This window comes from Myxine glutinosa, chromosome 9, assembly GCF_964187855.1.
Source record: "Myxine glutinosa chromosome 9, kmMyxGlut1.1, whole genome shotgun sequence".
NCBI classification, from domain to species: domain Eukaryota; kingdom Metazoa; phylum Chordata; class Myxini; order Myxiniformes; family Myxinidae; genus Myxine; species Myxine glutinosa.
Window position 1 is genome coordinate 74,386,661 of NC_136269.1, and position 72,089 is coordinate 74,458,749.

The 72,089-nt window shown below is 42.8% G+C and overlaps 2 protein-coding genes across 2 annotated transcripts; one reads left to right on the forward strand and one right to left on the reverse strand.

Moving 5' to 3' along the window:
- Positions 1 to 3,462: 3,462 nt before the first annotated feature.
- Positions 3,463 to 37,367, reverse strand: CENPN (centromere protein N). Its single transcript, XM_078784447.1, has 11 exons — positions 37,337 to 37,367; positions 35,789 to 35,962; positions 34,968 to 35,013; positions 34,755 to 34,814; positions 34,073 to 34,149; positions 26,732 to 26,902; positions 26,251 to 26,352; positions 25,994 to 26,054; positions 15,632 to 15,741; positions 15,180 to 15,306; positions 3,463 to 4,244 (listed from the first exon to the last, which is right to left on the reverse strand). Exons 2-11 carry the CDS (start codon positions 35,957 to 35,959, stop codon positions 4,096 to 4,098), a joined length of 1,074 nt encoding a protein of 357 aa, XP_078640573.1. The 5' UTR covers positions 35,960 to 35,962; positions 37,337 to 37,367; the 3' UTR covers positions 3,463 to 4,095.
- A 2,285-nt stretch (positions 37,368 to 39,652) lies between these two features.
- On the forward strand, positions 39,653 to 59,984 carry LOC137435304 (uncharacterized). Its single transcript, XM_068128973.2, has 4 exons — positions 39,653 to 39,887; positions 46,057 to 46,195; positions 49,838 to 49,977; positions 55,582 to 59,984. The coding sequence occupies exons 1-4, from the start codon at positions 39,685 to 39,687 to the stop codon at positions 56,378 to 56,380; spliced, it is 1,281 nt and encodes a 426-aa protein (XP_067985074.2). The 5' UTR covers positions 39,653 to 39,684; the 3' UTR covers positions 56,381 to 59,984.
- Positions 59,985 to 72,089: the final 12,105 nt, after the last annotated feature.

The following is a 72,089-nucleotide window of genomic DNA, read 5'->3' on the forward strand; positions in this document are numbered from 1 at the left end:
CTTTGTCTTCCAAGATGACAATGCACGGCCTCATCGTGCTCGCATGATCCAACATTTTCTTGCTGACCATGGTGTAGAGCATATGGAGTGGCCTGCCATGTCCCCGGATATGAATCCGATAGAGAACTTTTGGGCAGAATTAACGCGTCAAATCGACAACTTGGACCAGCAGCCTACCTCTGTGCGTGAATTGCAGCAGGCTATTATCACTGCATGGCAAGCGATTCCTGTCCAAACCTTGGCAAATCTCGTGAACAGCATGCCTCGACGTGTACGTGCTCTCCTGAATGCTCGTGGGGGTTACACGAAGTACTGAACTGTAATTTTACTGTCCATAATCCCAGTCATAATTTAGCTTTTGTTTTTGCTGAAATTTTTTTTGGCTAATGTGCAAAATAAAGGGATACTTCTGGAAAACGTACAGAAGTTTAACACAGTACTGTCCGTGAATTGAGTTCGATATCAATTTACATCACTTTCAAGGATCAATTTATTTGCTTCGAAATGTCAAATGTGGTTTTTGTTTCTTTTAAAGGTCACATTAACAAAATCTAGAATAATTTCAACACAATTCCAATGAACTTTTGGTTCTAAGACATCTTGAAAAGTAAGTTCACCCCCACAAAAAAAATATTCCATATTAAATGCCAAGTCTGTAAATACATTGTGGATACCGAAAGATTTTTTTTATTTCAACAATTTTCTGGAAGAAATGGAGCATTATTTGAAAAAAGTGCAAGGGTGCCAATATTTTTGGCCACGACTATGTGTTCTGTACTGTCCTCCAAACAGTGATGACTCCATTTACATCTCACTGTCTGACAACATGGACCAACTTCTATCCACACATCCCAAACTCTCTCTTCCTCATATGGGACGACTTCAACTGTAATCATGCCAACAGGCTGGGTGTGGCTACCTCTTTCACCAGCCATGGCATCTCAGCAAAGGACTTCTGCGACTCACTGAGACTGACACAATCTGTCAATTTCCCGACCTGGATCTCAGTCAATGGAGTATCTTCTCTTCTCGACTTGGTTATGACAAACTTCCCTGCAAATGTCTGCTGCTCTTCTTCTGCTCCAATCGGTTCTTCTGATCATGTGCTTGTTAAAGTGGACATCTCTCTGGCCATTCTCAGAGAGCCTCTTCAGCGTCGAGGGGTCTGGCATTTCACTCAGGCTGACGGGCACGGTCTTCAAGCAGACATCAATCATCTGGACTGGTCTCCCATCTCCACTGCCTCTGACGTCAATTCATCCTGGGAATTCTTCCAAAGTAAACTGCTCTCTCTCATGCACAGATTTATCCCCTTTAGTATTCAGTTGTCATACCCTTCCTCCCGTCCATGGTACACTGAATCTTGTGGCGAGACAGTTGCCCTGAAATAACTCGGCTTCACCACATCGAAGGCAAATCCAACTGAAGGCAATCTCATTTCCTTTCACAAAGCTCGCCACAAGTGTGTCTACCCCCAGGAGACCCTGGAAGCAATATCTCTCCACTCTCAAATCTGTCTCCCTCCTCCAAATCCTGGTGGCATCTGGTCAAATCTGTTTCTGGTGTTTGTTCCACCTTCCTTCCCCTCCCCCACCTTACCTCAAATGGCTACACAGCTGACTCCGCACATGAAAAAGCTGAATGCCTCAACTGTGTTTGCCTCAAAATATTGTGTCCCAAACCCATCTCTCTCTGTACCCACCTTACCCAGCTGCTCCTGGACTCTATGTCCTTCTCTCCTGACAAGGTGTAGATGTGGCTGTCAAACCTCAACTCCGAATCTGCAACTGGACCAGATGGCATCAGCCCACGGGTCCTAAAATCCTGCTCTGCCACTCTATCTCACCCTCTCCTCTCTCTATTCTCTTCCCGCTCTCTTTTGCTCAAGGTCATCTATCATCTGCTTGAAAATCAGCCAACATCACCACTTTATACAAAAAATGTGCAAAAACAGATCCTTGCAACAACAGACCAATCAGCCTGCTCCCAATAATCAGCAAGGTCATGGAATGCATCATCAATTCTGATATTAAATCCTTCCTCTTCTCCAATGGCTTGATCTCCGATCATCAATTTGGATTCAGACCAGGCCACTCTACTCTGGATCTACACTACTCTGGGCATAGTCCCCAATCATGCGAAGTCCTTTCTTGGCACGACTGAGCTTCTCACCATATACAAAATTTTAATCTGCAGCTTGATGGAGTACTGCTCTCCCCTCTGGGCTGGTCTCCTGCCTTCCACCTAACTCAACTTCATGCTGTAGAACCAAGGCCTTTTGAATCATTGGTATCTTCCGTGATGAAGCTGATTCTGAGGGCCTTTCACTCTCTCACTGCAGGCAGTCTTTCTGTCTTCTTCCGCCTCATTCTAGCCTAACTCCCTCAGTTCTGTCTGTGCTCTGCCCCCAAATATTCCTGCAGGTCACACAAGATCTGCCAGAAACCCTCTTCTGGTTAAACTGCCCAAATCAAGACCGTCTGCTCACCTTCACTCTTTCGTTCCTCTTTTTTCCCCACCACAAACTCCCACACTCTATTTAATCCCACTCCTCAATCCAGGTCTTCAAAACAGCTGTTCACCACCATCTCTTATCTTCCCTCATCCAAAACCTTTATCTTTTCTACCCCCGTTAATCCATCCCAAATCCACCTCCTTCAAATTCCGTTTTATTTCCTCAAATCCCTGTAGTGTCCATCTTGTTTATCCCGTGTACCCTACCTCAGCCCTCTCTCTTCCACAGATCTACCGATGTCCCTGTTCTCTACTGTTTTTGTGCTTCCCTCTCTCCATCTCGTCTCCCACTCCCTTTATGTTCTCTTAGCTCTTGTATGAGCCTCAGCTTAGTCTCCAAAAAAAAAAAAAAAAATTCCATTGCAGTTGGATCTGAAGAACGTCATCCAGGATGGCCAACGCTTAGAAAAGTTTACTGTCGTCCGGGCCCAACCAAATAAACGGAATTGTACATTTAGATGCAGTACGAATAACTGAGGCATTGTAACCAAACACCGTAGGCACAACACGAGTGACAATAAACAAAACAGTGAGAGAGAGAGAAAATGGGGACAAATGAACCTTCCTTATATTAAAATACCTCTACCCTCACTTTTACACCGACATCACAAAATCCACTCCACACACTGAAGATAGCTTGTCTTTTATTATTTATAAAAGAGCCTGGTGTTGGTTCAACGGTTAAAGTGGCTGACTTGAGATCTTCAGGTTGAATCAACACCAAGTGGGTTGACGCAGCTTCTCATCCTTCCGAGGTCAGCAAAATGAGTACCAGTTTACTGGAAACAGGGGGCACTGCATCCGCAGCACAGCTATGCTTGAGATGCAATGATGCAACTACCCAGCAATGATGCAACCAGCTGCATATGAAATAATTATTCCAAAACAAAATAGAATCTTGATTATCAACTTCAATGCTTCTCCTCCAAAAACAAAGTTCACTACATGTGACGATTCAACTTTTTTATTCAAATAGTATAACACAATTTAATACATTTACTTTTATAAACAAGGAACTTTAAAAGCAAAACCATTGAAAAATTACAACTTTATTATCATCAAAAAGATAACTTTGTGCTACGTTTGTATATTATAAGATTTAAGTAACAATCCATGCAACAGCACCAGAAGAAACTAACCGATGCAGAATCGATCACGAAGGCAACCATACCGCAACACGCAGGTCTTTGTAGATCACTCCAAATCAAATATCGTGGAACTGGTAATTTACGTCATAGGAGATCAATTCGATCAGATCTCCAACCACCGAAGGCATGATCGACAGTTATCGAAAAATCAGAGCTGGATTGAAACCCGACTGTCTTGTTCATGGCCACAAATTGTGAATAAGAAGAAGAGGCAGAATGAGAAAAAGAAGAAGACGAGGAAGATGAGGAAGAAGGAGAGGAATAAGAAGCAGAAGAGGAAGAGGCAGAACAACAAGAAGAACCAGACAAGAAGAAGAAGAAGAAGGAACAAATTGTAAAATTGGCAAAGTTATTTAAAACGAGTAAAGGTTAGGATTGTGCAACAACTATCACTAGTTGACAACAAATGGATTTTACACATACAAAGGCAGGGTCAGGGCACTTGGGTGGAGTTGGGCACACTTGCTTCCTCGCTGCTATCCTTTCCGGGCAATTTCCTCTTCCGGTCAGATACATGGAAATGGTTGCGCCCATTATGAGGAACACTTCGCAGAATGTAAGGCAGTGGTGGATGTCCCAAACCTGTCAGTGGAGAAATAAAAAAACTACGTATCCACAAAAAAAAGTTTCTTTTTGCCATTCCATTTCACAGGAGTATCCATCAAAAGCAGTTTCTCTTTTTTAAAGTAAAATTCAAAATTGTCATGGAAATCTTTTTTCATTAAAAAAACTATTAGTCTACTTGCCAAGCCAGAGCCCTCTTGTGAACCCGGAAATGTTGAGTACCCAAACGTTTTTGTTAGAAATGTACAGTATGGGTCCCCAGCACTTAGAAACTGCCGGATGCTAACTTGCATATGTTGGGCAATTAGCAAAATTAGCATTAATAGCATTAACCCTATCAAACATAGGCCTGGGACACTGAAATTTCTGTTTCGCTCTATTGCTCCGTTTGAATGCTTCGTGTGAGCAAACTATTTGAAGGATCTGTATGAAATTTGGACATAATACACTTAGACAGATATGCTTTCCGTGAGTGTTCTTATAAAAATTTCATGTGAAAAAAAAGGGATGTAAAAGCCGTGGATTTTTTTTCACCCAACATTTTTTTGCGCGGTTAGTGCCCCTACTCTCATGTTGAGCTACAGTTTCAATGTTAGTGTCAGCTGCCAAATATACTTCTGAGGACCCAGATAAGTTCCTGCGCGCAGTCGGCCTGGAGAGGCACATCGGCCCTATCCACAGTTGGGGTGATAATTTTGATCTTGTGGTCTTCACACCCAATGGTCGCCGCACGACTCATGCCATGGCCACTCAGATTGTGCAGAATCCAGCAGGTCTCCTGTTCCCCGGAGGAGCCACACCTGGTGGTAAGGTCATGTTGCTGAAACTACCCCGTCTGACGAAGCTTGAAGCTGGGAAACTTAGTATAGCTCATAAGAGCAGTTTTGTCATTGAACATTACACAGGCCCCAAGAAGATGACTCCACCAGCTCTGAAAGAAGTCCCAAGAACTGATGCTTTCCAAGATGCCATCAAACAGTGTGTTTCAAGAGCACAGAAGAAGGATGCTGCTTGGCTCTCGCAGCTCCACTCTTCCCCTGGACTGGGCAGTCTACAATGTTGTGCAAGATCGCAATGGTGATGACAGTGCTCCAAAGCTGAAGACGATAAGTGTCTTTGGACCACTGCTTAACTCGCCCCCTGCGCCCCCTGCCCACCCTGATACTCACCCTGCCCACCCTGCCCACTCAGTACCATTGCTTACTTAGACACATCACTGAGGCAGCTTGGCATGAGCCACAGTCATATCACGTTTGACATGCAGCTGTACGTGATCGCTTGCCTGATCAAGTGGAGTGATCTGCAGCGATGGTCATCAGTGGTTCTCAGACCTGGGATGATGCACACTCTCATGTCATTCATCGGCTCAATCGGACAACTGATGAATTCAACAGGTGTGGAGGAGCTAGTCGGTGCATCATTTGGAGGCCTGAAATCCATCTTCAACGGGAAGGCCTGGCCCAAGGCTATGCGAGCCTTCCGTATGGTTGTGTCTGCTCTTCTTCATGACTTCTTAGAGGAGGGAGAGAAGACTCACGAGCAGATAACGGCATTCCTGGAGAAAGCCAGAGAGCACCCCACAGGCCGGCTATGGGTGGATTGTTTCATCACCCCTACCCTAATAGCTCACAGGTTCTGGCGAGCAGAATGAGAGGGTGATTGGATGCTGCAACAACACTGCCTTGAAGAGATGCTGCCCTATTTCTTTGCTGCCGGTCATCACCACTACGCAAGATGGATCACATGGCATCTGCGCGACATGCAGTACCTTCCTGCTACTGCCAAGGATGACCTTTACGCTGGAAGCCATGTGTGCCGCCACTCTGATGGTGCAGCTGCAGTGAGTGGAGACATGTTTGGGGAGCAGACATGCATCAAGCAAGGGAAGGGAGTAGGAGGCATGAAGGGCATCTCCACCAACCCTGAGCAGGTCGCCGTGTGGATCCAATCTTTCGGCATCTGCTCCTATCTCTCCAAGTCATTGGATGAGATTTACGACGATGCTGAAGCACCGGATAAGACAATGAAGCCCAACAGACACAAAGAAGAGGGTAAAGGACGGCGGGAATTGGACGCGGAGGACCGGGCTAAAATCCTGAGAGTGCGACAGGAAAACTCCCATCCACTCACCATAGAGACTCACCAATCCCCACCCTCCACCATATCATAAATGGCCAGGTGGCAGATGAAAAGGTGAATGTGCAAGATGCATTGAAGATCGGCCAGGACATGAGCACACTGTTCTCTTCATCACTTCCTGAGAGATTTCATGCGCCCATCTCAAATAAGGTGGTGACAATGACATTCACCAAAAAAAGAGTGAAGGTCAATGCGAAAATCATATGTGACCTTGAGGCGTTGTTTGCTCGGCTGCTGGTGGTGGGGAGCAAGAGAAGAATGGAGCTCTCTGCCCTCTTTGACTACGAGCTCGGCCCGGTCCCTACATCCATCATCGATGAGTATGGATGCCTCAGGAAGGGTAACAAGTCTGTGATCGTCCAGCGTCTTGGAATCCTTGCCCCCAATCCCCACCCACCACATGTTGTACTCGTTGATGCATCGCAGCTCATCTACCACGTGGTGTGGCCATCGTCAGGCACTGTGGCTGACCTCACAGCCAGCATGGGGTGCCGGCTTAATCGCTACATCACCGAAACATTTGTCATCTTTCACCGGTATGAGCAAGTCTCTGCCAAAGACCACGAGAGGCAGAGAAGAGCTGGGGAGAGCTCAACAGAGTACCAACTCTCACTGACAACCCCTCTACCTAGCCGCGACAAAGTGATGAAGAACAAGACAAACAAACGGAGACTGGGTGAGCTCCTGTGCACACACAGCATAGGAGATCACATCAAGATGGTCAGCAAAGCAGACAGTATTGTCACTCATGACGAGGCTGACGTCTCCCTCATCTCATACATGTTGGATGCAGCCAGTTGCGGAGCTGAAACTGTCCGCATTCTCAGCGACGACACTGATGTTTTCGTACTCATGGTCTATTGGTGCTGGAAGGTGGGTATCACATGTAACCTGCAGATGGAGAGATGGGATGGCACTATTCTCAACATCAATTCGACAGTAGAGAATCTCGGTGAGCAGTGTCGCTCCATCCTGGCTATGCATGCTCTCTCCGGATGTGACACCACCTCCTATCCCGTGGGGAAAGGGAAGGTGTCCGCACTCAAGGCCATGAGAGTAGTACCTGGTGACCTGCTTCACTTCATCGGAGAGGAGGGAGCTACTGATTTACAGATTACAGAGGCAGTGAGTGGTTTCTTCTTGGCTCTGTACAACAAGAGGGAGTCGGCATCTCTGAACGTCGCCAGATATGACATCTACCAAAAGCGCAAAACCCCCCCAGCACTGAAGACACTGCCTCCTACAGAGCGCAACGCTCTCCTCCATGGACGGCGTGCCCATCTACAGGTGCTGCTTTGGAAAGCAGCAGACTGCCCTGATCCACCAGCTGTGGACATAACAGAGTTTGGATGGAATAAGAAGGAAGGCGAGAAGGGAGAGGAAGTCATCATGCCCATCCTGGATGCAAGCCCCGTTGCTCCTCCTGCCGTGTTGGAAATGATCAGCTGTAGCTGCAAAGCTGGGTTAAAGCCCTGTTTAACAGCAAAGTGCAGCTGCGTAGCTGCAGGCCTGGCCTGTACCAGCTACTGCTTCTGCAAAGGCTCCGATAGTACATGTTGCAACACACTCACACACTCACACACTCACAGCAAGAGAGCAATATGACAAGAATGTAGAGTCAGGAGAAGAAGATGAAGACAATGAGGATGAGTTTTATGAGGATATGCTTTATAACAGTGCAGAGTAGTAGAAGTGCAAGACGCTCTTTCTTGATGGAAGTTTTATGTTGTGTAACTAGTGCACATATTTTTCAGCTCTGATAATTTTGGGTATACTTGTGTTTTAATTTTGAGGATATTATTTACCCATAGTCATATTATTCTAGTTTGGTATGGTACTTGCCTTTGTTACCTCTAATACCTGTGAATAAAAGTGGAGCAATAGAGCGAAACAGAAATTTCAGTGTCCCAGGCCTATGTTTGATAGGGTTAATGCTATTAATGCTAATTTTGCTAATTGCCCAACAGATGCAAGTTAGCATCCGGCAGTTTCTAAGTGCTGGGGACCCATACTGTACATTTCTAACTTAAAACTTTGGGGTACTCAACATTTCCGGATTCACATTTCTGGCAAGTAGACTATATGGTGTTTTTTCTTCTAAGACAGTAGAAGTAGCCTTCACGGTAACTTCTTTCCAAAGGAATGTACTGTACTTTTAATTTGCTGGTCGCGACACTCTTAAGGGGAGTTTGAACTATTTTGTGTGGTTGATACTGATTATGTATATCACAAATTGTAGGTGTTGTGATGTCTATTGTGTTGTTCTTTAGAACATTTAGATGCAGTACGAATAACTGAGGCATTGTAACCAAACATCGTAGGCACAACACGAGTGACAATGAACAAAACAGTGAGAGAGAGAAAATGGGGACAAATGCACCTTCCTTATATTAAAATACCTCAACCCTCACTTTTACACCGACATCACAAAATCCACTCCACACACTGAAGATAGCTTGTCTTTTATTATTTATAAAAGAGCCTGGTGTTGGTTCAACGGTTAAAGTGGCTGACTTGAGATCTTCGGGTTGAATTAACACCAAGTGGGTTGAGGCAGCTTCTCATCCTTCCGAAGTCAGCAAAATGAGTACCAGCTTACTTGAAACAGGGGGCACTGCATCCCCAGCACAGCTATGCTTGAGATGCAATGATGCAACTACCCAGCAATGATGCAACCAGCATACCTTTGATGTAATGCAATGCATACATGATACCAATAAAAACTAGAGCGAAGTATATGGCATGCCATCGCAAATTTCCATCTAAAGCAAAGCTGAAGGATGGTATAAAGTTCCACCAGGAATGACCCAATATCAAATTTTGAGTTTTAAAAAGGTCCGTTTTGACCCATGTGACCCAAAAAGTCCACCCGCCCCACCCCCAGGAAATGAACCGAGAGTCAAATCCCAAAAATCATTCCATATTCCATGCATCTCCCAATGTTGATTGCATATACAGTTTTATTTTTAAATGTAAAAAAAAAAAAAAATGTACCCATAATCACACTTTTTGGAATGTGACCTTTTCCCCCCAACCCAGAGAAGGGAGTTAAAAATGATACTGTTGTCACGTTCGTGCCACATGGTGATCATAGCTACCAAGCTTGGTAAATTTCTGCACAACCGTTCAGGTGATAGCGTGACCAACGGAGACACAGACAGACGAAGCAGAATACAATTTTTTTCAAAAAGTGTGAGGATAACTCGAGCGAGGTCGATGGCACACCATCAAAAATCCCCACACTTCCCACCTACAGCAAAGCTGAAGGATCGCACAGAGTTCCATGAGGAATGACCCAATATCAAATTTGGAGTTAAAAAAAAGAAAGAAAAAGAAAAAGAAAAGAAAAAAAAGCTTCTGTTTTGACCCTTGTGACCCCAAGTCTGCATCCCCAGGGTTATGAACCAGGGGTCAAATCCCAAAAATTTACATATTTTTTCTTGCATCCACTTATGTTGATTGTACATACAAAGTTTCATTTTTATGCCCCTGCCGACGAAGTCGCCGGAGGCATTATGTTTTCAGGTTGTCCCGCCGTCCGTGATAGGTTTTCGTTACCGCGATGACTTGAGAACGGCTGAAGTGATCTAATTCAAACTTGGGAAAGGTATGTATAATGGGGTAAAGATGAACCGATTAGATTTTGGGGTCATGAGGTCTAAGGGCAAAGGTCACAGGTCATGTTAAGTAAAAGTTATGTTGCCATGCCAACTTGTGAACAAGTGATGGGATTTTGAACAAATTTGGTATCGGTGTATAATGTATATGATGCAAAGATGAACCGATTGAATTATGGCATCAAGAGGTCAAAGGTCAGGGGTCATGCAAGGTAAAAAGGTGATAACTTGAGAACAGTTGAAGGGATTTAAATCAAACTTGGTACATGTACGTATAATGATGTAAACATGAACTGACAACATTTTTGCGTCAAGAGGTCAAAGGTCATGTTCGGTAAAAATCCAGTTACCGTGATAATCTGTGAACCAGTGATGGGATTTGCCCAAACTTGGTATAAGTATATATTATAAAACAAAGATGAACTGCTTATATTTTGGCATCAACGGTGAGGTGAATTTGGTGGTCAGAGGTCATGTCAGGTAAAAATGTGATACTTGAGAACAGCTGAATGGATTTAAATCAAACTTTGTACAAGTAGTATAATGCTGTAATATTGTGGGCGGAGGCATATTGGTCGACGTCATGACGTCGAAGAGTGTCGTTCTAGTTAAAAATGTTTTAAAATATGCCCATAATTGCATTTTTTTGGTATTTGACCTTTCGACCCTGCTGCAGGGCCCCAGGGAATGAGGCCAAAATGATACTGCTCTTGCACCTTATTGCCATGTGGTGATCACAACTCCTAAATTTGGTGAATTTCTGCACAACCGTTGGAGTATATATCATAACAGGCAGACAGAGACGATTACAATATCCGCCCTTTTTGTTTAAAGTGTGGGGATAATTAAAAAAAAAAAAAAAAAACTGACCACCACACAAACAAAATTAGTAATCAGAAAAAGCCACGATGCAAAAAGTGGCAATCCTTGGAATGAGCCACAATGCAAACCTAAACTTGTTGAATCAGTGTCACGACGCTTATTCAGTCAGCTCCAGGTGCGAAAAAAAAAAAAAAAAGTTTAAAAGAATACTTTTCAAAAAACAAAGCAATCAAAATCAATAAAGGAAATACAGTCAGGAGCCATGTTTCAAATGGCTCAGCGATTGGAAACAAGATAAGATTAATGGTTCATCTCCTGGCAGTCTCGACTGAAACTGGTGGGACAGCTGTCACACACTGTGTTCCCTTGTGAGCTTTCAGCACCCCATGTTATTTGCATTACACATGCACCATGTGCACTGTGCAGTGGTGCCTTATTTTTAGCAGCAGTTTTTGTGAGACACTGCGTCTCTCCCAACAAGCACACTGATAGACAAGAGAAAATAAATGTGTAAGAGAAGTACATCCCCAATGAGAACGTCACTCAGGAGAGCGCACACCTCCGTCAGGCTGACCAGTTTACATTTTGTATCCCACCGAGAGGCCGGATCTGGATTCGGACCTAAATCAAAAATTAATCGGCTTGTTCTTATCACCTACCCAACTAATCCAGCAAGTTTCATCCAAATCCATCCATTACTTTTTGAGATAGTGTCATTATAATTTTTGGCCACATCCACTCGATGGTGAAGATTCACTTAAACTAAAACGACCCTCTTCGATGTCACGACGTTGACCGATATGCCTCCGCCCACATTATTACATCATACATACTTGTACCAAGTTTGATTTCAATCTCTTAAGCTGTTCTCAAGTATCACTTTTTTTTACCTGGCATGACCTCGAACACCAAAATCTCATAAGTTCATCGTTGCATCATGATGTATACTTGCACTAAGTTTGACTTGGATCCCTTCAGCAGTTCTTGAGTTATTGCTGTGGGTAAATTTAATCTTAACTATTGATCAAAGCTTGTGTCCAGCTCGGTTGTATATAAAACAGAGTTTAAAAGTCATTTGCAGCTAGTTTAATAAAAATCAACTTGCTGCAGCAAGTCTGGAGGGGAGGGGGGGGGGGGGGGGATCATAAATAACAACTAAAGGCGTTTTCCCTTAAAAGGTTAAAAGGCAACCTTTTAAGATATATTGGGATAGATCAACTATTGGAGAATAACATATCACGTGAAAAGGACTTTAAATTCGACACACTTTGTCCATTCATATGTCCATTCAGATGGGGTGAGAACAAGTCAATTATGCTCTCATGCCAGGCGGCAAAGCTTGGCATTTGAAGGCTGTCTTCCTTTGATGTCAGACAGCTTGGCGGAGGCTTCCGGGGGGCGAACTGCATGTTTACAATCTAATATCTGGGAAATTCGGGTCATGGAGAATGTTGTGGTCTCAGTAAGCAACTTGCGGTCTCCGTATTGGCTGGATCATGGGAGCCCAACTTTGTGATGTCAATATCTCGTCAAGACTTCTGTGTGTCGTCAAGTCTGTGTGTGGCTTCCGCTTCCGGTCCGGTCTGGAGGGGACGCTGGCGTTACTTCTAGCCGCTTCTCCGACTGGGTCATTGTATATAGTCTGCTTTTCTGGTGGTCGTGGCGGCTTTTTGGCCGTTGGGTCTGCCCTCTGCTCGGTCCCGGCTCTGCTCCTGGCTCCGCATGCCCGGCTCTTCCACTGTTTCCTCAGGCCCGCTCCCGTTGTTTGTGGCCGTTGTTTGCGGCTGTGGCTGTTTGCCGCTGCGGTCTTGGTTTGCTTGATTAGCGGCTGCGGTCGTTTGCCGCTGCGGCCTTTGCTGTCTGATTAGCGGCTGCGGTCGTTTGCCGCTGCGGCAAGGCCTACTCGTCCTCCTCAACCTTGGCCTCTTACTCGTCCCTTCGCTCCTGCCTGGCATGGCTCTAAGGTACTCCGCCGCAAGGCTTCTTCTGCTCAATACTCACTCCACCCCATCATGCATCTCTGCAATCAAATCCCACGGACTCCTGCGACGACCCAGATACATTCATAGAGGCTCCGGTCGTAAGTTTGTTTATTTACAAACAGGTCACTTCATTCCCATACTCTGGTCGGCTCAGCGCACTCCCACTCATCGTCCCAGCGCACCTGGTCACAGCAACGCACACGATCGCACCTCCCGTCTGCAAACCCTGGCTAAATCACCTGAGTTCATCCCCACCGTACAAAGCAACATCAAGCTCACCCTGTTCAATACCCGGTCCCTCAACAACAAAAGCCTCATCCTGAACGACTACATTCTGGAAAATAAACTGGACTTTCTCTCTCACTGAAACCTGGCAACAACCTCTGGACTACTTCTCACTCAACCTCACTACACCCAATGGATATTCTTACATCAATAAACCACGCTCGGAGGGCCGAGGTGGTGGAATTGCCGTAATTCACCGACAGGACATCAAGACCAACCTCATCTCCATCTCATCTGCTCCATCATTTGAACACCTGGCTTTTAAACTCTCTGGTCACACACAGTCAGTCATGGCTGTCGTCTACCGCCCTCCTAAACCACACCCATCATTCCTGTCTGACTTCTCCTATTTTCTGACCCAGCTGTTCCCTCTCCCCCTCAATCCTCCTCCTCGGTGATTTCAATATCCACATGGACTCCACTGACTCCACAATAACCACTGACTTCACTGATTTACTCACCTGCTTTAACCTCACTCAACATGTCAACTTTCCTACCCATAACCGTGGGCACATTCTGGACCTTGTCTGCTCTACTGGATTAATTTTGCACCATCTCTCTGGCTCCGACCTCACCCTCTCTGACCACTTAGCCATCACGATGACCATCAACATCCCCACCCCAGCACCAAGGCATTATCGCACTATCAATTTCCGTAAGCTAAACGCTCTTTCACAGACCTCATTCTCATCCACCCTCTCTGAAAAAATGTCCACTTCTCCCTTCGTTGACCTCCACACCCCTTCTGACCTCACTGACTACTACAACCACACTCTCTCCTCCTGCCTTGACCAGCTTGCGCCCGTGAAAACCAAAACAGTTTCTTTCACCCATTCTGCTCCCTGGTTTACCCCTGAACTCCGCCTGATGAAAACTCGTGCTCGCCAACTTGAAAGACTCCACAATAAAACAGGTCTCACAATTCACTCCCAAGCCTACAAGGACCACCTACAACACTACAAAGATGCCCTCTCCCGCACCCGCTCCGCCTACTACTCTCAAATTATCCACTCTGGCTCTGGAAACCCAAAAGCACTCTTCTCTACAATAAACAAACTCCTCAGCCCCCTGGACACCACCACCCAGTCATTCACAGTAGACAACTGCATCTCCTTCCTTTCATTCTTCCGAAGCAAAATTGACATCTACAGCAGCTTAACCACCACCGCACCTGCTCCCCCTCAAACCACCTGTCCCCCCTTATCCTGTCAACCCCTGTCTCAGTTCTCCCCAGTCTCCACCCGCAACCTCCACTCTGCTGGTACCAACCTCCTGACTTCCCCCCCCCCCCCCCCCATGCGGACCAAATTCAGATCCTGGGGGGACAGGGCCTTCTCCATCGCTGCTCCCACCCTCTGGAACTCACTACCTCACACCATCAGAGACTCCTCCTCACTCACCACATTCAAAACATCACTCAAGACCCACCTGTTCAACACTGCATTCAACATTTAACCCACAGCATTTAACCCCTGACTATCTCTTCTCCTTCTCCTTCTCCTTCCTTTTGCTTTGATTATTTACCTGTTGATTTTTGTCTTTTTACACTTGTTTTTTTGTACTCTGTCAAAGCGTCTTTGGGCTGCTTGAAAAGCGCTATATAAAATAAATGTATTATTATTATTTATTAAGACCTCCCTTGCCTCCTTCTCCTCTTCCCAGCCTCCTGCCTTGCAACCTCAAACTCACACAACCACCTTCTCGAAAAGAAACAGCTGAACACTATATAAATTATTTGTGTACGAGGATTCGGGAAGAAACAAGAGCTGGATGACTTCGTCCTGTAATTGTTGATGTGTTTTGAGTATCCGTGTATTTCTGCTGTCATTAAAGTCATGCTTTTGAGTACCATGCTTTTCTCCCTCTCCCAAGAGGAAATAAATGCTTCATGCAATCCACGAATAAATGGAGGACAAATTAATGTATCATAATTCTTCACACATTGCGGTAACGAAAACCTCTCATAGGAGAAGAGGTGAAATATTAAGAGGTGAGATATTAAGTTAAAGGTCATCTCGAAGCAAACATAAAATATCTACACTCCCTAGAAAATGTGAATTTTTTTTTCTTGCATGTAAAACACTAGAAGGTGAACAAAACAATCTTACCGAGTGGTGCAAGTCTATTAATAGCTTCAAGGACATTCTTGTTCTGAAATAGAACCTTCATGGCGAATATGTCAGTCGATTCTTTCATTTCCGGCACTGTAATTAAACCACGGAACCTTGTGGCCATCTACACCGTCATCCCATAAAACAGTGAGCCAGACAGGGTCATGGAGAAATAAGAACAACAACAACATTAAAGAAAAACAATCTTCACTAATTCATTGTCCAATTGATAAATCAGGAAATACACAAGTGATATATTTGGTTTAAAATGGAGGGTTAAGCATATTGCACTGCAAGCAAAGGTGGTGGCACTTTAAGTTTCTTTTGAGCAAACCTCAATTCTGCTTTCAAAATAATCGATTAATCAAAATGCAAGTGGTACAAGATAATCAGCTGTGTGCCGGACAGGATAAACCAAAATGGAACCGTAATAGATTACATTGTCTTACTGTGAATGCAAGCTCCTCCAACACAGGTTGTGGCTGAGTACCAAAGCTCTGACAAGTTAGGGCCATAGCTCTTTCTTTGTCCTTCTTGTTCTCGTCTATGATCCACGGATCTGTTAAAGAGGTTTGGATATGCAAATGATCTATCTACTTAGTCAATCAGTGGATTTTCTCACCAATGCTTACTCAAGCTCAACGATTTGTGCAACGAGTCGTTGTGAAATGTAGGTGACGTAAAAAAAAAATTTTTTTATACACACACACATATATATTGTTATGGACACGCGCATTAAGATGTTATGATGGGCCGAGCGGAATGGCCGCCGTGTTCGCACAGTTTACCCGATTACCCCCACTCACCCGATTCCACCCGACGTTGACCAAGTCGCGCTATGCTAAATCAATGATTTGGAAAGGACACAACGACTGGGATAAATGAAACGACACAAGGGGTACAGTTCTCAAGACCTCCGGAGGAGGATATAATTGGTGGTGGAAAAAAGGGGTAGATTACAAGGTATGAGGTAAAGCACAGAAGAGATAGGCACTTAGACACAATCTTATCTTATCCCAGACAGACCACAGACAAACGGAACAAGACTGACTTACACAGGGATTGATGGCAGGGAAGGACAGGTCGGTTGATAGCACAAGGTGCACCTTGGCTCAGGGACAGGATAAAGCACGGTCCAAAAGATGCAGGGAGGTATCACAACGCTCAGAGGTGGCGTCCTTCTCTCTCCAAGCTGAGGGCGCATCTGACGTCACCTCCCTCTTCCTGCGCATGCTCAGCGGGGAGTGACACGCCCTCGGCTCGTTGGCTCCGCCCCAGATGGGATCGGTCCGCCGCTTCTATTGGGTGCGGGGGGTTACCGGGCTCCGCCCTTGATGAGGAGCTGACAGCGAGCCCCTACGTGGTAACCCCGTCGAGCACATGCTCGATGGTGGCTCGTTGGAAAGGCTTGGTGCCCTTTCAACACCCCCTACCAACCAAGCCGGAGTGAGGATGCACACTCCCCGCGCCGCCGCCGCTGTTGTTGTTGTTGTTGTACCATGAGGAAGAGCTGCGGGGAGGTATTGGGAGGTCCTAAACTTCCTAACGGTGCCATACAATCACATTCTGGTGCAACGAAGAGTCAGAATGAATGGAAACGAGTCCTTAACTGACATAAACTAAGAATAACTAGCAAGATGTCCTATAGTTGTCTACGTGAGATGCGGTGGACCTGGATGCGACATTCAATGGGGGAAATAGGGGGAGGTCGGGTCTACAGAGTGTTGTTTACAGGAAATGGGACTAGGGAATGGGGGATTGGGGATAGTTGGGAAGTATTGAGGAAATAGGGGAATATTTACAAGCGGATATGGATGGATCCAAATCCCATATCCGCAACATTGCACCCTTCTCTACCTCGGGGCGTCCCGACCCGATAAATTTTTACCTACTTTAGTGTGGCACTCAGATGTAGTTCCCTCTACCATTAACTCAACCCTGAGTGCGACAGTTTTACAGATGTTCACAAATGAGTAAATATGTCCCCCTGCGACGTTGCACCCTTCTCCTCACAGAAACACACCCACAGGATAACCGAATCGCGGAAAGAATCCTCAAACTAAACATACAGCCGGTAGGGAGCATCATTTATACAAGACTACACTGATATTTACACTACGATCCAGGACCTGTTCTTTGAGGAACACATGCAGATGTTATGCATAGAGAGAGCACGCATGCCAGCATCGATACACCAACCCACGAGTGCCCTGTGGCCCTACGGCCTTTAATAATGTGCAGAGCACCCCGTCCAAGCACCAAAAGCACCACCCCATACACACAGTCAGCACCATCCGGTGCACCAATAAAGTGTTCAACAACAAATGCACAATCAAGTGTCCATGGTCACCGGTGGTGTCGCAGCCGGCTGATGTTCTGCCGCTGGTCTTGCCTTCATGGAGTGCACTTGGCCTTCTGGCTTCTTTAAAAATAAAGAAAGGCGCCAACCGCGTCCATTTCTGAATTGTGGCCGTCAGGGGGGGCAACTATAAGTGGTTCACCTGTATGGCATAGGTGCCACGTTGACCCAGAGGTCCATCAACGGGTGGTGCTTGCCCGCAAAAGAACTGCGGTCCATGGTGGGCGGCCACAAAAATTGCGGTCCATATGGTGTATCGATCCAGGCAGCAAGCAGCGAAAGTACAGGCCCACAACTGCGGAGCCAGCACCTCTCTCTCCTCTCTCTCTGCCCCAAAGCCAGATCCTCGGAGGTGGGAGACAAACGAAAACAGGTGAGTAAGGTGGTAAGGGCGCAAAAGTGCACGCAATACAAGGTAATGCACACTGGGGGCACATGGGAACCAGGTGAGACAGGTACGTTCCTACCGTACGCCCCCCCCCCCCCACCAGGTAACCTACATTGCCCCTCCCTTACCCCTTACTGTATCCACAAAACACAACACTACCCATAAACATGTACTTTACACATCAACAAACGTCCCTACTGTCTTCCCCGTTCCTCCCATAAACCAAATTCGTCTTCTCTCCCTCCTAACCAATCAAATTTGCCATTTCCAACTCAACATCAAAATTTGCCATCTCCAACTCAACATCAAAATTTGCCATCACCAATTCATCATCAGTCCCTCCTAAGGAGGGAGAGATGGAATCACCCCAATGTCTCATCCACGTCGTGATGCGTCTCACAATCCAACAGCAATTCTCACTTCCTGCAACACAAAACAAAGAAAACACAGGTGTGGAGTCATCATCACCACAGGTAAGTGGCTGCGTACGGTGCGACAGGTTCATCAATCCTAACTATTTCCTAAATGACTTTAACAACTTTACATTACCCGGGGTCTTTTCCTGCCAATCCATTGGCCAACTTACACTATGGGTTCTAAAAACCAATTCCCATTGACCAAACTGTGGTGCTTCTCAATTTGGGGTCTCACTCCCCCGATTCATCTCCCGGTGCCCTCGCACAATTTCTGGGCTGTGACGTGTAGCTCTCCCAGCAGGTCTACCCACCTGCATACCTCCACCACTGTAGTTGCCACCCGAGCTTACCTGCTCCTCACCCTAACCTAACTAACTAACTGGGGAAGGCCCTCTCGCACTCTCACCCCCTCAGTGCCCTCTCTGGCACGGGCTGCCCGATCCACACCCGGGATCCTCAGGCACCCACTGACATTAACGGCTCCCAGAGCCCACCTGCGGCCTCACCTGGCAGACATCCTCACAGTGGTGGAGTGCCCAAACCAACTACACACACTAACAGGCTACACGCCCAGCCATTTCCACAACACTAATGCACCCATCCACAATACCATTCTGCAACCGCACCACAAATGCCAATATCCAACCACAATTTACCTATACCCTCTACCTAACACATACACTACCCGCCCCGGGTACTCGTGAAAGGGGTCCACTCTTCCCCCATCCACACCTTCGCACCATGCACACCACTCCGTACCACTTACTCCAACTCTCTCCACACCACTCATTCCAATACTCCATGTATTCCACACACCTGTACTTGCATACCTGTGCTCTCATACTTGGTGCCGCCTGCACCCTTCTCTCCCCCAAGCGCATTCGCGCTGATCCACAACACTCACTACTCCCTCACTGCTCCACACACCTGTCCAGTTCTCACACAGCATCATCTCATCTAACTACTCCCCTCTGAAACTTGCGCTTCCCAGTCGTCCCTTTAAACTATTGCGCTCCCTCGTCATTATCATCCATACTAATCTACCTGCGTCCCCACTACAGGTATCAGTCACTAACTAAACCTTAACGTTACCTAATGTCATCTTCGCTAGGGCCCTATCAATATCCTAACCCACCCGGGCTAGTTTTCACTGCCATACACCCCATAAACTATAGCTCCTTTGCCCCCCCCCTGTGAGGGATGACAGAGTTGCCATCCCACCACATCGGGCATCTCCCACTACCAATTTTGCACATCAAATTTCAACAAATCAAAAATTTGCCAATCACTACCCATCATCTGCCAATCATTACTGCCAATCCTTTGCCAATCATCAAATTTTGTTTTTCTAATTTCGGGGCCAAAACACTATCCTCGTCATTACAGTCTACTTACTAATGCCTCTCGGTGCGCCAATTTACTTCTAAAGCTCGGCTTCGTACAGCCAAGCCATGAATGCGGGTTGTTTGGTGCCAGCGGCTGGATACGTCCCGCATTCGGTGCAGGGAAGGAGGTTTACCCGGGCCGAGGTCCCACGCACCATCTCGGCACGGAGCCATCCCATGGCCCGATGTCGACCTGCCGGAATGCCTCAACAAAAGGTGGTCGCCATGACGACCCTTCCTATCGGGCTGCCCGCTCCGCCTAGTGGAGCACGGACGCGGCCGTTCAAAGCGAGGCCCAGCGTGGATCGCGTACGGCGGTCCTTTCGAACCCGCCGTGGCTCGGATCCCCGCTGGTTCTCGCGGCACGCGAAGCCCGGCACGCACCGAGGGCCCGATTCGGCTAAAAGTCGCTCTAACCGCTAACCCGGTTACCGTCGATGCCTCACCTGCATGCTTACATGCATACGCTACCCCTTTCTTGCTCATACCTCCAGCTGTTCCCATGCTCCTCGTCGTACTTTCTCTTACACACCCAGGTACACTCATTCCACTCCCAGCCTTGGTCACACACCTGACCACCGAACACTTTGGCACACATTCGTTGGTCGCACACCTCACCAACACACCTCTTCGCGCCCCGTCCTCGGTCACCTCCTCTGTGACAATCACAGGTGTGCTTTCACTCGCACACCCTACCACGTGCCTCACTACCAATTCCAGCGTGCATTGCCACACACGCTCTACCATTCCAGGTGTGCTTTCTTTCTCACCTGTCACAACCAACTCACGCTCCGTGTCACTCTCACTACTCTCACCTCTACTCTTGACAACGCACTCACCCTTACTCTCGACAGCGCACTCTTTCCTCATGCACCCGTCCGTTACACACCTTTCTCACGCACACTCTCCCGTTACACCCTCTGTAACACTCACCACAGGTGTACACTCTTCCTTACTTTTGACAGCGCACTCTTTCCCCATGCACCTGTCCGTCACACATCTTTCTCGCACCCCCTCTCCCGTTACATCCTCTGTAACACTCACCACAGGCGTGCATTCTCCCTTTACACCCTCCGTAACACTCCTCACTACGCGCTTCCATGTGCTCCCTCGCACACGCGCTACGACCGACTCACTCTCGACAGCACCCTCACTCCTTGGCACGCACTTTTTCCTCACACACCCCAGAGTCGGACTTTCTTGCACACCTTTTTCGCACACCAGACCTGTCGCACACTTCACCAACGGCCTCTCACGAACACCCGGGTCCATCTCGACCCCCAAGCTTATTAAATCACCTGGCGCATCATACGCACGACCATATTGGTCACCACTTACACCGGGTCCTCTTTCTCTTCGCTTCTCCTCCATCACCTGCGAATCCCTCATCCGGTTAATGAGCACATCATCACGATCCGAACACAGACTTTGGACCAATTCTTTTACCTCCTCTTTTATCTCTTTCTTATCCTCTCTCCGTCGCTTCTTAATTTCGCTCACCCCTTCTTCCACTTCTTCTAATTTCTGCTTCACCTCTTTTATTTCCCGGTGCGTCTCCTCAAGCTCGTCCTCTAAGGCCACCTTGACCGTTTCTATGTGCGTCCTCACCTGCCGGTCCTTCGTCTCCATTACCTCTACCACCTTGTTCATTTTCCTCGTCAGGTCCTCATGTACCGTCTGACACTCTTTTTTAATTACCCCTACGTCCTTTTTCATCTCCTTCTGTGTCGATTTTAAACCCTCTATTACCGCTGTGTTCTTCTTTACCTGGTCCGTTAGTTCTTTTTGTCCCTCCGTCAGGTGTTCTACTCCCAGCGTCAACTCCTCTATACCACCTTGCAATTTTACAGTCCCCTTTCTCACCTCCTTCTCCATGCGCTCCTTACAGTGCCTCACCTCCTCGCGCACTCCTCCGACCTCCTCACTCACACCTCTTCTGATCTCTTCTCCCATCACTTGCATCTCCTGCCCAGATGCCACCCTCATCTGCTCCATTTCCTCCCTGTGAGCATCCAATTTAGTTTCTACCCCCATTCTGACCCCCTCTATCTGCTGCCCCATTTTTTAAACTTCCCTTTCCGCCTGGTCCCTCATGTCCCTCAATTTGCCTTCCATACTGTTTTCTAACCCCTCTAACCCCTTTTTCACTCCCTCTATCTGATTCTCCTGGGCAGCCATTCTATTTTCCACCCCCATTAACCCATGTTTCACCCCTTCTATCCCATTGTCTAACCCCTCTAATTTCTTGTCTAATCCCTCACCGGTACCCCTCGCTTCGTCCCTCATTACCCCCATTTGGCCCTCCAATCGCTCACCCTGAGCATCCATCCGGTTCCCCATTACCCCCAATTGCTCACTCTGCAGTTTGAGGGACGCCTGCATTTGCACCATAAATTGCTCCATGAGGGCCTGCATTTGGGCCATCCCTCCCACTTGTGCAGCGGGTGCGGCCGCCGTAGCCATGTGCGAGGCGCCATTTTGCGAGCCCGCAACCTCGTGCGCGAGGACGCCATTTTGCGAACCTGCCGCCCTCACTGCTTCGCTCTCCTCATGTCCCTCAATTTGGTCCTGGATCGACCCTGCCTCACTCTCCTCTACCGGAACCCAGCCGTCTTGATCTGCCATAGCGCGACTTTCAAAATTCGGGTTTTTATTTTAAAACAAAACAAATTTCACCGTTAATAATTTCGAGCGCGTGAAGCGCGCTTCGGGTCCGATCTCACTCCTCGACACCAATTGTTACGGATCGCGGATTAAGATGTTATGATGGGCCGAGCGGAATGGCCGCCGTGTTCGCACAGTTTACCCGATTACCCCCACTCACCCGATTCCACCCGACGTTGACCAAGTCGCGCTATGCTAAATCAATGATTTGGAAAGGACACAACGACTGGGATAAATGAAACGACACAAGGGGTACAGTTCTCAAGACCTCCGGAGGAGGATATAATTGGTGGTGGAAAAAAGGGGTAGATTACAAGGTATGAGGTAAAGCACAGAAGAGATAGGCACTTAGACACAATCTTATCTATCCCAGACAGACCACAGACAAACGGAACAAGACTGACTTACACAGGGATTGATGGCAAGGGAAGGCTTCAAGACTGACTTACACGCCGCCGCTTCTATTGGGTGCGGGGGGTTACCGGGCTCCGCCCTTGACGAGGAGCTGACAGCGAGCCCCTACGTGGTAACCCCGTCGAGCACATGCTCGATGGCGGCTCGTTGGAAAGGCTTGGTGCCCTTTCAACACCCCCTACCAACCAAGCCGGAGTGAGGACGCACACTCCCCGCGCCGCCGCCGCTGTTGTTGTTGTTGTTGTTGTTGTTGTTGTACCATGAGGAAGAGCAGCGGGGAGGTATTGGGAGGTCCTAAACTTCCTAACGGTGCCATACAATCACATTCTGGTGCAACGAAGAGTCAGAATTAATGGAAACGAGTCCTTAACTGACATAAACTAAGAATAACTAGCAAGATGTCCTATAGTTGTCTACGTGAGATGCGGTGGACCTGGATGCGACATTCAATGGGGGAAATAGGGGGAGGTCGGGTCTACAGAGTGTTGTTTACAGGAAATGGGACTAGGGAATGGGGGATTGGGGATAGTTGGGAAGTATTGAGGAAATAGGGGAATATTTACAAGCGGATATGGATGGATCCAAATCCCATATCCGCAACAATATATATATATATATATATATAACGGTTGCATATATATATATATACAACAACAACAACAACAACAGGCATTTTAAGGCCATTTTCCTTGCTAGAGCGGGGGTTAGCCTTGCGGGCCCCATGACAATCTTCTCCATTTTGCCCTATTTTCTGCTTCTCCCCTTGTTAACCCCCTTGCCCGCATTTCTTCTTCGACCATCTTCAGCCAAGTCTTTCTCGGTCTTCCCCGTCCTCCACTTCCCCCCACATTCATTTCCATCACTCTTCTCAACCAGTCACTTTCATCCTTCCGCAACACATGACCAAACCATCTCAACCTGTTTCTCTTCACAGCATCCTTCACAGGCTCTATTCCCATCATCTTTCGCAATTCATCATTTGTCTTCCTCTCTCTCAACGATACTCCGCACATCCACCGAACCATTCGCATTTCCACCCTTTCCAGCCTTCGTTGCTGCTCTACGTTCATTACCCATGTCTCGCTCCCATAAATCATAACACTTCTCACACATGCAGCATACACCTTTCCCTTCAGCTTCAAAGACACTCCCCTCCTCATCAGCACGACACTCAGTTCCCGAAACTTCTTCCATGCACATCTCACTCGAGCAACCGCTGCCGAGTCTGATCCACCTTCTCCATTCAGCATGTCTCCTAGGTCACAAATGTTTTCACACCTTCCAGCTTCACGCCGTCTCCAAGATCCAACTTATCATTTCCTCCATCTGCAGCTCCCTCTGTGCACACCTTACACTTGAATGTAGCTGCTACACTGGTTAATGACCCTCTCAAACCACTACATTTTTGATGAACCCACTCAGCGCACATTGTACATTGAATGGAATTCACTCCGGCACCCTTCCTGCACACAGCACACGGCCACTTCCCAGTTCGTTCCACCTCACCACATGCTTTACCACTTGCCATCACCTTCGTTTTTCCGATATTCACCTTCAGACCTTTTGTCTCCATACATTCCTTCCACTTGTTCATCTTCTCCTTCAGTCCATCCATACTTTCTGCAATCAACACCAGATCATCTGCATACAACAACTCCCATGGTAAACCCTCCTTTACGTTCCGAGCCAGCACCTCCATCACAGCTACAAATAGTAGTGGATTTAGTACCGACCCCTGATGCACTCCCACCTTCACCTCAAACTCACCACTGTTCCCATCCTTCGTCCTTACAGCTGTGCGTGCTCTTTTGTACATTGCCATCACCACTCTGATCAACCATTCCTCCACTCCTAACTTCCTCAATGCCCATGTCACTACTTCACGTGGAACCCTATCGAATGCTTTCTCCAGATCAACAAACCCAAGAAACAACTTCTTCCTCTTCTCCATGTACTTCTTCCTCTTCTCCATGTACTTCTCCTGCAACTGCCTCACAATAAAAAGTGCGTCTGTCATTCCTCTTCCTGGCATAAATCCAAACTGCATTTCGTCAATCTTCACTTTCTTCCTTATCCTCCTCTCCAACACCCTTTCCAATACCTTCATTCCATGCTCCAATAACTTTATCGCTCGATACGAGCCACAGTCCAGAGAGTCACCTTTCCCCTTGTATGGAGGGATGAGGGTACTCAGTTCCTATATGTGTATATATATATATATATATATATAACATAAGAACAAGTGTGATACGTGTAAGAATACCAGTTGTGGTAGTGCAATTGTTACAGCATCCTCTCCAAGAGGGAGGTCGGCAGTTGAAACCCTGGCCGAATCATCCCAAAGATTAAAGAAATGGTACGTGTTACTTCCTCGCTTGGTGTTCAGCAATCAAAAAGGATAGGAGCACGGACAATCCCCATAGGTTGGCATCCGTGGGGAGGAGGCAATTTATCCTTAAGAAATGCCCTGCTGAGTGCGGTGAGAAAGGCAGACCCATTTGTTGTGAGGTCACTGGTACCCAGAGTGCCCCGCGAAGCGACGGCACTTCCCCAAAGCTCAGTGTTTGCATTTGTCTCATCTAACAGTCCTGTGTTGTGTGTGTCTTGTGTATCCGTCTGTGTGTCCATGTGTGCATGTGCAGTTATAATATGAGCCTTAGGTCCTGTCAAAAGAACATAAAAATAAAAAATACAAGATAATCACCTTAAATTGAAGCCAATAATTTAACTACAAAACGACTCAAAACACAAGCGGACAAAATAAAGAAAAACGGATGTGATTACAAAACTCGGCCGTCTCGCGCTACCGCATGAGGGATGGGCTGAAAGGATTTGTTTGTACTTACTGTGACATTCCCTTTGACATTTGAACAAATTATTAATTAATCTTCTCCATACTCTCAAAATAAAGGTTGGTTGAAAAGTTGATGACAAAAGCTCAAATGGTAAAAAGGTTATGGTCTGGGAAGACACACAAACGCCATTGTAAATCTCAGTCTCCTGCTACATGAAGGAAGGCCAAAGGAAAGAGTGTCCGAGTATTTTTGTTACCTATTACAGGTACTTGGAATGATTTGTTGTAGTACCAAAGCAAATTTTAATTGTAAACAAAAACGTGGTTATTTTTTGTTTGAAAGGGAATGCAATTTGCTTTTGTTTGAAAGAGACACAACAGGTTTGTTTACCTCGTTCAGCCTCGGTGTTGTGTTTGCTTGTAATGGCCAAGATGGGATTCTGAAGGCCATACTAGGATGAGATGGTAGAAAAGATGTTAAATGCTAAAGACAACGACTTGCAACTGATAACCAAATGCAAGAATAAAAGATATATTACACAAAACATGGAGCATGTCCAAAAAAATTAAAAAGGGGAATGCTGTCCCAGCTTTGTTAGAGCAATAAAAGATTCCCCAATGAGCATGTACAAGATAACATTGTCTCACCATATTAGCCTTATTGCTGACAATGTCAGACAGAGATTCCAAGCAGTGGCCGCTGAGTGACACCACTTCGATTCTCCGGTACTTCAGAGCTAGATGTAGGACCTGAAACAACAGGGTCGACACGGAACTGAAGAAAGCCATACAAGTGGAGTACGATTGATTTCATTTTAGGGGTACTGCGACCCAATTTTTATTGGTCTAAAAAAATGGAGAAAGCCATGAGGAAAAAAACTTGAAGAAAAAAAAAAAAAAAAAAAAAAATAACCTACGATGATGGAAGAGTAAACATGTGCAACAATAAAATAAAATAAATTGAAGCAAGCAAGTTTACAAACTACACTTTCCATTTATCACTTTATTTAAAAAGGCATGCTCCAATCAAGAAATGTTAATAATTGTTAGCTCCTTTAAAAATACCACTTACACATAGGGATTGGTGACTCCACTCAATAGAAGGGGCCCAGGCTAGAGAACCACACACCTGCAGCAAGTGATCTTGGATAGATGGTTTTGCAAATGTTAAAAAGATGTGTGCAGACAGTGGGTAGAACACAGCTTGCACCGTGCATCTCTGTAGTTTGGCCTTTCTGGACCACTCCTGAATAGAAATCTGGATCCAAAAGGCGTTCTGTATCACCCGCACTGCCACCATCTGATAGGAACCAAACCCGGCAAAGACAAAACATGCAAGGCAAAAAACAACAACAACAACAACAACAACAACAAAAACCCCCAGAAATTACCAGAGTTTGAATAACAACTTACCCCACACAGTCTTAAGAAAAGAGGACATGGGTAGGATCTGCAAGCAGCAAGTTTGATTGGTCGAGATGACGTAAATTACTGTAATATTTTGTCCAAGTACTGCTAAACGGAAGGTATTTGAAAGAACCAATAAGGGAATTTGTGTTCCACAGTGTTCAAATATATAATTAAATTCAAGTGAAATACAGATTTTAAAGGTTGGAGGAAAAAAAAAAAAACTGTTATCCGCAAGTTTACCACAGTCTTTTACACCACCTCACCGGTGGTTCGTGTGCAGCCTGTGGGTGCTGGTTGCATCATTTTGTGGGGGCACAGCTGCCCCTGTTACCAGTAAGCTGGTACTCATTTTGCTGACCCCAAAAGGATGACAGGCTGAGTAAACCCACCTAGGTGTTAATTAAATGGCATGACATGGCCTCAAACTCAGGACCCGAAAGATCTCAAGCCAGCCACCAGATCACCGTTAGCAACACCAGGCTTACCACCTTATTAAATACGTTACATTAGTTATCCGTGCCCGTTTGTGTATTTTCTGACGTCCCTAAAAACAGTAAGTTTCCTGTTTTGAATGATTTTCAATTGCGTTTGACTACCAGACAGGCAAACAGACAGAGCGAAGTAATTGCTGAACCTCGGCAGGGTAAAGATCCAAATTCCGCAATTTCTCAAACAATATAATTTCAGATGTTATCCTGCCATTTAATCTTCAAGACATGATAGAGGGCGAAAATAGTGTAGCCTCTTCTATTTGCATAAAGTGGACCAGGTTTCATCACCATAGACTAACGTACAGAGGACATAAGCTTTGTACACCTGCATTTTGGTATAAATAAACAGCTTCTTGTTACAATCTCGCTTTATAAGGAAGCCAAACGTAGCAATAACATTGCCACTGCACACATTTAATCCCCATCCAATGAGTGACTGTCTGTCTGTAACTATGGATCCAAGATAGGAAAACATGTTCACCATCTCGAAATATGTTCGGAAAACTGAGATTGATGGTGGTGCCGCAGCTTCTTGAGCCATGACCATGGCCCTTATAGGAGCTAATAATGAAGCCAAAATTCCAACAAGGTGATGGGAAATACAGTCGTTTACAAATCTCTGCAGGTCTTCCGTGCTGAGAGCACCAAGCACTGCCTTATCAGCAAAACAAAACTCTCATGCAAGAAGCCCTCGACTTTGCTCTTGGCTCTTAATTGGCCGATATGAAATAGCTTTCCATCTGACCTTTGGTAGAGCTAAATACCAAAAATGCAACCGAGAAGCAATGAAAAGACTAGAACGGAACTCAGAGAGCATACCTCCGCCAGGTGAACAGTTTATGTTTTGTATCCTAGAGTAGACCAGAAAATCACAATACAGAATTATATTTAATCAAAATCATCCATCCACAACTTTTTGAGATATCCTGCTTTGTATCGTTTTTGGCCCTATTGCCCAATGGTGAAGAATCACTTAAAAATTATACTAGCTGGATCCGGATCTTCACCAAAATTTAATCGATTCTTCCTTGTCACACACGTTCCCGGTGTGTACCCTGGTTAGAATAGGGACACCGTATCCCTGCGTGTCGTAAGAGGCGACTAAGAGGGTTGGCGTCAGGAAGGGCATCCGGCCATAAAACCATTGCCTCAAAAAGAGAACCATGACAATTACAACGACATATGGGCAGGGTGCAGCCCGAAGTGGAGATCGGTTTCTGAGGTTTGGGACATGGAATGTAGGGACAATGCCAGGGAGATCAGGAGAAGTGGTGGAAGTATTGGTCAGAAGAAGAGTGGACATATGTTGTGTGCAGGAGACGAGATGGAAGGGAAGTGGTGTGAGAATGGTGAAGGGTAGGCAGGGAGAGAAATACAAGTTTGTGTGGCAAGGGTGCCCGGAGGGCGTGAATGGTGTTGGTGTCCTGTTTTCTGAGGAGTTTGTAGACAGTGTGGTGAGTGTGACTAGAGTGAGTGATAGGTTGATGATGGTGAAAATGATGATTGGAAAGCTCTTGGTGAACGTCATCTCGGGATATGCTCCGCAGGTTGGACGGAGCGATGAAGAGAAGGACAAGTTCTGGTGTGCGACAGAGAAGCTGATGGAAAACGTGAAAGATGAGGAAGTTGTTGTGGTAGGAGGAGACCGAAATGGACATGTGGGAAGGAGTATGGACGGTTTTGAGGGAGTTCATGGGGGTTACGGATATGGTGTGAGAAATGGAGAAGGTGAAAGGATTTTGGAGTTTGCTGATGGAGCCGATTTGTTGATTTGTAATACTCAGTTCCAGAAAGAGGATAATAAGCTTGTTACATACACGTCAGGTGTGTCGACGACAACCGTTGACTACCTGATGGTGCGTAGGCGAGATAGGGGGCACCTCAGGGACACAAAGGTGATCCCGGGGGAGGAGGCTGTTTCACAGCACCACATGGTTGTCTGCGACATAAGGGTGAAAGGTGCGAGGAGAGCTCGGCGGGTGAAGTACCAACCGAGAATGAAGGTGCAGAGGTTGAAAGAGGTGACAGTAAGGGAGGCATTAAAAGAGAGGCTGAGTAGGGTAGAGGATGATGTGGTTGAGCTTGAACGTGGTTGGATGTCAATGAAAGATAGTCTGTTGGGAGCCGTTGGTGAGGTATGTGGATGGACAAAAGGACCACCGAGGCACTCGGAAACATGGTGGTGGCATGAGGAGGTTGGAAAGAGGATTGACGAGAAGAGGAAGAAGTTCAAGGAGTGGCAGAAGGTGAAGGGTACGGGAGCAGAAAAAGCAGAGCATGAAAGTTATAAGGCAGCCAAGAAGGCTGCAAAGAAAGAGGTAGCAAAGGCGCAGCAGGCATGGAGGAAAATGTTCGGAGAAAGCTTGGATTTGGAAGAGGGTCACAGAGCGGTATTCAGGATTGCAAAGCAGATAGCAAAAGAGAGGTGTGATGTGATGGGGGTGAGTTGCTTGAAGGATGAAGTGGGACAAATCGTTGTGGACTCAGATGGAATTAAAGGAAGATGGAAAAGATATATGGAAATGCTGTTGAATACAGAGAATGAAAGGGATGGCAACATCGAGAGTAACCCAGTTTTAGGACCGGCAGAGAAGATAACTGAGAAGGAAGTTGAGGAAGCGATAAAAGCAATACCCACCGTTTAGAGGCCATTTTTCCCCGCAAAGCGGGGGTTGGCCTTTTCGGGGACCGTGGTAGTTGTTGTTTTTTGGTCCCCTTTTTGAAGCAATGTTTTACGGCCGGATGCCCTTCCTGACGCCAACCCTTTTTGCCGCCTTCAACGACAAACAGGGAATTACCAGTGAACTGGTACTCAATTAGCCGACCTCGGAAGGATGACAGGCTGAGTCAACCCCCCTGGCATTAATTTGGCGATCGACCGAGATTCGAACCCAGGATCCTAGGATCCTAAGCCGGCACCCTAGCCGCTAGCCCAACACCAACACCACTCAAGAGGAAGCGATAAAAGCAATGAAGAGTAGAAAAGCGGGAGGGCCGATGGGAGTTGTGGGAGATATGTTGAAGGCAGCAGGAAGATGGGGTGTGAAGAGAATGACAGAGATCTGTAATCTGGTGGTGAAAGAAGGCCGCATTCCAGTGGCTGGGAACTGAGTACCCTCCACCCTCTATACAAGGGGAAAGGTGACCCTCTGGAGTGTGGCTCGTACCGAGCGATAAAGTTCTTGGAGCATGGAATGAAGGTATTGGAAAGGGTGTTGGAGAGGAGGATAAGGAAGAAGGTGAAGATCGACGAAATGCAGTTTGGATTTATGCCAGGAAGAGGAACGACAGACGCGCTCTTTATTGTAAGGCAGTTGCAGGAGAAGTACATTGAGAAGAGGAAGAAGTTGTTTCTTGGGTTTGTTGATCTGGAGAAAGCATTCGATAGGGTTACACGTGAAGTATTGACATGGGCATTGAGGAAGTTATGAGTGGAGGAATGGTTGATCAGAGTAGTGATGGCAATGTACAAAAGAGCGAGCGAGCACAGCTGTAAGGACGAAGGACGGGAACAGTGGTGAGTTTGAGGTGAAGGTGGGAGTGCATCAGGGGTTGGTACTAAGTCCACTACTATTTGTAGCTGTGATGGAGGTGCTGGCTCGGAACGCAAAGGAGGGTTTACCGTGGGAGTTGTTGTATGCAGATGATCTGGTGTTGATTGCGGAAAGTATGGATGGACTGAAGGAAAAGATGAACAAGTGGAAGGAATGTATGGAGACAAAAGGTCTGAAGGTGAATATAGGAAAGACGAAGGTGATGGCAAGTGGTAAAGCATGTGGTGAGGTGGAAAGAACTGGGAAGTGGCCATGTGCTGTGTGCAGGAAGGGTGTCGGAGTGAACTCCATTCAATGTACAATGTGCGCTGAGTGGGTTCATCGAAAATGTTGTGGTCTGAGAGGGTAATTAACCAGTGTGGCAGCTACATTCAAATGTAAGGTGTGCACAGAGGGAGCTGCACATGGAGGAAATGTTGAGTTGGATCTTGGAGACGGCATGAAGCTGGAAGGTGTGAAAACATTTTGCTACCTCAGAGACATGCTGAATGGAGAAGGTGGATCAGACTCGGCAACGGTTGCAAGAGTGAGATGTGCATGGAAGAGGTTTCGGGAACTGAGTGGCGTGCTGATGAGGAGGGGAGTGTCGTTGAAGCTGAAGGGAAAGGTGTGTGCTGCATGTGTGAGAAGTGTTATGATTTATGGGAGCGAGACATGGGTAATGAACGTAGAGCAGCAACGAAGGCTGGAAAGGGTGGAAATGCGAATGGTTCGACGGATGTGCGGAGTATCGTTGAGAGAGAGGAAGACAAATCATGAATTGCGAAAGATGATGGGAATAGAGCCTGTGATTGATGCTGTGAAGAGGAACAGGTTGAGATGGTTTGGTCATGTGTTGAGGAAGGATGAAAGTGACTGGTTAAGAAGAGTGATGGAAATGAATGTAGAAGGAAGTAGAGGACGGGGAAGACCGAGAAAGACTTGTCTAAAGATGGTGGAAGAAGAAATGCGGGCAAGGGGGTTAACAAGGAGAGATGCAGAAAATAGGGCAAAATGGAGAAGATTGTCATGGGGACCGCAAGGCTAACCCCCGCTCTAGCAGGGAAAATGGCCTTAAAATGCATGTTGTGTTGTTGTTGTCTTCCTTGTCACACACACAACCTGTCCACCAAGTTTCGTCCAAATCCGTCCATAACTTTTTGAGATATCCTGCTATATGTTTATTTTAGCCGTATCACTCAGTGGTGAAGAATGACTAAAAAAATTAAATAATTATCATATCCGAATCCATATTCAGATCTTCACCAAAATCGAATAGATTCTCCCTCGTCACACACACACAACCTGTTCACCAAGTTTCGTCCAAATCCGTCCATAACGTTTTGAGATATCCTGCTATGTATCGATTTTGGCCCTATCTCCCAATAGTGAAGAATCACTTTAAAAAGATGGAAAAAAACAAAAAACAAACAAACAAAAAAAAACTACGACTGACATCGCGACGTCGACTAATATGCCTCCACCCACATTACGTCATACATACTTGTACCAAGTTTGATTTAAATCCCTTCAGCTGTTCTCAAGTATCATATTTTTACCTGACATGACCTCTGACACTGAAATCTAATCAGTCCATCTTTACATCATAATGTATACTTTCATCAAATTTGGTCAAAATCCCTTCACTGGTTAACAAGTTGGTGCAGTAAAATAATTCTTACCTAACGGGACATCTGACCTTTGACTTATTGACCCCATGATCTAATCAGTTTATCTTTACATCATTTTACAAACTTTTACCAAGTTTGACTTGGTTCCCTTAAGCCATTCTTAAGTTATCGTTGTAATGAAAACATGTCACGGACTCATGGATAGCCAAACGGACAACCCAAAAACATAATGCCTTCTGCAACTTCGATGGGGAAGGCATTTTTAAAAGGTAAAAAATTGAATTACAAAGAGTAACCAGGGCAAAGCCTCGTCCCTCAGATGCATGTTAAACTAGGTGTCCTGTCCGCTAGTATTAGTTTGGGGGTGAAGGGAGACTAAAGATCACATGGTGTCTTTCATGAAGAGAATGCCAGTTATTGCTGGCATCTGAACAAATTACAAATCTCTGCCACCTCCAATCAAATGTCAGGCCTGACCGACCAGTTCGTGGAAGACTTGGACCACTCAAACTCTTGGGTCTCATTCTCAAGCATTACATGGTTGGGCAAGCATCATTTCAAAGTTGAAATCCAAAGCCAAACACCCGTAGAATCAACTTCCCCACTCTCTCTTCAAAACTGCTGTTCACCGCCATCTCAAATCGTCCCCCATTTTCTACTAGGTTTGGATTTTGGTGAAGGATTCGGATATGATAATTATTTAACTTAAATGATTCTTCAGCATTGGGAGATAGGGCCAAAAACGATACATAGCAGGATATCTCAAAAAGGTATGGATGGATTTGGCCGAAACTTGTTGGACAGGTTGGGTGTCTGACAAGAAAGGATTCAATTTTGGTGAAGATCCGGATCCGGCTCGTATAATTTTTAAAGTGATTCTTCACAATTGAGTGATATGGCCAACCAGGCTGAGGTATGCTCTCTACTGAGTGCCGTTCTAGTTTCTCTATGTAAATGTGGATTGTGTACCACCACTCCAGGTGTGAGAGGATATTACAAGTCCCCACCTTTTACAGTACAGTATTCCTGTGCCCACGTTTTCCAGTGAAGTGTTTTGAATTACAAGCTGTCGGCATGTTTTTGCTTCATGTACGTAACCTGGGTTATTCATTATATTTTCGGGAGTGATTCAAGCAGCTGTCAGTTGCCGATACACCACCCAAATAAAGATACATGTCAGAAGAACGTGTTGCATGCTTGGAACAACATCGCCCGTAGGACAGGTACTGGTACTCCATAATGATAGTAATCCATAATGGGTGATGCAGGCCATTTTCTTATGGTGCATCCTTGTAAAAATGATATTTCACAAGATAATTTGGCTAATTTAGCAAATTAAAGTAAGTACTTTCCAAATCACAATCACAGAATAAACCAAAAAGCATGTTGTCCTTGGCAAACTTACGCTCTTAAAAAAGAGAGATAGCTTGATTTGCAGGTCAGCTCTCAGTCTTTCCTGATCAATTGGCTCTGCCCTCAAATCTGTGAACACAACAACTTCAACTAGAAAGTACCTCAAAATGCAAGGCTCGTCTGCATCCGCTTTGTATTCAAACCAAACTTGACGTAAACGACAGCTAAAAATAAATTGCACATTCTATTATTTTGTGTTCTCCATAATCTCATAATAAAGGTTTGTTGAAGATTTTATGACAAAAGCTCGATTGGTAAAAATGTTACGGCCTGGACAGACACACTAAAGCTCATTGTTAAATAAATAAGGAAACATGGAAGTAATAAAAATAAATAAATAAATAACGGGGCGGCTCGCACTTGACGCCCAGCGGTGGTGCTAACAAGGGCTATTTATCGTCACTATGTCTTTACATGTACACATTTTGACTATTTTCTCCACATTTTCATAATAGAGGTTTCTTGAAAATTTCATGACAATAACTCAAATACTAAAAAGTTATGGCCTGGACACACACGTACACCAAATCAATTGCAAAATCCAGTCTCCTGCTGCGCTGGAGGTTTGGGGAGCATGAAAGGAGGTTTGGGAGGGAGACGGGGGGGGGGGGGGGGGGAGTGGCTCTCGGCCCTCATTTTAATTAAAATCAAAGGATATATGTTGTCAGTCGTACTTTCTGGGTCAGTGAGCTTAAAGGCTCTCCAGTTTTTCTGCTTTGAGAACAATTGCACATCTGCAAAGATAAAAAAAAACAAAAACAAAGCAACCAGATATGCACAAAACAGATCGATTTTCAAATGGGGCTTTCAATCCCACATATTTTGCCAAAAGCAAAGTAGTTGACAAACAACTGCATACCAAAAATATTATGGAACAAGTGACTTACAAAGGAGCTCAAGTTCCATCACTTGCTGAAGAGCAATATCGTTTTCCTGAAAAGACAGTTGGTTAAAAGGATCACGTCGTTAAAAACGCTGAACTAAAAAAGAAAAAAAATTAAATGTCAGAATAAGCTCAACTAGAACAGCACTCGGTAGAGCGCATACCTCCGCTAGGCTGAACAATTTACGTTTCCTATCCACTGATAGGCCGGATCTGGATTCGGACCTGAACCAAAATCTAATCGTCGTGTTCTTGTCACCTTACCAACTCGTCTACCAAGTTTAGTCATAACTCGTCCATAACTTTTTTTAATATCCTGCACTATATATCGTTTTTGGCCTGATCTCTCAATGGTGAAGAATCAATTTAAAAAATAAAAACATTCTCTGATCCGGATTCAAATCTTCAAGAAAATCGAATCGATTTGTCCTTGTCACACACCCAACTTGCCCACCATGAGGTATGCTCTCTCATGAGGTATGCAACTTGCCCTGAGGAACACCCAACTTGCCCACCATGTTTTGTCTGAATCCGTCCCCAACTTTTTGAGATAGCTTCTAAACAAACAGACAGACAGGGGTGAAAACATAACCTCCATCCACCTTTGGTGGCGGAGGTAAAAAGTTCTATAAATACGAGTCACATTAGGTCAAGACATGTCGACATTTTTCTTTCAGGAACACGCACATGCACATCACTCATGGGTACATGCCACCCATAGGTACATTTGCAACCTGCGCAAAGCTGTCAAAAAACATTCGCGCCTTGATGGCTTCTAACGGTTTCTTTCGTTACAAAAGCATGTTTAGGGAAAAGTCATCGTACCTCTGCGATTGGTCGAACTGCAGATACTAAAGCCATCTTACTTCTGCATTGCTTCAATCTCTGGAGCTCATTGTGGGAAAAGTAACCCCAACTCTCCAAAAGTTTCATGCTCTGCCCGATTTTGCAGCGTATGATCAATTGCCGCAGTATCATCCATGCAGTAGGCTGCATGACCTGTGACAACAAATCAATTAAGACATGTAAATTGCATTGCCACGTCTAATGCAGAATGGTTTAAAAAGGATTGTTCATTCTTGGCTGAAGGAATTCCTGAATAACAGGAGGAAACACTGCGGTTGAGAGGTGGCTCATCCACCTGGAAGAAGGTGACAAGTGGAGCACCGCAAGGCTCGATTGTTGGGCCCATGTTATTCCTCCTATATATATATCAATGACCTACCTAGTATAGTCAAGTCTTCTGTGAAAATATTTACTGATAACACGAACATCTACTGAGGAATATCTTGCAAAGATGACTGTGAGACGGTGCAAAGTGACCTAAATGTCTTTTCAGCCTAATCTCAGAAATGGCTTGTTTTTGTTTTGGATACATAGAGCTAGCACTGGTATACCGAAAGGATCAGGGTGCAACAGGACAAAACGAATAGCAGGGGGGTGGGGACAACAGCAGAGCTGAAGGCCAAGAGGCAGACTTGGACAAACAGTGGGTGTGGGGACAAATGGGGGGGCAGGAGAGGATGCATAGGATGGATACAGAAGGAAACTGGAAATTTGGAAGGAGAAGGGAGAGTGGCTCGGGGGTGGGGGGCTTGGGGTAAACAAGGATAGAAAGGATCATGGTTTTGAATTGGGCACGATCTGAGAATGTGGAGAACAGCTGTCTTGATGACCTGGAGGGTAGAATGAGATTGAAGGTTTTGGTAGTTTCACTACAAGGGGGGTTGATGGTGGACCGTGTGAACCCTGCTCAAAAGCTCAAAGAGGGGGGGGGGGGGGGGGAGGGGGCAAAACACGGAAAGAGCACAGGGGGGGGGGGGGACACGGAAGGAGCACGGGGGGGGGGGGCAAAACACGGAAAGAGCACAGGGTGCAAGACCAGAAAGGAAGCGGTAGAAGATAGAGATCACCGACTTGTCTGCGATGGCGAAGAAATAGGCCCATATAAGTAATAGGGCCATATAACTATAACTAGTACTAGTAGGCTACAAGTGATAGGCCCATGAGCTTCGAAATCTTAAGTTTAATATCAACAAATATAATGTCCTGAAAATAAGACCTATGGTATGGAAAAGTACAACTATACCTTGGATGGTTCCTCCCTTGCTGAGGTTACTGAACAGGGAATCTGGGTGTAATAATTCCAACTGATTTTAAACCAGATACGAAACAGATCAACAGCACATGCATCAAATCTCGGCTAAGACTCTGTATGGTTAAACACCCTTTTAGTTTTAAAATAACAATACATAATTATACGATATCAATACCAACACAATACGTGCAACTAAAAATGCGACACAACTAAAATCGTGAAGACAAAAACTGGAAAGGAATCGAAACGAACGCGAAAACATTTAAATGTAATACCCGCGCGCCGTTCTGGTAACAAGGAAATGGAAATGACGTACGAGACCGAGAGTGTTGTCCAATCAGACGACGCTTATTAAAACCGTACGAAAGTTGAGCTTTTTGTGGCTGTTCGTATCATCCTCTCATTTCTTCTTCTCCTTTTCTTTTTTGAAGGTTTAATGTTGCTTGACTTGCTTTCAGAGCCGCGTGGCTCTATATAGGCCACTCAACGAAACTTGAACCATGCACCAATGGAGCCATTAGGTTCCCTTCAATTCTATAAGGATTTCCCGCTCTCTGAGGAATCTGAGCACCGCTTTACAGAGTATGCTCTCATTCAAATCGATGTTTTACATTTTCTCCATTCTAATTAATTTAAAGAGGAATTTAAATTTAAAGAAATTTCAAGGGCCAATTGTACCTTTCGAAGGTTAGGCCTTTATAATAGAGAAGAAAATGTCAATAAACTATTTAATGCCCCCATTAACCCTTTCGTTCTAATTATGAGATCTACTTTATAAGAGAGCCGTTGGTCTGTCTGTGTGTCGCCATTTTTCTCAGAGATGGCTGAACGGATCGTCGTCAAACTTTCAGAGGTTCATCAGTGACTGCCTGGAAGTGTTTTAGGCCAAAAAAAAACCTTTAAAAAAAAAACATTCGTTTTTTTTTATTTTAAAAAAAATCGCTCGATAGTGCTCAGCCTTTTTAAATTAATGAGTTATATAGTACACATTCTCATAAATAAATACAAAACAATCACCAGACATTTGAACACAAATAAATCAAACAATTCCGGAAGTGTACGAAGTACGAATACGGCTTCTTCTTCTTCCTGATCTGCATAAGCATAACACTGAACTCAGAAACATGATGAACGGCACATTCACAAGCATATATTCAACGAAAAGGTGATGATTCCTCACCACTCCCTCTCGTGCCTCCTCCCTCCCACCTCCCCACCCGACAACATCGGATACTCCTGCTAGTTTATAGCTAGTATCATATAAATGCAATGAAGAGTCATTGTTGTTTTCAATATTAGGGCGGTGTAGCTGAAGGTTTTGGGCGTGTGGTATACCGTATATATAATATCGATTAAAAAAATAATAAAACGATACTTGAGTGCTACGAGCACTACATATACATCGTAGATTCTGTCAGAGAAATGAAGGTCAGGAATGAAAAACGTGACGTGGCCAAGAAGTTGGCTTGGAAGCGTGGTGTAAGCTGTGACGTCATCGATATGTCAAGTTAACAAAATTGCATTCTTGTTTGTTTAAACTTGTGAAAGGTATCTCATTTAAGGTCATTATAAATTATCTATCAAACCGTTGCTTTTTACCGAAACAAAATGTGTCAACTACAAAAGTTATAATTTGAAGTATGAGTTGCATTTTTATTATTTATTTATAATACATCTACCATATTAAAATGTTTGACAGTGACGGAGATTCGACTGTACAGGGGCATTTCCCCAAATTCGCTGTAAAAAAAAAATTCACACGAAGGAAAACGTCACAATTAAAAACTTTCAAATCTTAATCCAAGTCATTCAAAACTATAAAACACGCCCCTTCAATGGACCGAGCAAGTACCGTAACGTCATGTGTATCAGAGTCCTGACGTCATACGTCACGTGAATTGAGACATTTTATTCATGTACAAGTCATATAATTATGACTTTTCTTTTTTATGATAGGACATCCCACGAATTGTCCAATACTTCCGTAAAAAAAAGCAAGCCGTGAGCAAGCGGCTTGCTATCGCTTTCCAAGCCAGTCGTTCCGTATCAAGCCCTTTGCAATCCGCTCGCATTGCCTCAGACAAAGAGAGGTTTCCGTACGTCAGCAGAAATAGCCGCCAAAGTCGGATTCAAAACAATACAACCAATGAAATGTTCAGAGGCATATCCTGTTATGTATACTTTATTCATAATATGATTAAAACGTGCATTTCATTTTTTTAATTGTTGCTCTATTTTTCACTCAAATTCTCGAGATTCTCAAAATATGCGAACCCCCACCCCCCCCTCCCCGAAATGCACAATGGTAGGGTCCATGAATAAGCTTGACAGGGGAATCCTCCTTGTTACTCCAGATGTCTCTTTTTAAAAAAATATTCCTCGTATTCTAGCATTGTTTACATAGAGACCGCCATGTTGTTAATCGGTTTCGAGCGCTCCGTTCCGTTGGAGTGCTTGCTGGAGCGCTTTGAATCAAGTAAGCCGCTTTGCAAGCGATAGCGAGCCGCTAGCTAACGCAACACCCCCAGTCACACCCGTCGATCCCGAGTCCTCATTCCTCCCCCGCCCCCCGCCCCGCCCCCCTCAACAAACTTCCAAGTTCCATCAAGAGCCGACAACCGACATGAGACTGAGAGTCGCGGTGATCGGGGCTGGGGCCGCGGGTCTCTGCACCGCCCGGCATATCCTCGCCCGTCCAGAGACGTTCCGTCCGCCTTGTGTGTACGAGCTCGCCCAAGATGTGGGCGGAACCTGGGTGTACTCGGAGCGAACGGGTATCGGAGACCATGGCCTGCCCGTGTTTTCGAGCATGTACCAGAACATGCGGTGAGCCCGTACACAAAATACGTACTATAACTTTATTTGGAACCTTTTTAACACTCCCGACCGCCTCCACATAAATCCGTGCAGATCGAGTAATGTCGCATTTTCAAAATTCCATCTCCTCCATTCCGCAAGTTTGTTTATCGGTGACTTTCGACAGTTAGTTATCAATGATTAAGTGTTACCATTCACCAACCTACCACTAAATTTTACAAACTTCGAGGTTAACTGCGTTTCCTTCTTTACCTCTGCCACCGAAGGTGGGATGGACGTTATATTTTCACCCCTGTCTGTCTGTTTGTCTGTGAACATGATATCTCAAAAGGTATCAACGGATTCGGGTGAAATTTGGTGGACAGGTTGAGTGTGTGACAAGGACGAACTGGTTCAATTTTGGTGAAAATCTGAATCCGGATCAAATAATAATTTTAAAAGTTCTTCATCATTTAGAGATAGGACAACACCAACAACATGCATTTTAAAGGCCATTTTCCCTGCTAGAGCGGGGGTTAGCCTTGCGGTCCCCATGACAATCTTCTCCATTTTGCCCTATTTTCTGCATCTCTCCTTGTTAACCCCCTTGCCCGCATTTCTTCTTCCACCATCTTTAGCCAAGTCTTTCTCGGTCTTCCCCGTCTTCTACTTCCTTCTACATTCATTTCCATCACTCTTCTCAACCGGTCACTTTCATCCTTCCTCAACACATGACCAAACCATCTCAACCTGTTCCTCTTCACAGCATCAATCACAGGCTCTATTCCCATCATCTTTCGCAATTCATCATTTGTCTTCCTCTCTCTCAACGATACTCCGCACATCCGTCGAACCATTCGCATTTCCACCCTTTCCAACCTTCGTTGCTGCTCTACGTTCATTACCCATGTCTCGCTCCCATAAATCATAACACTTCTCACACATGCAGCATACACCTTTCCCTTCAGCTTCAACGACACTCCCCTCATCATCAGCACGCCACTCAATTCCCGAAACTTCATCCATGCACATCTCACTCGAGCAACCGTTGCCGAGTCCGATCCACCTTCTCCATTCAGCATGTCTCCGAGGTAGCAAAATGTTTTCACACCTTCCAGCTTCACGCCGTCTCCAAGATCCAACTCAACATTTCCTCCATCTGCAGCTCCCTCTGTGCACACCTTACATTTGAATGTAGCTGCCACACTGGTTAATGACCCTCTCAGACCACTACATTTTTGATGAACCCACTCAGCGCACATTGTACACTGAATGGAGTTCACTCCGACACCCTTCCTACACACAGCACAGGGCCACTTCCCAGTTCTTTCCACCTCACCACATGCTTTACCACTTGCCATCACCTTCGTCTTTCCGATATTCACCTTCAGACCTTTTGTCTCCATACATTCCTTCCACGTGTTCATCTTTTCCTTCAGTCTATCCATACTTTCCGCAATCAACACCAGATCATCTGCATACAACAACTCCCACGGTAAACCCTCCTTTACGTTCTGAGCCAGCACCTCCATCACAGCTACAAATAGTAGTGGACTTAGTACCGACCCCTGATGCACTCCCACCTTCACCTCAAACTCACCACTGTTCCCGTCCTTTGTCCTTACAGCTGTGCGCGCTCTTTTGTACATTGCCATCACTACTCTGATCAACCATTCCTCCACTCCTAACTTCCTCAATGCCCATGTCAATACTTTGCGTGGAACCCGATCGAATGCTTTCTCCAGATCAACAAACCCAAGAAACAACTTCTTCCTCTTCTCCATGTACTTCTCCTGCAACTGCCTCACAATGAAAAGTGCGTCTGCGTTCCTCTTCCTGGCATAAATCCAAACTGCATTTCGTCGATCTTCACTTTCTTCCTTATCCTCCTCTCCAACACCCTTTCCAATACCTTCATTCCATGCTCCAATAACTTTATCGCTCGGTACGAGCCACACTCCAGAGGGTCACCTTTCCCCTTGTATAGAGGGACGAGGGTACTCAGTTCCCAATCCACTGGAATGCGGCCTTCTTTCACCACCAGATTACAGATCTCTGTCATTCTCTTCACACCCCAACTTCCTGCTGCCTTCAACATATCTCCCACAACTCCCGTCGGCCCTCCCGCTTTTCTACCCTTCATTGCTTTTATCGCTTCCTCAACTTCCTTCTCAGTTATCTTCTCTGCCAGTCCTAAAACTGGGTTACTCTCTATGTTGCCATCCCATTCATTCTCTGTATTCAACAGCATTTCCATATATCTTTTCCATCTTCCTTTAATTCCATCTGGGTCGACAACGATTTGTCCCACTTCATCCTTCAAGCAGCTCACCCCCATCACATCACACCTCTCTTTCGCTATCTGCTTTGCAATCCTGAATACTGCTTTCTGACCCTCTTCCGAATCCAAGCGTTCTCCGAACATTTTCCTCCATGCCTCCTGCGCCTTTGCTACCTCTTTCTTTGCAGCCTTCCTGGCTGCCTTATAACTTTCATGCTCTGCTGTTTCTGCTCCCGTACCCTTCGCCTTCTGCCACTCCTTGAACTTCTTCCTCTTCTCGTCAATCCTCTTTCCAACTTCATCATCCCACCACCATGTTTCCGAGTGCCTCGGTGGTCCTTTTGTCCATCCACATACCTCACCAACGGCTCCCAACAGACTAGCTTTCATTGACATCCAACCACTTTCAAGCTCAACCACATCATCCTCGACCCTACTCAGCCTCTCTTTTAATGCCTCCCTTACTGTCACCTCTTTCAACCTCCACACCTTCATTCTCGGTTGGTACTTCACCCGCCGAGCTCTCCTCGCACCTTTCACCCTGACGTCGCAGACAACCAAGTGGTGCTGTGAAACAGCCTCCTCCCCCGGGATCACCTTTGTGTCTCGGAGGTGCCCCCTATCTCGCCTACGCACCATCAGGTAGTCAACGGTTGTCGTCGACCCACCTGACGTGTATGTAACAAGCTTATTATCCTCTTTCTGGAACTGAGTATTACAAATCAACAAATAAGCTCCATCAGCAAACTCCAAAATCCTTTCACCTTCTCCATTTCTCACACCATATCCGTAACCCCCATGAACTCCGTCAAAACCATCCATACTCCTTCCCACATGTCCATTTAGGTCTCCTCCTACCACAACAACTTCCTCATCTTTCACGTTTTCCATCAGCTTCTCTATCGCACACCAGAACTTGTCCTTCTCTTCATCGCTCCGACCAACCTGCGGAGCATATCCCGAGATGACGTTCACCAAGAGCTTTCCAATCATCATTTTCACCATCATCAACCTATCACTCACTCTTGTCACACTCACCACACTGTCTACAAACTCCTCAGAAAACAGGACACCAACACCATTCACGCCCTCCAGGCACCCTTGCCACACAAACTTGTATTTCTGTCCCTGCCTACCCTTCACCATTCTCACACCACTTCCCTTCCATCTCGTCTCTTGCACACAACATATGTCCACTCTTCTTCTGACCAATACTTCCACCACTTCTCCTGATCTCCCTGTCATTGTCCCTACATTACATGTCCCAAACTCAGAAAACTGCATTTAGAGATAGGACGAAAGTCTAAAACCGATATTTTGCATATTTCAAAAAGTTATGAATGGATTTGGAGGAAACTTGGTGGAGAGGTTGAGTGTGTGTGTGACAAGAATGAAATGATTAGATTTTGGTGAAGATCTGGATCCGGATCCGGCTAGTAGAATTTTTGAAGTGATTCTTCACCTTTGAGAGATATGGCCAAAAACGATACAAAACGTAAACTGTTCAGCCTGGCGGAGGCTTTGAGGAGTAATCTATATATATAAAACACAGTTTGTGTGTGTGTGTGTGTGTGTGTGTGTGTGTGTGTGTGTGTGTGTGTGTGTGTGTGTGTGTGTGTGTGTGTGTGTGTGTGTGTGTGTGTGTGTGTGTGTGTAATGTTACCGATAGACTCCTAAACGGAGAGGCTTACGTGCTTGATATTTGGCATAGACATGGCCATTGAGCCTGGGACGAACATGGCCGAACTCAAAATATTTGACGATCCATATTTTTTATTCATATTTACCTCAGCGCACGGAATCAACGGAATCAGAGCAGGTGGGCGCTGATTCGCTCAGAGCGATCACGTGCTGACGCTATGACGCTATGAACGCAATGAACGATATGACGCTATGCACGCTATGACGCTATGACGCTATGAAAAAAAAAATCGCCATGACGCTATGAAACGCTATGAACGATATGACGCTATGAAACGATATGACGCTATGAAAAAAAAATATCGCTATGACGCTATGAACGCTATGACGCTATGAAAAAAAAAATCGCTATGACGCTATGAAACGCTATGACGCTATGAACGATATGACGCTATGACGCTATGAACGATATGACGCTATGACGCTATGAAAAAAAAAATCGCTCGCTTTACCAAGGAGCTCGCTCTCCCCCCCGTTCCCCTCCCCTCCCCTCCCCCGCCCGGCAATGCCGGGTACTTCTGCTAGTACTACATATAATTTTGTTTGCTTGTTCCATGTCCTGCTAAAGCAGTGCTAACCAAAGTTTTTTGTCCATGACACAAAATTTGAAATCACATTCACCTCACCACTCAAACTGTACTGGTACCTACCTGGTAGTTGGTACTGGTACCTACGATAAAAATTATCGGAGAAAATGCTTTCGACGTGAAACGCCCCTCAACATCCGGGAGTTTTAGGGAGGAGGGGGTTTCAAGTTTGGGTCGCAACCCTGGGTTTGGGAACCCCTGTTCTTAAGGGTTCCTCCTGTCAGAATAATAAATGATACCACTGGAGCCACTGCATTAAGCTCTCATTCTGCTTCTTCCTCTTCAACACTGGAAACAGGCTTTTAAAACAAGCATTCTTATGATTAATCGGACATTAATTGTTGTTCCAAGAAAATCGATTGTAACAGAGCTTTCCAACCAAGGAAATGGATTATTACCTCGCCAACGACACCATTCTTATTATTCTATACCAGCAGGAACCGCTATATTAAAGCTTGAGGTCCTGATTCTTCTTCATGTGATGGACGGATGGAAGGGCATGCCTTCTTTTAGTAGTAGTAACATCCGTTCCCTCCGGGAGTGAAAGCAAGTATCAACCCCCACTCCCTCCATCAGGAATCGGTGGTTAAACCATTTGCACTATTCTCGATGTACAGGTGAAAAATCGCAAATTGTCTCCCAATTTTTACCAGCAAGGTAAGCTCCTTCCTTGTGAAAGGAAGGAACCTTCCTTGTGAAAACACTTTGAGTGGTGAGGTGAATGCGATTTCAAATTTTGGGTCATGGACAAAAAACTTTGGGAAGCACTGCTTTAGCAGGACATGGAACGAGCAAACAAAATGATATGTAGTATTACTCCTCAAAGCCTCCGCCAGGCTGAACAGTTTATGTTTTGTATCCCACTGATAGGTCGGATCTGGATTCGGACCTAAACCAAAATCTAATTGACTTGTTCTTGTCACCGAACAAACTCATCCACCAAGATTTGGCATTATCCGTCCACAACGTTTTGAGATATCCCGAGCGGAATTTTTACCAGCAACTCCTTCCTTGTGAAAATCTCCAAATCCAGGCTTGGTTCAAGCCTGCAGCAGTAGGGTTAATGGAAAGCTTAGCAATAATCTAATAAACCACCGTTTAGAGGCCATTTTTCCCCGCAGAGCGGGGGTTGGCCTTTTCGGGGACCGTGGTAGTTGTTGTTTTTTGGTCCCCTTTTTGAAGCAATGTTTTACGGCCGAATGCCCTTCCTGACGCCAACCCTTTTTGCCGCCTTTAACGACAAACAGGGAATTACCAGTGAACTGGTACTCAATTAGCCGACCTCGGAAGGATGACAGGCTGGGTCAACCCCCCTGGCGTTAATTCAGCGAGCGACCGGGATTCAAACCCAGGATCCTAGGATCCTAAGCCGGCACCCGAGCCGCCAGCCCAACACCAGAGCTCTAATATCTAATATCTAATATTAGAGCATAGGTATCTAATATTAGCAATAATCTAATATCAAAAGAAAATGCAAACGGCCTTCATTTTATAGAGTGCGATATAAAGTTTTGGTCCTTCACCGTCATATCCCTTACTTCCTTATCACGCATATCTTCTCAAGTTAACAGAGCCCATTGATATGCTATTGGGAAATGAATGTTTTTGTTATTTTTAAAATGTTTTTCAGGACCAACTTGCCAAAGGAAGTCATGGCCTTCCCTGGATTCCCTTTTAACCCTCAACTACCCTCTTTTGTACTGCACACTGATGTGCTGGCATACCTGGATGCATATGCTGATCATTATAACATACGGCCACAAATCAAGGTATTTCATCTGGCATAATATGCCCTCTACATAATTCCATACTAAAAATGGGAATTTTTCCTCTCCTTCCAACTTCCTCATGCTTATTACCACCCAACTTTCACCAAAGAATAAATAAATACGAGTTCCCCTACAATGAACTTCAACGTAGGAGGAGGCTATTAGGACCATCCAGCCCTACGCTATTATTACCAACTTATGGTTGTTTGTCCATCTCTATCCTTTTAAATGCTGAACCTCAAGCAAGGAAGAAACAACAATACAGCAGTTCGAAAACGAAGCATCATACAAATACCATGGAGTAGAATCGGGCCACCAAATGTCACAAACAAATATGCAAAACAATCAGCAAAGAAGATCTACGTTGAACGATGCTGATCCTGAAAACCTACCTCTCCCCAAGAAACAAAATCAAAGCCATAAACCAGCTCACAGTACCAGTGTTCCAACATAGCTGCGAAATAATAAACTGGCCCCAATCATAAATCAACAAGTTGGACATCAAAACAAGAAAACTCCTTACCATCCACAAAATGTTTTACAAAAACCAGTGCATCCCGAGAATGTACCTGCCGAGACGAGAGGAAGGGAGCGGCCTGATGGAACTCAACCAGGTGCACAGAGCGACGAGTGTAGGACTAGCTGAGTACATGAAATGCTCAACAGACTATCGGATGCAATATGTAAACAAACATGAACACAACAAACCTGAAAAGGTATCCCTAACTCACCTTGCAAATAATTTCCAAAAACAGGTGCGAATAGAAGATGCAGCACAGGAAAATGAAATAGCAACAAATACAGGCCCAAAAATAACAAAAAAGACCAAATAAATCTCTAAAAAGAAATATCAAGAAATATACACCAACAACTGGGAGAATTACAAAAGAACAGGAAAATACAAAAAAAGAATTGGACAGAGTGGGGATAGACAAAGAAGCCTCATTAGAATGGCTAAGAAGAGGTCACCTCAACTGGGATGGAGAACGAATCATAATAAATGCCCAAGATCAAGGAGAATACACCAATGGATTTGAAAAGATGGCGGGACTGAGCCAGACGGACAAGTGTATATTCTGCAAGACAGAAACAGAAAGTACTAGTCACCTGCTCTCGGGATGCAAAAAACTATCAGGACAACTTTACAAACAACAGCACAACAAAGTATGCAAAGTGATTCATTGACATATCTGCAGAAATTTAAACATCCCAGTAACAGAAAAGTCATGGAAATACAAACCAAGGGCAATCATTGACCATGAGGATGTCATGCTCAAGTACGACCTGATGATTTCATTGTGCGTGAACATAGAAAACAAAGCATTGCATCCATACATTGTACTCAGGAACATAAAGGAAAAGACAGCATTGATAATTGAGATATCAGTACCCAGCAACTTTGGCCTAAACAACACAGAAATCAAGAAACTGACCAAATACCAGGACCTCAAAAATGAGGTCAAGACATCTTGGAGGCTGAATTGCATCGAAATTGTACCAGTGATAAATGGAGCAACAGGAATGATGAAGAAGAACCTCACTGAGATTTTAAAAACCATCCCCAGGAATATCACCACAAATGAACTACAACTGGAGACAATCCGTGATTCGGTGACGATCCTGAAAAGAGCCCTTGGAACCAAACTCTGAAAAAGTTGAACAGCTTCTTGGTCCATGAACCGTGATCCCTTACCGAAGAGGAGGTAGATACTTTTGATCATGGGAGGACTCCATTCCACCTCCTGAAACCCACAAATGGAGATAACAACCAATGAAACACGCACACAGCAGCAATCGGCTTTTCTGGGTTTCACGGGGGCACGAAGATGAACTTGCCCATGGGAGGTGACTTTCCCATTGTCATCCTTTGCTTACACTTTGATTCTACTGTGGAATCTAATCTGCCTGAATCCAAAATGAATCCAGTAGCCTTACATATTGATATTGGAAAGCTTCAGCTCCAGATCCAAAATTATTTAATGGAGAAATTTGCATCACAATTCCATATTTAGAGTTTTCCAAAACGGCAAGGTGTGCTTTCATATTTGGTATATTGCATCGGGTAATATGCCATTTTCAGAGTGGACGTTTTCAGAACTTAATTTGCAGATGTTGAGATCCCATTGTATCTTCCACAACAACGCTTAATTTGTCTAGCCAGTATCAGTTTCAATATTGCAAAACAATATTCCCATGGTTCACAGCATTGCTTATTCCTGCTTGCCAGTTTCATCAGGATTTGGTGAGTGAAGATGAGACTGACAACTGCAAAGCTCCCTTAATTGGCAAGCTGCCCTTTCCTGTGGCAGAAGTGCTCACATGTGACATTTCTAACCAGGGGAACGCCAACCTTTCATTCAATATTGTTGTGGATCTTCGAAGCCCGTTCCCGTTACAAAGGGGAGATTAAGCCCCTTTTTCCCTCTGGGACTTCGAAACCGTGAGACCGAGTCGCCACTCCCGGGCAAACGTGGAAAAGGGTTTCGGGACAAATTCACACGTACCTTTTGTACCCACGCCGCAGCGGAAGCGGGGATCGAGTCTCGCACGAACCACGCGTAATTGAGTATGCCCGAGCGGAATCCATACCACATGACTCGTGCTGTTATCTTTCTATTATAACCTGATTAGAGCGATTCTTATTCGTACCGTGCTCGGCCAATGATGGAAAAGACAGGACGGTTGAATCGGAAGAAAGAACAGATTTATTTACACTATGTACAGGAATTGGTAGAAGGAAAGGGACCCAGGGCAGAACTTAGTCAGTCTTATACTTATACCCAGACAATGGGCCCACTTACACACACGGGGAGATGGAGGAAGGATGTTCGCGTGCCACGCGCATCTGCTTCGGTCGCTCCAGGAACAGCTCACCCGGCGTGGCCCTCTGGCGGTCACGGCACGTATCCCGGCGAAGGCAGGCAGGAGAAAATCCTCACGGCGCGTATTCAGGCAAAGGCAGGCAGGAGAGAAATCGCGCGTCTGTGGCCTGGCGCGGGTCGTCTTTTACAGCGCGCGATTAATACTGCGCAGAGCGCGGGAAGCAGGGCAAAGTTCGTATACAACGAGGTAATTCAGTTCATACGATATGACTCAATACTGGCGCGCGTTCCCAACTCGTCTGTACTCATCGGCGTCTCCTCCACTCATCTGACAAATCGGAACTCATCTGAAGCGGGGGGGGGGGGGGGGGGTGTGGCGGGGGGGCTCGAAGCAGGGGTATATGGCCCCGCCCCAGTCCGACTCGAATGTTCCAAACCCCGCCTCTTGCCGCAGTGGTAGGTCACTCCCCTCGAGCCCTGATTGGCGGCTCACGCTTACCGATGGCTCCTCCTCCGCCTTCCTTCGGCCTCAGTCGACTTGTTCAGGCCTGCTGCGTGGTATTTCAGCGCCAATATCAAACCAAAGCGCCATAAGGACACCTAATTTTCACTGGCCTACTCAACGCAAAACTAACACAGGAAAGGACTACGCTTACATTTACGAAGAAATAACTGAACTTAAGCGAGGCTACATGTTGTAGTGTAACTAACTAAGAGGGGAAATTAACCTTTATTACAAAACCGCAACAATATGTTTTCATAACAAACAGAGTTCTGATTGTTTTGTGCCGATCATTTTGTCAGTTGCTATTTGTTGCAGTTTGAGACATTTGTCGAATTGGTGAAGCCTGCTATGAAGGAAAAAACAGGTAGTGGTGTGACATGGGAGGTCACGACTTTGGACCTGAGGAAACAAGATCGGACGACAGAGAAATTTGATGCTGTCATCGTTTGCAATGGGTAAGTTTGCGCTGTGATGGGATAATCTTCTCATTTAACCAAAAAAAATGGTGTTTGCCACTGTGGACATTTCTGCTATTTATCAACATGCAATTGCTAATGCAACTGATATTGTTTAATATCATTTGGCTGAAGCCTGGTGCACGGTCGGCCAATGAGTGACTAAATGGCATCCATGCTTTTGATCGCAGTTGCTGTATTTTTTTTTATTTTTTTTTATGTTGATGGCTCCAGTCACGGACTATATAGTCCTCCTCGAGGCTAGGCCTTAAATAAAAGAGCTGCATTGTTAGAAAAGTGAAGGAAGAGAGAATAGTCCAAGAGTTTTTGAGGAAGTAAAAAATCTGCTTTTTGAAAAGGGGAAGGTCGTAAGTGTTTGGAAAAACATGGGAAAGTAACAAGTTCTAGAGTTTGGCAGTGGAGGGGAAGAAACAAACATCATAACGGCCCACCCTTGAGTTGCCAATGGCCACACGATATTCTTGCGATGTTGTGGCTTGTCGAGTGTTTCGCTAATGGTGGAGGTATACAAGCAGAAAGTTCTTTCTTGGGAGCAGGAACCGAAGTAATATCTGTAGAAAAGAGAAAGAGAGCCCACTTTGCGGCGTAATTCGAGCGGGTCGGGTTTTGAGGTCAAATTGGGAGAGTTGATAAGTCGGATTACTTTGGATTCAATTCTGTCCATTAAGGATGTGGAGCTAGAATCGCCCCAGACATGAGAGCAGTATTTCATACAAGGACGAATCAATCCTTTATATAGTTGAAGCAACTGTTGAGAGGAGAATAATCTTCAACATCTGAACAGGACTCCTAGTTTCTTCGAGGCAGACTTGGCTATTTGTGTAATGTGTGGATTCCAGGATAAATTTGATGTTGGGTTAATACCTAGTAGGTTTATTGTATCAAATGGTGTAATTGTGGAGCTTTCAAAGGAGATTGGAGAGTTGAGTAGAGTTTTAGAGAGAGAGATGGGAAGAAATTGAGTTTTAGAAACATTAAACTTGACCTGATTACATTTGCCCCACTGGGAAATCTTGTCCAAATCCGAATTTAAAGATGTGGCTTTGATGAAACGAGATGTAGATCGAGTGAAGGAAGATGGAGCAGATGGGGAAAGCATGGAGGAATGTAATGTGGAGTCATCAGCATACGAGTGCATTTGGTTATTTGTCGAAGAAAGATCATTGATGAAAATAAGGAAGCTTGTTGGAGACAGGACAGAACCCTGAGGGACACCGCTGTTGATGGGGAAGGAAGGAGATGTTGAACCATCAACAATTACGGAGAGAGAGTGGTCGGAGAGAAAGCTTGATATGAGAGAGCAGAGTGAAGAAGGAAAGCCGAAAAAGGGAAGTTTGGATATCAGACCCCGATGCCAAACTCTGTCAAAGGCTTTTGAGATATCAAGGCCTACAACAAAGGATTCCCCAATGTCTCTCAGAAAAGCAAATAAGCAAGCATGGGAGCAAGTTCTGAAGCACACTCCTTCAAGACATGAGGAGGAATGCCATCTTGTCTGTACGCCTTGCTTATGTCCAGAGAGAGGAGTACTTTTTTGACTGCATGAAAAGAGATTATAGGGAGGGGCACAGGATTGGTAAGGGGTGCATCAGAGGGCGATGGAATGTTAGAGTCATCCATTGTGTAATTAGAGGAAAAAAGAAAATCAAAAAGAGTTGCTTTATCAGTTGGAGAGACAGCTATAGTATCATCGGAAAGGAACAGCAAAGGAAAGGTAGAGCGACAGAATTTGTTGGTGACACTTTTAGCCAAGGACCAGAAAGATATATTAGTGGAAGAAGATGAGAGGTTGTCACATTTATTTTGGACTAGCAGAAGTACCCGGTGTTGCCGGGCAGGGGAGGGGGAGGGGAGGGGAGAAGAGGGGGGGATGGGTGGGGGAGGAGGGAGGGTGGAGAGGGGGGAATGGGGGGAGGGGGAAGGGGAGAAGGAGGAGAGGGGGAAGGGGAGGAGAGGGGGGAGGCAGGAGAGGAAGGGGAGTGGCTCACGTTTCTGAGTGAATGTGGCTCACGTTTCTGAGTTGTGTAATGCCGATCAGGAAGAAGAAGAAGAAGCCGTACTACCAAATTCATACACTTCCGGAATTGTTTGATTTATTTATAATAATAATAATAATTCATTTATTTTGTATAGCGTATATTTATTTATAGCATATTATATTATAGCATATATATTATAGCATATTATAGCATATATATTATAGCATTATAGCATTATAGCATATAGCATAGCATATTATAGCATATAGCATATATTTGTATAGCATAATTCATATATTTGTATTCAAATGTCTGGTAATTGTTTTGTATTTATTTATGCGAATGTGTACTTGTATATAACTGTCTTTAATTTTAAAAGGCTTCGGCACTATCGAGTGATTATTTTTTTTAATTAAAAAAAATTTTAAAATATTTTTAACTCCAAGAAAACGAACTTTTTTTTTTTCAAAAAAAAAAAATTCTGCCTAAAACACTCCCAGGCACTCACTGATGAACCTCTGAAAGTTTGATGAAGATCAGCCATCTCTGAATAAAACGCGGACACAAAAACTGGACACACAGACAACTCGCTTTATATATATATATAGATAAAGGAATGCCTTGCCTCACAAATAACATGCTTGCAATGATTTCTGGCAGATATGTAAGCTGAATGTGAGTCGGACGAAGAAGAGATTTTCCATGTCCAGTAAGAAGCAATAAGAAGGCAATACAACCAATAAGAAGGCAGCTGTAGCAAGGTAGCATTCATCTGGTGAAAAAGTTTGATAGCTGGCCTACATTAATCATTGGCTTTCCTTTTGGGCACTTTTCCAATGCACACAATGCAAGTCGAGTTTGAACAACACGGATACTTTTGCCACTTACTGTGGCATTGTGGCATTGTCATTGAGGTGATGACATGGGTAAACAAACACTGGTCACAAATTCCAAAGAAAACTACATTTACAGAGTGACCACAAAGTCCCTATGCACGCAATTATAATTTAGTTAGAATTTATTTGTATGCTCCCCTCCATTCTCTGCACAAATTTGATTTTTTCTCCATGTTCTTCTGGAAATCGTCTTCCATGTTGAGGATTGGAGGTCATAAAAGCAGCCCCTGACAACTGTTTTGAGGTCTTCAACTGTTGTTAGGTGGAGATGAGAAGTTTCCTCTTTCCAATGCCCCAAAGCGAGTTGTCACATGTTGTTAAGTCCGGACTTTGAAGAGGCCTTGCTATCTCAAATCCACGTCCATTCCATCGTCCACTGAATTTGTCATTGATATATTCTCTAACTGTGAGAGCATAATGTGCTGGTGCACCATCTTGTTGCAGGATAGCTGTTGCCTCGAGACCTCTCTCTCACACAGTTGTGGAACAAACCACGTCTGAAGAATGTTCAAATAAGCAATGTGATTGACACTTGTATCAAAAAAATACGGCCCTATGAAGTGATCTTCTGAAATTGCTGCCCGCATCATGACATGAAGAGGATGCTGTTCAATTTCCTCATAAAAATGAGGATTTTCTTTGCACCAAAAATAAACATTCCTGGATCGATTGTTGAGGTAAATAGCACACTCATCTGAAAAAAATACGCTTCGTCTTGATTTAATGGTAGGAAATCGCTGAAGAATAGCCTTGCTCTAAATCAAGTCAAATCAAGGACACTCCGTGTTGAAAAAGCCTTCTTCTCCCTTGCACGCATCGTGTTGCGCGTAGGAGCTGGCTTATTGAACCTCTGCGAAAATCTTGTCCTTATGTCTTCAAAACTTGCTCCTTCTCGCACGCGGTCATGAACCCAAACACAAGTAATAAGTCTCTCTTCTATCGTGTACTCACTGGTGTCTGTCATGCTGAAGCCGTACCTGGAAAACAAATAGAACAAAAAGAAGACGTCATGCAGAGCACGATACTTGCAAAATCCACCCCACCTCCCCCCAAAAAGGTTGCCATTGATCAATCAAATTGTCCATTTCATCAAGATTAAAATTGACGATCTTGATCAAAGCTTGGGTTAATAGGATGAAAAGTGACGATTTTTCAGATGAAAATTGATGATTTTAGAAGTTTCACCTTGAGTTTATCTTTCACCTTTTGACCTCAAAAATAGTTAGTTTCCCTATTCAGTGACTCAATATGCAAATGCTGTTAAATATTCAAGTCAATCGGATTAAAATTGATGATTTTTCAGATGAAACTTGATGATTTTGGAATTTTGACCTTGAGTTGACCTTTCACATTTTGTCCTCAAGAATAGCTGGTTTTCCTATTTAGTGACTCCATATATAAATGCTGTTCAATTTTCAAGTCAATCGGATGAAAAATGGTGATTTTAGATATTTGACCTTTGACCTCAAAATCAATAGGCTTCTCAATTGTGACGACCTATACAACTTGATGAAGTTTCATGACGATCGGTTTAGAATTGTGACCTGTGGGCGAGTGACAAACAAACAGACAGACAGACAAACAGAATAACAAACGCAACCGACCAATACACTTGAAAAATCTTCAATTTCGCAAGTTATTAGTAATAGAGGTCACACGATTATGCATCGGGACTTTGTGGCCACTCTGTAGAAGGAATTTCTTTGAAATAATATCCAACTTGTATCGAGCACATTCGAACATCTATGACGCCCATTGATGTGCAAAAACCCCTATGTTTAAAAATAATTTCATAATGGACTAAAACGGCACTCAGCAGAGAGCATACCTCCACCAGTCTGAACAGTTTCATTTTGTATCCCAATGATGGGTCAGATCTGGATCCGACACGTACCAAAATCTAATTGGCTTGTTCTTGTCACTTACCCAACTCATCCACCAAGTTTTGTCCCAATCCGTCCACAATGTTTTGAAATATCGTGCTATATATCGTTTTTGGCCCTTTCTCTCAATGGTGTAGAATCAGTTTAAAATTCTCTGATCCGGATCAGATTTGAATCTTAACCAAAATTTAATAATTTTGTCGGCGTCACATACCCAACCTCTCCACCAGCTTTCATCCGAATCCTTCCACAACTTTTTGAGATAATCTGTTCACAAACAGACAGACAAACAAGCAGACAGGAGTAAAAACATAACCTCCATCCACCTTCTGTGGTGGAGGTAACTAGAGAGTTCATAAAATACCTTGCTCGGTGCAGTTTTGTGAAAAAGGACATCAGAAGGTTATGCGAGCCCCAAATTTGATTGGTCGTGATGACATAAAATGCCATAGTATTGTATTTTGTCCAAGTACTGCTAAACTGGAGGGTTTTGAACCCTCAAAACTGGAGGGTTTTGCCAAGAAGGCGTGTTTGACAGTGTTCAAGTATATCATTCAATTGAAATAAAATACTGATTTTAAAGGTGGAGAGAAAAAAATTCTTTACCACCATTGATGCAGCATCTTTTCCACCACCTTATTACATTACATTACATTAGTTCTTCGTGCCTGTTGTTTGTGTCCTTTGTGACTCCTTAAAAACAGCAAGTTTCCTGTTTGGAATGATTTTCAATCTCGTGGCAACTCTTGCTTTTTATTTTTCTCCAAATGTTCATCTTCCCAATTTAACCTTCACATGTTTATTTTATTTTTGTCTTCCCAAAAGGCACTACTTCCAGCCATCTGTGCCTCACATTACAGGAGTCGACATTTTCCAAGGGCGGGTCCTGCACAGCCACAATTACCGCAGGCCAGAACCCTTCGCGGGGCAGAGCGTTGTGCTCCTCGGTGCTAGTAATTCGGGCCAAGACATCTCATTGGAGCTTGCCGAGACTGCACGTTTAGTCACATTGAGCCACCATGGTTTGCCTATTGCCTCTCCACTACCCAGCAATGTACACGAGGCACGGGTTTTGAAGCGCATGACAGAGAAAACCGTTATCTTTGAAGACGAGAGTTCCGTGCCTGCCGACGCAGTGATATTCTGCACAGGTTACGAATACAGATTTCCATTCTTGTCAACCGACGTGGAGCTTCGTGTGCATAATGGACGTGTGTCTCCGTTGTACAAGCATCTCGTGCACATGACATTTCCATCACTCATCTTCATCGGAATTTGCCAGAAGATCTGCCCCTTCCCACATTTTGATGTGCAGGTGCGGTTCGCACTTGCGGTGTTTGCTAACCGTGTGCGGCTGCCTAGTCGCAAGGAGATGGAGGCCGAGACCATTGAAGAGATCGAGGAGAAGCGTGCAAGTGGGGTACCCGACAGGCATTTCCATGTAATGGAAGAGCGGCAGTGGAGTTACCACACCTCGCTGCTCTCGCTTGCTGGCGAGACGCCCTTGCCACCAGTTTTGGAGCCACTCTTTCAAGCCACAAAAGTGTTTCGCAAAAATGATCTTTTGGGCTACAAAAACCGCTCTTTCCGTATTACTGGCTTGGACACGTGGGAAAACAATTGAATGTTCACCCGTGAATTGCACATTTTTTAATTCTACGTTTTCCTTCTGTCCATATCCCATGAGCTGCTTTTATTGCTCCGGTTCTCATCATGTTTGCCGTTTTGAGTGGTTATAGATTCCAGGTCTGGTTTACTTCAGGCCTACCCCATCTTGAGAATTAATGGCAGGAAAGTGTCGAGGTATGCACACTCGCCACTGGGCTGTCGTGTCTGGGTTCGAATCCCGACCCAGCTCTAAACGGTCATCCTGGTGTTTCACAGGCGGGGCGATTCATCAATGTGTGTGTGACGTCCCTCGGATGGACTTTAAACTGGGTGTCCCATCTGCTGGCATTAGTTGATGGATGTGAAAGATCCCGCGGTGTCCTTTGCGAAGAGTAAGCGAGCTACAGGTCGGCATTCTGGCCAAATTCCTGCCATTACCTACCGAGGGCAGTGCTGCACCCCATTGAGAGCCGAGGCGAACCCACAACCAGGTGCTGCATACAAACGACAGTGATGACGACTGCCTTCTATCGGAGCAATGTGCATGATTGCACACTTCTCTTCTTACTTTGCTTAAAGGCTTTTCTTTGTTTTAAAAAAACCCAAAAGATTTCAATCCAGCAGTGGGTTCAGCAACATTTGATTTTCACCTCAACATGTTTTTTCCCCTACAGGGCTGCAGATTGAGCATGAAAATGAGGGTGAAGTGGCAACTAGCTTCCTACCAGCTAATTTTGATATTTTTATAAAGTGTGGGCCCTGACTACTTCACACACCAAAAATACCCAGAATTCCCTTGGGGGCACATGTTCAAGTGACGTCATCAAGATGGCCTCCATTTTTATTAAGTTTTTGTATTTTATTTTTACATTGAGGGTCCCTGTGTCCTGATCTGTAATAAAATGCTACTAGCATCCGATTTAAATATTCTATTTAATAATATTAATATTTAATAATATTTAAAATAATATTTAAATAATAAATTAATTTAAATGCATGCATGCAATGCATTTAAATGCATTTAAATTAATTTAATAATTTAATTTAAATATTTAAATACTATTTAAATTAAACGCAGCTGATGCATTAAGATCAATTTCTTGGGTATTAGGGTATTCAGTTGTTGGTTGTAACTTTTCTATGTCTCTGCGAATAATACTAACTGCACGGTGAAGTATTTGGGAATCATTTTTGTAATCGGAACCATTGTTGTAAGCACATTCTCACGAACTTCTGCTGGCTTCATATTCGCTGCTGTAAGTTTTATTCCTTTCTTTTTATTCTCTGGTTTTCCACGAATGAAACAGTGTTCATCCCAGGAAAAGGCTGATGTTTTTTCTCTTAACAGTAAAACTACTTTATAAACGGTTCGGTACCACGTCAGCACCTGTACACAATGCCAAACTTTACAATTTAGGCAGCCATTTTGATGACGTCATTTAAGCATGTTCCCCAGAGGTATTCTGGGTATTTTTGGTTTGTGAACTTGTCGAGGCCCCTACTTTATAAAAAATACCAAAAGTAGCTGGTAGGAAGCTAGATGCCAGTTCCGCCATTTTAAAGGCACTTTTTGACAATAATCTGCAGCCCGACTCCTCCGAGACCGTTCAGCAGATTCATGTCACAATGTGCAAAAACTAATGGAGCCGTTTTTAAAATTGCCATCCATGTGGGTGAGATAATTAGCTGATTAACTCAAAATGTAATCTATGATTGTATATCCATTACATGTCGCGAGATTATGTCATGTTTCGTTGTTGTTTAACTTAAACCTCTTAATTTAACCTCTTAATTTATTTTGATCTTAATTGTAATTTAATTTAGCCTCTTAATGTCATTAATAGCCTCTTGCTTTGAAGAACAGGAAAGAAAGGAGAACAGAGAGTTGGGGTGGGAGAGAGGAGACAGCCCTTTAAGTCCTTTTCATTCCCTTTTAATCCTTTTAAGACCTTATCAATATTGTAGACCCCAATTCCTATTGGAATGCACCCTTTGGACCTTCAGACTATTACACTCCTTTGGACACTTTAGACCCATTACACCCTAACTACTTTTGGTACGTACCCTTTTGACCTTTTATATCCCATAGACTTTTCAACCCCGATAGACCCCTCACACCTGGAGACCATTTTGCCTATTATACCTTTAAATACCCTTTAAACATTTTAGATCCGTACACCCTTTAAACTGTATCTACTATTGGGACATTCCCTTTAGACATACCCATCGACATTTGAAGACCCTTTAGACATTTACATCCTTCAGACCCTAAGTACTTTTGGAATGTACCCTTTAGATTCGATGGTGGCTTTAGACCCCTCATGACCCTTCCAACCCATATAGACGCTTTATGCCTTTTTGTCATTTTAGGACCCTTTTAATCCTTTTAAGACCTTTCAACACTTTAAACCCTTACACTCTTTCGACCTCTTAGACCATTCAGACCCTTACACCCTTTTATGGTCTACAAGGGTTTAAGGATTCTTTCACTGGATAACAATTAATGGAACGTGTTTCATCAATTCAGGACCCGCTCATCCTACATAGTTTTGACTGCGTGAATGCAATCGTGCTATCAGGCCTTACCGCCCCCACGGGCCCATCATTTTCCATCGAATCGATCTTAAAATCAACTTTATCATCTAATGCACCCCAACTACGACAGCCCTCCTTTGGGAAAGAGCGTCTGTCCCACTTGGGACAATTCACTACGTCTGCCACCAAAGGTGGATGAAAGTTATGTTTTCACTCCTGTCTGTTTGTCTGTCTGTCTGCCCGTTTGTGAACAAAATATTTCAAAGAGTTGTGGATGGATTCGGACAAAATTTGGCAGAGATGTAGCGTATGTGACAAGGACGAAATGATTAGTCTTTTGGTGAAGATCCAGATTCCGATTCGGCTACTATAATTTTTTAAGTGATTCTTCACCATTGGGAGCTCGGGCCAAAAACGATACATAGCAGGATATCTCAAAAGGTTGTGGACGGATTTGGACAAAACTTGGTGGACAGGTTGGGTGTCTGAACAAGGACAAATACATTCGATTTTGGTGAAGATATGAATATGGATTCGGATATGATAATTATTTAATTTTTAAGTGATTCTTCACCATTGGGAGATAGGGCCAAAAACGATACATAGCAGGTATCCCAAAAAGTTATAGATTAATTTGGACGAAACTTGGTGGACAGGTTGGGTGTGTGACAAGGAAGAATCGATCCGATTTTGGTGAAGATCTGAATATGGATTCGGATATGAGAATTATTTAATTTTTTAAGTGATTCTTCACCATTGAATGATATGGCCAACCAGGCGAAGGTGTGCTCTCTACTGAGTGCCGTTCTAGTTAAAATATGCACTGGAGTGTTGTGTTTAGTACCAGCACCTTTGCACTGATGTAAGGGGTTTACAAAGAATACATTTAGTTGACGTCAAACTAATATTTATATTGAAGCTATCTTCACCTTGTTGATTGTTCCTGTGCTTAGCAACATTGCCAACACACAATATGTTAAGGTATTGATTGTTGCCTGTGGTTAATTTTCACAACTGATTGCAAAGGAAGACAATGTGATTGACTAAATATATGAATCAAATGTCAATAAACGAGTTCCTTTTGACTTCTGTGCACGGATGATTGGAAATTGTTACCTCCGCCACCAAAGGTTTTCACCCCTGTCTGTTTGTTACTTGCCGGAAATTTTTTTCCGGCAAGTATGTTGATCTGTTCGTTTGTTACTTGCCGGAAAAGATTCCGGCAAGTATGTTGATCTGTTCGTTTGTTACTTGCCGGAAAAAATTTCCGGCAAGTATGTTGATCTGTTCGTTTGTCTGTCTGTTTGTCTGTTTGTCTGTTTGTCTGTCTGTTTGCAGCACTGCGTCTACACCGTTGGACGTAGAATCGCCAAACTTTGCACACATATTGGTCTTACCCTGGAATAGACTGTGCCCAATTGATGACGTCATCCGTGACGTGGTTCGGCCGCCATCTTGGAAAAACGGCAAAACTTTGCACCACTATATCTCCAAAAGTGCTGAACAGAAGAAATTGAGAAATGGCTCATTGTAAAGAACTCTCCATGGGGAATAAACTATGTTAATGATGACGTCATCTGTCACGTGGTCGGCCGCCATCTTGGAAAAACCGAAAAATTTTGCACCTCCATATCTCTGAAAGTGCTGAATAGAAAAAATTGAGACATGGCTCGTTGTAAAGAACTCTCCATGGCGAATAAAATATGTTAATGATGACATCATAGGTCACGTGGTTCGGCCGCCATCTTGGAAAAACCGAAAAACGTAGCACCTCCATATCTCCAAAAGTGCTGAATAGAAAAAGTTGAGAAATGGCTCATTGTAAAGAACTCTCCATGGGGAATAAACTATGTTAATGATGACGTCATCTGTCACGTGGTCGGCCGCCATCTTGGAAAAACGGCAAAACTGTGCACCACTATATCTCCAAATGTGCTGAACAGATAAAAATTGAGACATGGCTCATTGTAAAGAACTCTCAATGGGGAATAAAATATGTTAATGATGACGTCATATGTCACGTGGTTCGGCCGCCATCTTGGAAAAACCGAAAAATTTTGCACCTCCATATCTCTGAAAGTGCTGAATAGAAAAAATTGAGACATGGCTCGTTGTAAAGAACTCTCCATGGCGAATAAAATATGTTAATGATGACATCATAGGTCACGTGGTTCGGCCGCCATCTTGGAAAAACCGAAAAACGTAGCACCTCCATATCTCCAAAAGTGCTGAATAGAAAAAGTTGAGACATGGCTCTTTGTAAAGAACTCTCCATGGGGAATAATATATGTTAATGATGACGTCATCTATCACGTGGTTCGGCCGCCATATTTGTCCTAAATGGCCGATAAAAAAGTACATTCCGGCAAGTCCTCGGTCTCTGACCGATTTTTCATCTGTCTGTCTGTCTGTTTGTCTGTCTGTCTGTTTGCAGCACTGCGTCTACACCGTTGCACGGAAAATCGCCAAACTTTGCACACATATTCGTCTTGCCCTGGAATAGACTGTGCCCAATTTATGACGTCATCGGTCACGTGTTTCGGCGGCCATCTTGGAAAAACCGAAATAATTTGCACCTCCATATCTCTGAAAGTACTGAATAGAAAAAATTGAGACATGGCTCATTGTAAAGAACTCTCCATGGGGAATAAAATATGTGATTGATGACGTCATCAGTCACGTGGTCGGCCGCCATCTTGGAAAAACCGAAAAACTCTGCACCTCCACATCTCCAAAAGTCCTGAATAGAAAAAATTGAGGTATGGCTCATTGTAAAGAACTCTCCATGGGGAATAAAATATGTTAATGATGATGTCATCGGTCACGTGGTTCGGCCGCCATATTTGTCCTAAATGGCCGATAAAAAAGTACATTCCGGCAAGTCCTCGGTCTCTGACCGATTTTTCATCTGTTTGTCTGTCTGTCTGTTTGTCTGTTTGCAGCACTACGTCTACACCGTTGCACGTAGAATCGCCAAACTTGGCACACATATTGGTCTTGCCCTCTAATGTACTGTGCCCAAATGATGACGTCATCAGTCACGTGGTTCGGCCGCCATCTTGGAAAAACCGAAAATTTTTGCACCTCGATATCTCAAAGTGCTGAACAGAAAAAATTGAGACATGGCTCATTGTGAAGAACTCTCCATGGGGAATAAAACATGTTAATGATGACGTCATCAGTCACGTGGTCGGCCGCCATCTTGGAAAAACGGCAAAACTTTGCACCACTATATCGCCAAAAGTGCTGAACAGAAAAAATTGAGACATGGCTCATTGTAAAGAACTCTCCATGGGGAATAAAATATGTTAATGATGACGTCATATGTCACGTAGTTCGGCCGCCATCTTGGAAAAACCGGAAAACGTTACACCTCCATATCTCCGAAAGTCCTGAATAGAAAAACTTGGGACGTGGCTCAATGTAAAGAACTCTCCATGGGGAATAAAATATGTTAATGATGACGTCATCAGTCACGTGGTTCGGCCGCCATATTTGTCCTAAATGGCCAATAAAAAAGTACATTCCGGCAAGTCCTCGGTCTCTGACCGATTTTTCATTTGTCTGTTTGTCTGTCTGTGAACAAAATATCTCAAAAGGTTGTTTACGGATTCGGACGAAATTTGGCAGAGATGTAGCGTATGTCACAAGGACGAAATGACTAGATTTTTGTGAAGATCCGGATTCGAATCCGGCTACTAGAATTTTTAAGTGATTCTTCACCATGTGGGAGATCGGGCCAAAACCGATACATAGCAGGATATCTCAAAAGGTTGTGGATGGATTTGGACGAAACTTGGTGGACCGGTTGGGTGTGTGACAAGGGAGAATCGATTCGATTTTGGTGAAGATCTGAATATGGATTCGGATATGAGAATTATTTAATTTTTTTAAGTGATTCTTCAGCATTGAGTGAAAATGATATGGCCACCCAGGCGGAGGTTTGCTCTCTACTGAGTGCCGTTCTAGGCGGGAGTAATGCATTCGATCGTGTCCGTGTGTGTTAGTTAGTCTAGTAGGAAGACTAGGTCCCTCTGCACCCCCCGGAGATATACTTCTAATCAGTGTTTCTAGATTGGAAAAAATGTGTAGAAAATGACTAGCTATGGCCCCAAGCTGAAAAAATGTCCCACATACCATTTTTATGCAAATTACTGCTGCAAATTTTATGCAAAATTATGCAAATTTTATGCAAATTTTTGATGAGGAGTAGAGTTGAGGGGTCTTTGAGGGCTTCATCGAGGTGCTCTCGGTTGCAAGACTGGGTCATTCTGAGAAGCACAGCAGGGTCAGAGATCATGATGTTCTCCTCCTCAGTGAATCTCTCCATCAACAGCCTCTCCATTGCCTCACACACTGTTTTGAGGCAAAAGAGGGACTTTGCGTAGGCCTTTCCACTGAGAACACCTTTGAGAGATCCACTTGTTACTAGTTGTGCCTCAAAGAGAATCTCTGCATATCCAGAACCACGCAAGTAGTGTAATAATGTTGCTTCTGGGACACCTCCGTTTAACATGTGAAATCCCTATCTAATGTCATTTACCCCCTTGTCTTTTTCAAAAATCATAAACACCTCTATTTCTCCCACCCTCATCTTTATGAACCTTTTGTCTGTAGTACCTATCCTTAATGTTGTTCATTAGACCACTCAAACACTACAAATATTTGTTTTCTCTTATAGACCTATCATCCTTCTTCTACATATCATCTGGCAGATTAATCTTTGACCCACTCAAACATTGACCCATTCACTTCCATATTAATTCTTTCCCTCCCTCATTGCCCCTAAAGACCTCTATTTCTCTCACCCTGTTCTTTACGAACCTTCTAACCTTTTGACATGTTATCCTTATTCATTAGACCACTTAAACACCTGTGATCCTTCTGACCTCATGGACCTTTTAACCTTTTACTCTTAATATCATCTGGTGAATATAACCCACTCAAACAACGACCCTACAAATATTTGTTTATGCGTGGGAAATAATTTAATTCTCCTACAACTCTCTTCACCATCTAATATATTAACAAAAAATATGTTTGAGTTTGGTTCTTTATTAAGATATTTTAACTGAGCTAAGATAAAATGGTAAACCTCCCTCAATGTTCTTGCTTGAGCGCCTCCAGTGCCACATACCATTTTTAAATTAAAGTATATATTTTCCTGACAACCATCAAAGTTTTCCGTCCACTCAAAAATATTTCCATCTTTTTTACCCAATTCACCGGTATTTAAATTAATTCTCTTATTTGTTTTGTGAACTTTTTTACCAGTTGCCTTTTCAATTATACCTATTTGATATTTTTCACATTCATTATGTTTTCCATTTATATACCAAGGTTGATTACACCTCCACTCTTTAGTCTGGTTGATACTTGGTTCTATCATTTATATAATAGTAAAAAAGGCGGCGGTAGCCCGTTAAAATCCCCAACCCCCCCCCCCCCCCCCTTTTTAACTTATCACTTATATATATCTTATCACTTATATATATCTTATCACTTATGTATATCTTATCACTTATATATATCTTATCACTTATATATATCTTATCACTTATATACTTATATAACCATAAGGGAGACTATCAATTCCATTTTCTAAAATAAACCTCTTATCATCAAAAGCCCCCAATGCTTTCTTATTTATCTCTTCTGAATATAATTGATGTTTATAACTTCTTATTCCATTAATCTTTCTAAACTCTTCTTTCTTTGTTGTTAAACAGTTATAATAATCCTTAAAGTTTATTGTTTCTTTAATAACATTTTTCTTTACACCTTTTAACTTCTTATCAGTCTTTTCAACATTATTCACAATGTATTTATAAGCATAAGCCTTTGACCTCAATCCCACAAATTCACTCATAACATTTCCTCCTAATTCATCCTTGAACTTTCCAATCACCTTTTTATTTTTAGAAGAGAACAACTCACTCTCTGGACTGTAATTACTCGTGTCATAGATATTAATGTCTCTTTTCATGTCTGAATAAACATCGTTGGTATTAATTTTCAAAATAAAACTATCTGTATCCATATAAAGTAGATTAACATCATTTTGATATTTCTTCCTCAAGTTATTATAAAAGTAATCATACATTAATGACTTTGATAAATCAAGAATTGTTGTTCCAATATAAATAGGTTTGTTCATTTCAATACTCTCTTTAATCAAATGGATCGCACAAAAGTTCTCAGTAAAGACCTCAGCTCGAGTAAAACTCGGTCTATTAATTAATTTTGATGCTTGTTCCCAAGATGTTGATAGTCTGATATTTTGTCTTTTCCTCACATTCTCCATAGTCTTACCAAAGACCGCATTATTCATCAATTTATAAAAGTCTTTCTCAAAATCTGTTTTTGACTCTGTTCTTCTTTGTGTATTAAAATCAATGTACCCCTTTAACCAATGACTTTGATTGAACTTTAGAACCCTATGGATCTTCTCTACTCTTAGACCTTTTGATAAATATTGTCGCAAATTTCTTTGGTGTAGAACATAATTTTTCTTGTTATATAATGTAGTAAGTAATTTTTCTGTTGATTCACCTATATCAAACGATCGTTGATAATCACTCAACCATTCTTTCTTTGGACTTGCTTTCTCACAAGCAAATGGGAGATCTTTGTGTAGGTTATGGAGTTCCTCTGGATATTTTAAATCAATTTCAAAATAATAACCAACTTTTTCTTCATCCAATTCTTTTTGTGTAGAGATACATACATCTTGTAAAACGTTTTTGTAGTCTTTTTCCTTTACCCATCTAAGTTTTCCATAAGGAAGAGCCTGAGACATTGCCCAGCCATACAGGTTGTTCGCGTCATAGTACATCAAGTAAGAACTCTCTTTCGTTGGATCATAATTTGGAAGATATTTGTTATTTGCTTTTGCGTATCTACTCGAGCAGACTTGTGAAATTCCACCTCTTTTTGCCTTTTCAATCATCAAAAGCATATCAACATCGGTTATCAAATCCAAATCTTGTTTTGTCATTTTCAACATCGCACTCCAGGCCAATCCAGGTGCTGTGTAGTAGTGAGCAGGATCCAATCCATATCCAGTGCGACAAACAGATCTAAAGGCTTCAAATACATCGGCCAATAAAAGCACATCAGTTTTGAGATACAAATCGTGATACTCGCCAAGATTCTTGATGTTATATTTTTCCCAAACATTTTGTGCGTGTACATAATCTTTATCAGATATATGACTATTATTTAATTTGTTATAGAAATTTTCTTTTGAAGGAAGTTGTGTTTCATTGAATCTCTCAAATGAGTCCATATAGTCATAGGGGTAAATTCCCTTTTGTGTTAGAAAATCTTTATCTAAAAAATACTCTGAAAGACATGGAAACTCTTTTAGATTTTGAACCAAGTTAACCAATGGACTTGCCATGAATTTAAATGTATCAAGAAATCTGATATGAGTAATAGGAGATGTGTGAATTGTTTTTGTGAATGAAATGTATTTCTGATCCGTGTTTGGAATTGCTGAGATACTTCCAGAAGTCTTTGAGAGTTCCTTGATAAATAGATGTGTATCATAATGAGCGTTGTTATGAAGAAAGACAGGAATGAAAGAGGGGAGTTGATAATTAATATTACAACTTTGATGAGCCGGACCTCTATATTTACCAGTGAGATGACAATGGTCTCTAACCTTTAGACCTTTACCAATTTTCTCCTCACAAATATGACAGACATTGTTTTTTATAAATTCCCTTTTTTCTTTACTTGTTAAGGACATTGGTTTATTGGTTTCTCTCATTATCTTGGTTAATCGAACACAGTCTTTTTCTAGTCGTTTCACAAACTCCTCTGGGGTATTTGAGCCTCTATACATCTCTAACTTGTTATATTTATCACCAACGGATGATTTGATATAATAACAAAAACCACAAGGAGTATGTTTTTGATATTTATTTGTGTATGATTCTTTTGGATCTTGAGAAGCAGCATCAATTTTTTCTAAAATACTTTCAAAATCAGCATATATAACAAATGGATGTTTGATCTTTTTATTTTCATCTTTGAATGTGATCTTTGAGCCTTCTTTAGGCATATTGATTACCGTTGATTTATGTTCGCCACAATAATTTGAATGTTTATCTAATCTTTCTTGTGAATTGAAGAAGTTAAGACAACGCAAACAAATATATATTTTATTTGTTCTCTTACAGACTTGTGGTTTTATTAATTTAGCAATATCTTTGATGTATGTATAATGTGAATTTTCGTCTGAATTAAAATATAGAAGATTAATATGAGTTTGTTTACAATTGTCAGAAAGCTTTAAAACCTGAATGTTGTTTGTTTCTGTTAGACCATAAACATTAACTGATAAATTATTCATCTTTTCAAATTTAGGAATATCATTTAAAGTCATCGGAAACTTTAGATCTTTCGTATTTAATGTATTCTCATATTTTTTATAATGAGATACTCTTTCATCATGAAAATGTGGAGGATGTAAGTGTGCTAAAATAGACCAGAGAAAACATTTATTGTCTTTATTTTTGATATTGATAACTGCTTTTCTATTTTTGATAACACTGGGTAAATCAATGTAAGAAGAAGCTTTTAGAGGATCTGATTTAAGAATATGAATGTCTATGTAAATAATTTTTCCTATATTGAATCCACTTCCTACGATTGAATTATCCACATCTTGCTCTTGTTTAATAAGTTCATCATAGACTCCTGATGTTTTAAAATCTTGATATGAAGATATAAAGTGTGGCTCAGTTCTCATGTATGGTGCATCTATAACTCCTTCATCCTTTGTCATTTCTAATTTTACTCCCATATAAAATTTAAGTGGTTTCATTTCCTTTAGTGTTTTTTCAATCAACGTTTGAACAGCAGGTTTAACTATTTCTACAGCATCAACTATAGACTCTGGTTCAGGAGGTTTGAAGTTAAAGACTCTTATTTTAATATGTCCTTTGAATGCTCCATCAGAGTTTTTAGTTGTGATAAAATTTGATAAATGTAGATTTGTTTTAAGATGTATTTTGAAGCCTTTCTTGAGGATATTTTTATTACATGTAGAACAGTGTTTTGTTTCAGGTGGAAGAGGGGAAAGTTTGTTTAAAATGTTGTATGTATGTTTTGCGGTGAGAATATGTTGTTTATAATATTTTACTTCCTTCTCGCAAGTATCACAATAAACCATATTTATAGCGTGAGAAAACGTGGTGTTTTATATATATCACTGTGCTTAAAATAAAACACTTTTGAGCTTTACAGCTCCGTTTTATATATATCGCTGTGCTTAAACTAAAACACTTTTTCACTCAGAATCATCTAAGTCATAACTATCACATGAATACTCAGAATCATACTCAGAGTCATCAATAAAGCTACTCTCATAACTATCATTTGAGCACAAACTATTAGTATCATAACTATCATCTGTGTTCAATGAAATACTATCATCACCATCGTCCAAGTTCAATGAAATACTATCATCACTATCGTCTGAGTTCAATGAAATAGTAAAATCTTCACTGCTGTATTGACTCATATTTAATTAGCAAGAAAAATATTCCCATCAATATCTATATACTTTCTTTCATTAACAGATTCAATCTCTACAATTTTTATATCAAAAGTTATCTTTAAATAATCTCTAACTATCATAGAACGAAATGACATTTCACCAGAAATATTAACATCATTCATTTTACTTAGATCTACACCCTTTGGATTATTAAAGAAAATACAAATGTCTCCTCTAGAATTATTAATGGTCTTATCATTCTTTTTCAAAGTATCGTGGTCAATCACTTTTTCAAGCTTTGAATAAATTGCCAGGAGTAGAGGAGAAACTTTTGTTAGATTTACTTTAATGGATGTCTTTCCAGGTATAGTTAGAGCTCTTCCTTTAAATGAAATAGAGGGGCTCATGTTATTTTCCATAACTGGTTTTACCCAAAAATTTCCATATTTATCTTTGTTCAATTTAACATCTTTGACATATTTTTCTATATCTTCCACCGAAGTAGAGATTGATTGAAATTTGTCTTTTGTGCTTTGAAACATTGTATTTATTAATGAATAAACTTGCGTTTAGTTTAAGTAAAAATTTACCACATAAATATGATAAGTTCTGAAGGATATTTAGAATTTCCAGACTCTCCATATGATAAATTAGAGAATTGTCCGGCTTGTGATAGAGTGGGGCTTAATGATGAGGATTCATATAAACAATGTATTTTCTGTGATTTAATTTTAATTAATGATAATAAGAAATATAAAAAAATATATAACTCTTTTAAATTAGAACCAAAAATGAATTACTTTACAAGATTAATAAGAGAGATGAATGTTAAGTATTGTGATGATAATACACCATTTCTTTCAAGGGAAGAGACTAATTGTATTGAGGAAATGTATAAGGGTTTAATGATATTTATTATTCAAAATAATTTTAATGGAAATGTTAATACAAGATACTATATAAATAAAATAATGGATTATTTTGAAATTAAACCCGAACTCAGGATAAAATATAGAGTTTCTCAAATAGCTCAAAAAAAGTTGGATAACTTGTTTTCCAAATATATAAATGAATGATTTTTTACCCGTTTGGGAAAATAAGATAAAATTTAATAACCATAAAAACATTCCAAATTCATTGAGATGTCTAATAGTTGGTTCAAGCGGATGTGGAAAAACCTGTTTACTTTTAAAGATGCTCCTTGGTTCTAATTTTTTAGATTATGATAATTTAATAATTTTTACAAAGTCAAGTTTTCAACCCGAGTATCAACTACTCTCACAGGGTTTTAATGCGGGTCTTAAAAAGGAAGACATTATCGGTTTATTTAAACTTCAAAACAAACTAAATGATTATAATATTGATGATATAATACAATTATTTTGTGATACACAGAAATCAAAATCGAAACCCATAACTTGTATTCTCAGTGATAATACGGATGATATACCTTCACCTCAAGATTTAGATAAATCAAAAAAGAACCTTGTCATCTTTGATGATTGTGTTAATGAGAGAAACCAAACAGTAATGGATAGCTACTATACAAGAGGGAGACATTCTTCTTGTAATTGTATATATCTTAGTCAATCATATTTTCAACTCCCTCGACGCTCAATAAGAAACAATGCCAATACTTTTATTTTATTTAAGTTAAATTCAATAGATGTAAATAATTTTTGGAGAGATAATTGCTCTACGTTATGTAGTAAAAAAGAATTTGAAAATTATATGAAACACACGATTGGAAAATATAAATATATTGTTGTGAAACAAGATGAGATACTAAATGATATTTTTCAATAAATAAATACAGAAAATGAATACTGAAGAAAGAGAAAGAAAGTTTAAGGAACATCAACAATTAGTTTCAAAAGTTGTTAAACAACAGGAAGAGATAAAGAAGAAACGGAGACAGAAACTAACTGGTGAAGAAGCCTTTGAAAGAAAACAAGAGAAATTCTTTAAACCACTTTTGAAAACTCAACACCCTACAGTTCCCACGGTAGAATTTACTCCGAAAAAACTTCAAATGCTCAAAGATTTTAGTCAGATAACAAAACAAGAACTTGGTGAATTAGAATATGATGACGAGGGATTATTTCGGAAACTTGAGCAGGTAAATCAACCCCCTAATTATGTTGTGGAAGCTCTTCAAAACAATGAATATTCTGCGGGTTCAAAAACCAGAGCAGGTCTCATTCCAACAGAAGAACCAGCAGTGTTTCATTGTTTTGAAGAGCTTCCACAACATAATTAGGGGGTTGATTTACCTGCTCAAGTTTCCGAAATAATCCCTCGTCATCATATTCTAATTCACCAAGTTCTTGTTTTGTTATCTGACTAAAATCTTTGAGCATTTGAAGTTTTTTCGGAGTAAATTCTACCGTGGGAACTGTAGGGTGTTGAGTTTTCAAAAGTGGTTTAAAGAATTTCTCTTGTTTTCTTTCAAAGGCTTCTTCACCAGTTAGTTTCTGTCTCCGTTTCTTCTTTATCTCTTCCTGTTGTTTAACAACTTTTGAAACTAATTGTTGATGTTCCTTAAACTTTCTTTCTCTTTCTTCAGTATTCATTTTCTGTATTTATTTATTGAAAAATATCATTTAGTATCTCATCTTGTTTCACAACAATATATTTATATTTTCCAATCGTGTGTTTCATATAATTTTCAAATTCTTTTTTACTACATAACGTAGAGCAATTATCTCTCCAAAAATTATTTACATCTATTGAATTTAACTTAAATAAAATAAAAGTATTGGCATTGTTTCTTATTGAGCGTCGAGGGAGTTGAAAATATGATTGACTAAGATATATACAATTACAAGAAGAATGTCTCCCTCTTGTATAGTAGCTATCCATTACTGTTTGGTTTCTCTCATTAACACAATCATCAAAGATGACAAGGTTCTTTTTTGATTTATCTAAATCTTGAGGTGAAGGTATATCATCCGTATTATCACTGAGAATACAAGTTATGGGTTTCGATTTTGATTTCTGTGTATCACAAAATAATTGTATTATATCATCAATATTATAATCATTTAGTTTGTTTTGAAGTTTAAATAAACCGATAATGTCTTCCTTTTTAAGACCCGCATTAAAACCCTGTGAGAGTAGTTGATACTCGGGTTGAAAACTTGACTTTGTAAAAATTATTAAATTATCATAATCTAAAAAATTAGAACCAAGGAGCATCTTTAAAAGTAAACAGGTTTTTCCACATCCGCTTGAACCAACTATTAGACATCTCAATGAATTTGGAATGTTTTTATGGTTATTAAATTTTATCTTATTTTCCCAAACGGGTAAAAAATCATTCATTTATATATTTGGAAAACAAGTTATCCAACTTTTTTTGAGCTATTTGAGAAACTCTATATTTTATCCTGAGTTCGGGTTTAATTTCAAAATAATCCATTATTTTATTTATATAGTATCTTGTATTAACATTTCCATTAAAATTATTTTGAATAATAAATATCATTAAACCCTTATACATTTCCTCAATACAATTAGTCTCTTCCCTTGAAAGAAATGGTGTATTATCATCACAATACTTAACATTCATCTCTCTTATTAATCTTGTAAAGTAATTCATTTTTGGTTCTAATTTAAAAGAGTTATATATTTTTTTATATTTCTTATTATCATTAATTAAAATTAAATCACAGAAAATACA

Excerpts from the sequence above, each read along its gene's own strand:
- CENPN (XM_078784447.1), bottom strand. The coding sequence starts at position 35,959 with ATGCAGCCTACTGCATGGATGATACTGCGGCAATTGATCATACGCTGC. Across the intron at positions 34,150-34,754 it reads TAAGCTCACTGACCCAGAAA|ATTTGAGGGCAGAGCCAATT; the intron begins GTACGACTGACA and ends TTGTGTTCACAG. Across the intron at positions 15,742-25,993 it reads CAACACCGAGGCTGAACGAG|ATCCGTGGATCATAGACGAG; the intron begins GTAAACAAACCT and ends CCTCTTTAACAG.
- LOC137435304 (XM_068128973.2), top strand. The coding sequence starts at position 39,685 with ATGAGACTGAGAGTCGCGGTGATCGGGGCTGGGGCCGCGGGTCTCTGC. Across the intron at positions 39,888-46,056 it reads AGCATGTACCAGAACATGCG|GACCAACTTGCCAAAGGAAG; the intron begins GTGAGCCCGTAC and ends AATGTTTTTCAG. Across the intron at positions 49,978-55,581 it reads GCTGTCATCGTTTGCAATGG|GCACTACTTCCAGCCATCTG; the intron begins GTAAGTTTGCGC and ends TCTTCCCAAAAG.